This window comes from Amborella trichopoda, chromosome 2 (assembly GCF_054954075.1).
Source record: "Amborella trichopoda isolate Santa Cruz 75 chromosome 2, AtrichopodaSantaCruz75HAP2 v2.0, whole genome shotgun sequence".
NCBI lineage: Eukaryota > Viridiplantae > Streptophyta > Magnoliopsida > Amborellales > Amborellaceae > Amborella > Amborella trichopoda.
In genome coordinates, this window is record NC_142337.1 from 63,870,013 (window position 1) to 63,942,101 (window position 72,089).

The 72,089-nt window shown below is 33.3% G+C and overlaps 3 protein-coding genes across 14 annotated transcripts; 1 reads left to right on the forward strand and 2 right to left on the reverse strand.

The window, feature by feature from the left end:
* The first annotated feature begins 29,135 nt into the window (after positions 1–29,135).
* LOC18445359 (beta-glucosidase 22) lies at positions 29,136–40,472 on the forward strand. 3 transcript variants are annotated; one of them, XM_020674220.2, is made up of 14 exons: positions 29,136–29,484; positions 29,577–29,640; positions 29,747–29,805; positions 30,131–30,178; positions 31,775–31,850; positions 31,981–32,052; positions 33,145–33,232; positions 34,196–34,454; positions 34,862–34,977; positions 38,403–38,623; positions 38,707–38,735; positions 39,332–39,431; positions 39,515–39,623; positions 40,123–40,472. In XM_020674220.2, exons 1-14 carry the CDS (start codon positions 29,332–29,334, stop codon positions 40,349–40,351), a joined length of 1,623 nt encoding a protein of 540 aa, XP_020529879.1. In that variant the 5' UTR covers positions 29,136–29,331; the 3' UTR covers positions 40,352–40,472. The 3 variants fall into 3 exon arrangements, with proteins under 3 accessions (XP_020529879.1, XP_006855559.1, XP_020529880.1); XM_006855497.4 differs by lacking the exon at positions 30,131–30,178 and having other exon boundaries at positions 29,137–29,484; XM_020674221.2 differs by lacking the exons at positions 29,136–29,484; positions 29,577–29,640; positions 29,747–29,805 and adding an exon at positions 29,934–30,023.
* Positions 40,473–41,899: 1,427 nt separating this feature from the next.
* Positions 41,900–55,130, reverse strand: ATOEP16-4 (Mitochondrial import inner membrane translocase subunit Tim17/Tim22/Tim23 family protein). Of its 10 annotated transcripts, none has more exons than XM_020674072.2 (7): positions 54,881–55,130; positions 52,693–52,793; positions 45,621–45,668; positions 45,283–45,314; positions 44,888–44,921; positions 43,367–43,434; positions 41,900–42,341 (listed from the first exon to the last, which is right to left on the reverse strand). In XM_020674072.2, exons 2-7 carry the CDS (start codon positions 52,733–52,735, stop codon positions 42,207–42,209), a joined length of 360 nt encoding a protein of 119 aa, XP_020529731.1. In that variant the 5' UTR covers positions 52,736–52,793; positions 54,881–55,130; the 3' UTR covers positions 41,900–42,206. The 10 variants fall into 10 exon arrangements, with proteins under 10 accessions (XP_020529731.1, XP_088715558.1, XP_006855560.1 ...); XM_088859432.1 differs by having other exon boundaries at positions 41,900–42,434; XM_006855498.4 differs by having other exon boundaries at positions 45,621–45,672.
* Positions 55,131–65,089: 9,959 nt separating this feature from the next.
* Positions 65,090–71,149, reverse strand: LOC18445361 (UDP-glucuronic acid decarboxylase 2). The gene is made up of 7 exons (XM_088859438.1): positions 70,319–71,149; positions 68,390–68,536; positions 67,624–67,703; positions 66,768–66,851; positions 66,420–66,494; positions 65,635–65,727; positions 65,090–65,533 (listed from the first exon to the last, which is right to left on the reverse strand). Exons 1-7 carry the CDS (start codon positions 70,920–70,922, stop codon positions 65,273–65,275), a joined length of 1,344 nt encoding a protein of 447 aa, XP_088715564.1. The 5' UTR covers positions 70,923–71,149; the 3' UTR covers positions 65,090–65,272.
* Positions 71,150–72,089: the final 940 nt, after the last annotated feature.

The following is a 72,089-nucleotide window of genomic DNA, read 5'->3' on the forward strand; positions in this document are numbered from 1 at the left end:
ATATATATATATATATATATATATATATATATATATATATATATATAATACTAGAACATCATCAATATAAACTATCATGAATTTATAGAAAGGATTAAATATATCATTCATTATTTTCTAGAATTCAGATGTAGCATTTTTAAGACCAAAGGGCATAACATTCCATTCATATTGTCCAAAAGGGACATTAAATGCTGTTTTATATTTATCTTCTTCTTTTATCTGTATTTGCCAAAAGCTAGATTTTAGATCAAATTTGGAGAAGATGACTGCATGTAAGAGTCTATCGAGTAATCTTTTTTATTTGGAATGGGATATCTAATCCATTATAATACTTTATTGAGGGGTTTATAATTAATAACTAGTCGTGGAACTCCTCGTTCTTGTTCGACGTTTTTATTGACATAAAAAGCAGAGCAGCTCCAGGGAGATAAACTGGGACGTATGAGTTTCTTATGAAGTAAATCTTTAATTTCATTATGACATATTTGTAATAATTCCGTATTCATCTGAATAGGTCGAGCTTTTGTTGGTATTTTTGTTTCACTCAAATTTGGTTCATATGGTAATCCAACGATATGTTGTTTTCTATGCCAAAAAGCGGTTGGTAGATCATTACATATTTCGTTTTCAATAAGACTTTTGAGTTGTTGTATTTTTTGTATCATATCATTAGTTTGGAGTTTTTCACTGATAGTCTTATGTTTGATTTTAAGTTGTAACGATCCTATAAAATCTTCTTTTTGTTTGATATTTTGTTTGACAGTATTAATTTTTTTGATTTTTGGTTTATCAAGGAATTCAAATTTAATAGGGGTACCATGGGTATTTGTTTCAATACTTGTATGGGAAATAGTAATTGGATATAACAGAGTGAGGAAAGGTACGCCAAGGATTACAGCCTAGCTGAGTCCCTTTATCATAATAAATAGAGTAGGAAAACAATGTCCTTCATTACAAATTTTAGCATTAGATAACTTGTATTTAATAAATAGTCTACTCCCATCCGCAGTGTTAAGGATTTGAGTAGTTTTATCGAAGTATTTTGTAGGAACTAATCCTTCATTGAGGCAATTAAGATCAGCACCTGAATCAACTAAGGCTAGAGTTTGGAATTCATATTCATTACTTATGACAATGGTTACTAAGATAAACCATTTTTGTGTGATTACTCTATTTAATACATTTACTGATTTGCTGGTAGATGATTCGCATTGATTTATATAATCATTGGGATGATATGATTTGAGTAAGTGGTCAAATTCTATGGCATCTGAATCAGTGTCTATTTTGAAAGTTTTATTATGGAGTTCAAGGATTTGAATTCTATTTTTTAATTGGGTTACTTCTATCTTAACTGTATTTACTTCGGCTTTGAGTTCAGCAATAGTAGGTTCTTTTTGTGTGGCTTCATGCTGACTTACACGTTTCATTATATCAGAAAAGTTATAATTATCAGGAGGTTTGACTAATGGCATATGTTTTGTTTTTGTTTTAGTTAAATTAATAAACTGAGTGATTATTTCTTTTTTTTCATCAGGATCAGAAATTTTCTCTATTAGGTCTAAAATAAGATTGTCTTCTTTTGTTAGCATATGAATATCAGAAGTTGTAATAGGACATTTACATATTTCTTCATCTGTATCAGAACTACTATTTGTGGACCAATAAAAATCATCATTATGCATAGTTCCTATAAAAGATGTATCACTACTTGATGAAGTAGTGTATGTATCTGAACTAGTAGATGAATCATATATTTGAATAATGTCATATATTTTATTTCTGATGTGCTCATCTAATGTAATAGAGTCTAATTTTTGTTTGACTTTGCATTGGCTTTTATAATGGCTAACTTTTCTACATGTATAGCAAACAGGTAATTTCTTACTGTTTTGTTGGATGTTTTTTAAATGTAAATCGTTTAGTAAATTTCTTATGTTTTTATTTTTTGTTGGAAAAGACTTATGTGTTTTTTCGGGTTTATTAATGCGATGTTTTTTCTTTTTATATATTTATGTATTTTATGTGGTTTATTTTTATCAATATGATAACCAAATTGTTGGCAGAAGTCTCCTAACTCTTTTTTACCACTTATGTTTCGTTTATCAAGTTGCTTTTTAAGTTTCATATCACTGCATAGGGCTAAGCCTTCAGCACATATTTCAGAGGATAATTCACCTAAAGTATATTGAGAGTAATTGATTATACCACTATTTTTATTTTTCAGACGTTCTTTGACCTTTTCAGCGAATAGATATGGTAATCCTGCTACGAACTTTTCTTTCCAGTGGTCAAGATGACTATCTTCTAGTATAAGTAAACGAGAGAAAAAGACGTTTTTATACCATTTGTAGTGAGATAGTGTAGGACAACGTAAATTAGATAAAAGATCAGCAGTTCGAGCTGCAAGTATTGAAGTATTTCCTATGAAATGAAGAGCACTTGTATAAATCAGTGAATTGACAGCATCACTTTCAGAGTATACCATATATTGGTTGAGTTCATTTTTTGCTGTCAATTGACAAGTATTTGTTAATATTTGTTGTTTTGTTTGTTCATTGAGATAGGAATCCCACCATCCTCTTAGCCATCCAGTAAATCCTGAAACTATGGCTTTTGCTATTTCCTGATCATGACTACCAGCCATTTTACATGCCGAAGCATACATAGTCATATGTTTCATTGTATCTAATATTCGGTGATCGAAATTCCATCAATGTTCCAATCTATAATAGTTCGACCAGTATATGTAGAGGTATGACTTGTAAGGTCTTCTTCTAATTGGATATCAACTGGGGTTGGTCTCTTATAATATGGTCGGGCATTTATTGTTTTTCCAATTTTTATTATAGTTGACTCGATTTATCGTATCCGGGGTAATATGATGTTCAAAAAATGCTTTTTGTATATTTGTTATTGTGTTGGCGATTGGTGGTTCAATATTTTCATCTTCTTGGAACATTATTTCTTCTTGAAAAGTCATATTATCATGTTCTGGGATTTTTGTTTTTCCTTTATCGTTGTCTGGTATAATGATATTTTTTTTAGGTTTGAGATCTTTTATTTCTAATTTGGATAATTTGGAAATTAATTGATCCATTAGTGTTTTATTATCATCACCTATATGAAATTTTTCTTTATTTAATTCAAGAGGAGGTTTAAAAAATAATTGTTTCTTTTCCTTATAGGTGGGAGGATGTAATAAGTTTTCTATTCTAATAGTTTGTTGTCCAATAGTGTGAAGATAGAGATTCGTATAATTGTTTTGTTTAATTATGTGTGGGAATAATTCCATACGAGCTAAATTCGCGTTATTTAGTTTATATGGTGTAGCTATTGTTTCATATACAATCATTTGGGTTGAGGATCCTATATTATGCTCTGTGTTTGATCCTGTGGTGGCGGATCCTGTTTCAGCTATTCCTTGTATTTTCAGACTTTGTTCAGGAGGATGTATGACTTTGATTGTGTTTCCTTCAGTAGTATTAAATAATGTATACTGGGTTTCTAGTGTATTTATTTCAAAATCGGGAATAGGAATTTGTTTTTGGAGTAGGATATCTTTTAACCAATCAAAAAAACATGTTCCTTTATTTCCTTGTTTTCTCCATTTGTTGAATCTTTTATGAAACAAAGATACTAATTTAGGATCAAAAGTTTCTACATACCATTCTCTGATATTTTTATTTTCGTGGGATAAATAATCATTTATGATGAATTCTTTATCCAATGTTTCTTCAAGTTGTAGTACTTGAATGAATTCTGTTTCTTCAGGTTCTTCCTGAGCCTGTTTATATTGAGGGATAATGATATTATCAGATGTTCTTAGTAGTCCATCAATTTGTGGTTTTATTGGTGTTGATGGAATAACTATGATGGAAGGAATTCTATTGCAAGTAGTAACTGATTTTCTTGTTGGTTCTAGTTCTGATTTTCGAAAAGAATAAGTACTTGAAGTACCCGAGATGGATGAATCATCCATTGGTTGCAAAATTCTATTATTTGTAAATTGGATTTCAATATTTCCATCTGTATATTTAATAAATTTATCTAGAATGTTTTCGATAGATGTTTGTGATGGTTGATTTTCATTATGGATGGACCATGTTTGTGGTAAGATAATATCTGACCATGATATTGTTTTTAGTATAATCGTATTGGATTTTTCCATATTGGTTTGGAAAAATATTGTTTGTCCTCTGGTATCTATTTGAAGTACATTTGGACATAACGTATTCATAACTTTATAATAAATACGATAAATGATGGCTATGTTTTGAGAACCTAACATCATATTAAATCCTTGAGTTTTTAGATTTAAAGATAAAACATTTAAAATATTTGGATCTGTAAGAGACACAGAATAATTTGGAAAACAATTGAAATATATTGGTCCACTACATAAACTAGATTCGACCATTCCTAGTAATGAATCAGAAAATCGGTTATGCCTAGTATCTCGTAAACATACTAAGATATAGTTATTTAATCCTAGACGAGTTAAGGGTTTCACAGCTATTTGGATTAATCCTACATGTAAATATTTATAGTTTTTTGTTTTATGGACTTGTAGTATTTTTTGAGATAATAATTGAAAATCTTCTTGATTACTTGTAACAGATAGAGTCTGTTCTACTGTTTTGATAGAATATCCGATTTTTAGATCAAATGGGCCTTTTTTATAAACATCTGATATTAGAACTTTGGGTATGTTCCAATTTTGTATTTGATTTTCAATATCGTTAATAATAATTTCTTTTTTATTTTTTATCTCTTAGAGTCCTATTAGTTGCACTGGTTGTTTTATCCGTCAGATTCTTAATAAATTTCTCCATTGTTAGGTTGCGGTTGAGTGTTATCTGAACAGTCATCTTTGACTACCTCTTACGTCTTCTGGACCTCAGCGGCTCTCTTGGCCTAAACGGTCAACTTACTGGGTGTCTGAGCGTCTTTAACTTCAATGCTCGGACCAACTTTCTTTAATGGACTAATTTTTTAAGTTTCTTAAGATAAAAGAACTAGTGATAACGCTTAGTCCTCTAATACCGGGTTGGCTCTGATACCATAAATGCGCCAAGATCACCCTATATAGCAAAAATCCAAATCTTGAACTTTATCTTAGAAATTGAAATATTAAACTATGATAAGATACTCTACTTGTTGTAATATACTGACATAGTATAAGAATGCTAAGATGATAAATATGGCAGATACAATAGATATATCTATGACTATCCACGAAGTATGAGTATAATTACGAATTTTTATGCTAAATACTAATTTAAATTGCATTGAGGCAAAACCATGTAAAGGACATACTAATCACATATATTGATACAGGAAAGGAATACACACTTACGGATTATTACAAATACATAAGCTGGAAAATGACTGCCATTCGTGAGGGCAGTAAGATGGTAGAGTTGATAAATTACAATCACACATGTAGTAACAAAAATAAAGAGTAAGAAGTTACTGACTTGAGAGACGGTAGATTTACAACGGTACTAAACTACTATCATAGAAAGAGTGAGAGAATAGAAAGAAGAGAAGAGCAAAAGAGAGTAGAAGAAGGTAGAAGAGAAAAGAGCAGAGGTCTGGGCTTGATCTTCTTTGGTCTGCAGGGATTCCTTGCAAGCCTGCTTTCTGGTAAGTGAAGGGGGTTATTTATAGAGGGCGAGCGGTAACTTAGTGTCGAAGGTATCATTTCTGATTGGCGAGAGGTAACTTGGTGTCGAAGGTATCATTTCTGATTGGTTGGTCCTTCAATGAGAGGAGTTAAATGCGAAGGATGGGATGTAAAGTTGAAGAGATGTTTGTCGTGACTTATTGTTGTCAAGTATGTGGTGGCTGTGTATTAGTCGATGGAGAGTTGACGTGACGGAGGAATCTCTGGTACTGTGCTTGAGGCTTCGTGGCGAGTATCCGAGGGAGGTGTGACTGTAGTTGGAGTCACATCGTGCATAAAGTGGAGTCATGTCGTGCATAAAGTGGAGTCATATCGTGAATAAAGGTAATATAAGAATCTGTTTTATGAGTGGAGTCATGTCGCGAATAAAGGTAAATATAAGAATCTGCTTTATGTCGTATCATGTGAGCTGCTGCTGATGTTGATTGTATTGGTTGGGTCGGTCGGGTCGCAGCCTCGGGTCGCAATTATTGGTCGGGCCTCTGGCTGAAATCTTCTAACAATGGATTGCCAGATTGAACTGTTTCTTCTGACGTAGTAGGTGCAGTGGTATCAGGAGCAAAGATATTGAGAAGATTTTGCTTTAATTCTTCAAGGGTAGCATTAGGGTGTGCTAGTCTCATCTTTTTCAAATAAGCAGAAAATGTAAGTAGGCTGACTGTATTATGTACTTGTGGGTTCAGGATATTGTTCTGAGGAGGTTTACGTTTAAGGGGTAAGGAGGTAGGATCAGTACTAAAATATCCTACCATTTAACTTTAAGGGTTTTGCCAAGTTTAGGAATATACTCATAATTATGCGTATTATTTTCAGAGATGGCATAATCCCATTTTAGGATCCAAGGTATTTGGTAGATGGCCATGAAGTAGAGATGAAAATCATCCAGTTCGGTGCAAGTATTATGTTGTGCAAATTTGATTTGAAAGGCTTGAAAAGAATCTGGTAAGATTTGTGTCTGCGATCCTCATAATAAAAACCAGTGGCGAAACCAGTTTGGGAATCTTTCGTAAATGGGGAGTTTAAATTGCAAGTACCAAGAGTGAGTATTATTTGGATTCTGGTATGAGAATACCTTATGCCAGGCTTCTATGTACTCAGCGTATTTATAATATTTATATTAGAATTCTGGATTTAACAATTTTTTCCCTTGAAGAGGATTACATCCCCAGTCGTCATAAGAAAGTAATTTTTTGATTTGAAATTTTGAATAAGCATATACTTTAGTAGTTCCTTGATAAAAATGAACAATCCAAACCAAACCGGTTTCCATGAGAATGGATTCATACCATTCACGGGTTTTGACCCCGTGTGATGGATTTAAATGGTTTACAAGGTAAAGGGGAGCCAATTTATTTAGGTCAATTTGTGCATGGTTATCAAAAATGGGTATATCTGCTAGGAATGCTGTATCTATATAGACTGACTTAGTAGAGGTAGAGGTTTGCTTATTTGGGTATGTTGCTGGAGAAAATGCCGGACTTAGGGTTTGTATTGGACTTTGAGGAGGAGTTTAGATCAAGTATTCAGGTATGTTTGTGGATCTGAAAGGTGACATAGGTGTCAGATTCAAAGAGGGATGGATGGGCATAAGAGGCCCAAACATATTGCTTGGTACTAAGTCCATGGGTTGTTTTCCTCTTTTGTTTGGAGGATTATTCATATTGATATTCTTATTGGTTAGAAATAATTGCAAACCGTATGGAAGTGTATCTTCTTCAGGAAGTATGGGTAATGTATGGTCCCCCCTGCAAAAATTCACGGGTAAGGAAGTCAGGTAAAGAATTAGCAGAGCCGTGAAGATGCTCAATAGAGAAATCAATGGCAGTTAGAATGGCCTGCCAGCGGGCAAATATTTGTTTGGAAACAAGGTTTTGAATATCTTTTTGCAGAATATCTTTTGCTGCTTTACAATCGGTGCGAATAAGAAAGTGTTGGTTTAAAATATCTGTTTGAAATTTACAAACACAGTGAATAATAGCAAGTAATTCCTTTTTTACAGCAGAATAATTTTTTTGTGTATGATTCCAAGCTTTGGAAGTAAATCGTATTAATTGTTCTTTGGAATCAACTAATTGTTTTAATATGCCACCAAGTCCTAATTCAGAAACATCACATTCAATTATTTTAAAAGCTGTAGGATTAGATAAAGTTAAACATGGTAATTCTTTGGCTTTTAATTTAAGTCGTTGTACAGCTATAGTAAACGTCAATGGCCGAGATTGAATCTAGACCGATCAGACGGTCACAACCTCTTTTTATGTTTGAATTTTAATTTTTTTCTATAAATTTAAATCATTTGAAATTTTAGGTGTATATTCTTCTCATCAAGACACACCTAATAAAAATATAAAAACAAATAATCTACAAAAACAAATTGACCAAAATACCCTTAAAAATTTACAGGGGTATTTTGGTCAATTATTTTCATGTAAAATATTTTATTATATTTTTAGAAGATTCATATATTTTTTATGTATACATGTTCCAAATTTCAAATCAATCCGATTCGTAGAAAAAAAATTAAATTCAAATATTACCAGACAGTCGGGATCATCAGATCGACCCAAATTTAATCTGGGCCGTTGGCATTTACTGTAGCAATACGCCCTTGGGCTAATAGGATCTATATATATATATATATATATATATATATATATATATATATTCCGTTGGGATTTGGGTCTCTACCCATTTCAATTAATAGGAGAAATAAAATGTGGTATAATTCATAGTTATTATTCTACAATCTTATTTATAGGGAGTACTAGAGACGGAAACATGCTCCACACGTGTTTTGAGAATATGATTTAAATATGGATAGTTTTTACACGGCCAAGCCCGCATATGTAGAAATACGGGCCGATTAATAAATCTATTTTTGAGACAGATTTTTGGACTTAATTTTTAAAGACATGTAATCTTGAGATCATGAATATGAAGAAAAAAATAAGTAAATTTTAAAAACTAGAAATAATAATAGTAAGAAAATATTTGGACCGTTAGTTTCCATTGTTTTTAGATGAAACACGTACTTGCATCCATCCTTAAGATGGATGCTTTACACTTTTTGGACCGCATATGTAGTCATGCGGTCGAGCCCCGCATGAAACAATTTTCCTTTAGATATTTCTATATTTTTCATTCATAGATACTAAATGGTAAATGAGAAAAGCTTTAGCGATTCTTGTTAATTCAAAAATTTTATAGGAAAAATATCTTCATACATCATAATTTAGTGGACTATTTCAAGTTAGACCCACAAATTTGAAATGTATCTAACGGTATCAATATTTCATTCTAACCCCCTAAACCCACGCAAACATATTTATGTACCAAACAAATACCAAAATGGTACCACATGACTCTCTCTCTTCGTACCATCTTTTCCCTTTTCCCCTCTCTCTCCATACCGCTCCTTATCTCTCTCTACCCTGCTCCCTCTCTCTCTCTCTCTTAATAATAATAGTGAAATTGTATTCAGCTTAAAAAAATTTTATTTTTTCTTTTGCACCTGGGAGACTCTGAGCTTTGATGAGTCTTCTCTCCTTGTTTCGATGCCCTCTTCGTATGTTACTCTTGACACAATTCCCATTCTATCTCTGAAGGTGAATCATACTAGAAGAACCACCTTTACCTTTGTTCGCTACACTGCTCATCATTTTCAAAGAAAAAGTTTCACACTCTTCCGTTCATCATTTTCATTGGGTTTTGTCATATCTTCATTTTCATTTTTTTTTCAATATTGTTTTAGTTTTAATGTACTTCCTCTTTCTTCCGTTCTTTTTGCAAAAACAATCAGGGTATCATGTAAAACCTAATTAAAATTCAAAACTGGAAATGGAGATTTCTCATTCTATCCTCGTGCTTAGTTACATCGTCTCGAGGCCATAATGATGGTTGCTGCTGAACTTGCTGCTTTACGTCTCAATAAATAAACTCGACCAAGTCTTTATTTTAAAAACTTCGGAACAAATGTGACTTGTCGGGTTTCCATAACTTTAATTATGGATTCAGCAGTCCGCCGAGTCCAAATAACTTCAGTGAGTCCAAGTCTATCGTGCCAAGTTTTCGACCATTGAATGTATGTGTGCTCAATGAGTGAGTTACAATGCATTAGAGTTGTCACAAGTATTTGCATATACTTTTAGTATAAAACAAATAAATAAATAAATAAAAAGAAAAAAAATAAAAAATAAAAAAAAAAGAAGAGAAGAAGAAGGAGGAGGAAAAAGAAAGTTTTAAGTGCCTTGTGGCATTTAGCAGGCACCTAAGGTAGCCATCCAAGTAGGTTAACGAAAACAATGTAGATCCTACTAAATGCCTAAAATGGGCAAGTTAGCATGTGATATTAGTTTTTGAACTTCTCTTGCATATGGATTGATTTAGCTTCAAGGCTGAAACCAATGAGGATTTTTTTGTGCTACGAGATCGTTTATTTTGTTACAAGGAGGTCACAATTGCTACTACTTATTAGATATCAAATTGAATGGTTTGGGTTGCGTCACAAAGTTTGAGAAATTTTTTTTGAAACTTTGAACGTAGTTAATGACTCATAACCACCAGTCCTGAAATCTGAAGGATATGAGTTATTGTGATGTCTTTGTGTTAAAAATAAATATTATCTTTTAATACTTTTCCTTTCACTAATCTATGTAATACTTTCTTCTTATGTTAATGGCTTTAAGTCGTGCAACTGGGTTCATGATGTTATGTGTTTTACTATCATCTTTGTCATCAAATGTTCTTTGAGTTATCACAGGTTTTGCGGTATTTTTGTTTTTATATGTTCTTTTCCATATACCCGTGTAATAATACTAATCTTTTTTGTTTGCCTTTATAGGATCGAGCATAATGGGATGACATTTATTCGGTACTATGCTATCGCAAAAATTTAAAAGCTTTTTTAATTGATCATCTCAATATCGAAATGTATGAATATAAAAATTTATTAGGGCATTTTGGTATTTTGCCAATCTTAGGCAATTAGAAAAACTGTATAAGGCATAACTTGCCAACTGTTACTATTTGATTGAACAATTATAACATGGGAATAATTTCTATATGGTATGGTGCACACAATATATCATAAAAGTAGGGGACACATCTAAATTTTGTAAAATGCAGTTTTGGTATTGGAGACTTTACGATGGCTTAAAAATTCATATCCAACCCTAATTCTTAAATTTAACATTTAAAGAACAATGCAGATCAAGTAGATATATAAATATTTAAAAATCTTGAAAATAAATTGTCCAGGCTCTTGGATTAGTGGCAAGGGAAAAGAAACATCATGTGATGTCAAGGCTTCCAATTTCTGGGGAGGTATCACTTTAAGATCATTTGAAAATTTTCAAATAAAAAGCCGTTTACATTTTTCTAGTATACCCACAAAGTGGTGATGAGTGCAAAATAACTGGTGACTTGGATGGGATGTACGTTTATTAGAAGTTAAAGAACAAAATAACTCAGTAGGTTATACATGCGGCATCAAAAAACTTTCAAATCGATCATCTCAATTTTTGACTATTATGGTAGTGAAAAAAGATTTCAACCCCAAAAATTAATACACTATGACGCATTATCTGGACCGTCCATTCTTAAGTATTCATAGATCCACAAAATTTGTACCATTTTTTGATATACAAATTTATAATCAAGGGTGGAAATCAATTTTAGAGCCATCATAGAGATTTCCTATGGCGCAAGTATTTTCTTGACAAGGTTTCGAGGTGAGGCCTTTTTCATTTGTTTTTTCCCACAAAGCCAGGCCTTATAGAAACAACAGTCTTTGTTAAAAGGAAAATGTTTATATAAAGTGTTAACTTTATATTGTTGAGGTAAGGCACACCTTAAAAACTCATAAAAAAGGGTTGTTTTGATGATAGAAAACCCTAAATTTGATCATCTCGACTTCAAGATGTACATATATGAGAAAAATAGATTTCAACCCATGAAAATATTGCATTTTGTAGTTCATTATTTGGACCGTCTATTTTCAAAAAAAAATTGGAAAAAATTTCATACGGAATCTTAATTCCCCATCTTATTTCATGATAGACGCCGCTTCCGTTTTTCTATCAAACGGTATAAAGAAACCCTTAAAGATTTCATCGTACCTCTTCATATCTTATCTCCCTTATTTATTCACTTTTGACCATAAAAGTTAGTCTCAACAAATCATTGTATACCATCTCAACCCAAAAACCTTTTTAACCATGTTTTTCCCTTTCAACCCTATTATATCTCTCACTCTCAATTCACCACGTTTCAAAAATCTTTTTTTATTATACTTTTCCCTTTTCAGCCCCTTAATGTTCCCACTCTCTCAATTTACCATGTTGAGGGCTCTCGCTCTCTCTCTCTTATATTGGTCTCTCCCCTCTCCTCTTACAAGTTAATCTCTCTCTAAATTCTGCAGCCGAATCCTTTCTCTCTTTAAATCTCTCTTTCTCTAATGGCCATGTACCATATAATTTCTCTTTAATGGCCATGTACGATGCAATTTCTCTCCAATGGCCATGTGATTTCTCTTTCCAACCATTTATCTCTCATCTATCTCAATCTTTCTCTAACTTGATTTTGTTATTTGGTCTTATAAAAATATTGTGCATATATTAGATACCATACTAAATATGTTCTTGTATGAGTTCTATTCCCCCCCCCCTCCCTCTCCCTCTCTCTCTCTCTCTCTAAAACAGTCTTTTTGCTTTTACTAAGTTTGAAGTGATTTATGCAAGTAACCCGTTAAGTATATGATAAAATTGGGAATTACAGTTAAAAAGAGAAATGTTGGTTAAAAAGGAATAAAACACAAAATTAGAGAGAGAAGTGCAGGTCATATATTGTGTTTAGAGCAAAACAGATTTAAGAGTTTTGAGGTTAGTCATTAGAGAGAGAGAGGGAGGGAGAGAGATTTAAAGAGAGATAAACCTACTGTAAAATTTAGGAAGAGAAAAGCTAACCGTGAGAAGGGGAGAGGCGAACATACTCTAAGGGTTCCCACTATTGTGAATGGAGAGAGAGAGCCCTTGCCGTAGTAGAGAGAGAGAGAAAAGGGGGAAAGAGACAGAAAAAAGGTTTTTTGAGTTGAAAAGGTATAAAATGATATGTTGGGGTTAACTTTTATGGTTAGACGGGACAGGGGTCTATCATGAAATGAGATGGGAAATTAGGGTTTTGTACGAAAATTTCCCAAAAATTTAATTGCTTATGGGAGATTTAGATTTGGAAATTAGAGGTATAAATAGATTTTCATGCATCGCGAGGTTTTCTGGAACCGAAAACATAATTTCCTTGCATAGTATTGAGGTGTCTTATTTTGATCTTCTAAGGTTAATGCCTTATATACCATTTATGAACCTCACCTTATGGTAACATAGATGATCATGCATAATACATAGAATAGTGTTATCTTTTGAGAAAATCGATTTTAACTTATATTTTACCATCCAAAAAATATTTGGATTTTAACTTCTAACACACATCTAACCATCCAAAAATTGGACAGTCTCCATTCAACTCAAGATATTATTGTTTTTAGATTTCATTTTATTTTATTTTATTTTATTTTATTTTTAATATTGGGTTCAATGAAACAAATACAAGAGCATGAAACCTTTTGAACTTTAAAAATCGCAAAAATGGCATATCACCTAACCAACAAATTCCTCAAAAGAAGAGACAAAAAGAAAAACTAAAAGATAAAAAAATGTTTTTCTCCTTCGCCATTTTGAAAATTGCCGATTCAATTCAGTGAAAGGCCTTATGCATCTGAAAATCCATTTGGCACTTTAGACTGTAAAATAAAAAGATGGGCTTTTTCTTATTCTTTATGGAAAAGGTTTATATAAGTGCCTGACTCTAAACAATCATGGCACTTCAAAAATTTCATTAGAAGAGGTTGTTTTGATGCCCAACATCCTCAAATTAATCATATTGACCTCAAGATGTATTGACATGAGTAAAAAATAGATTTCAAGTTTTGAAAATAGTGCATATTGTAATATATTTTTGGACCGTCAATTTTCAAGATTTTCAAGTTTTTATAGATCTACTCGATCTACACTATTTTTGAAGCTTTAAATTTCATAATTAGAAATGGGAATATATTTTAAGGCAATCACAAAGGTTTCTAATATTGAAACCATATTCCTCGACACTATTTAAAAGTTCGTTTTATTTTGATTATTTAGAGCCTCGGATTTATACAAACTGCACCCTTTCTTTATTTGTAGTTTTAGTGTTAGGTGATCGAAGTTTGAAATCCACAAGTCTAGAGGTTACAGTAGCTAGGGATCTTCCCATTGATCTGTGTGTTACTTCAAATTTACAAAGACAGAGCTAGGGCCTTCAATCTCCAAAATGCAAACTCTAAGATGCCTCACCCACCTAAATCCTTGCCTGAAAAAATTGCAAGGACAAGGAGAAGAAGAGAAATATGAGATGTAATTAGCAAGGAAAGGAGCAAGCACCTTAACCCTAGGTTGGGTCAAATTGTATTAGCTTTTTTGTATGGGGCTTGCTCAAAAATCTTGAATTGGTTAGGGTTTATTTATACATGGCTAAAACTAACTTCTTTTATTCAATAGCTTGGGCGCCAAGGTTGTTTTGTGGGCATTTTTGGAAGACCATGTCTTTTGAACAGTTGAAACAAAAATTCTTGGGAGGTCATTGGGGAACATGGGAACACACCAAATCTTTTATTAGGCTTTACATAAGAATGTGGAGTTGTACCTCAAAATCCGACTTAAATCGGCAATTCTAGCACCCCAAATCTTTATGATGGCTTAAAAATCTATTTTCGTTTTTTATTGTAAAATTGAAGCCCCAAAAACGATGTTGATCAAACATATGTAATCATTTGAAAATACAAAATCCAATTACTATGTTACAAGATATATAACTTATATGTAATCATTTGAAAATACAAAATCCAATTACTATGTTACAAGATATATAACTTTTAGGCCTGAAAATCCATCCTTTTTCTTCTTTTTTTCAATTTAAGATGACCAATTTGAGGTTCTCTTACTTAAAAAACTTCATTTTTCGACCGGGTTTGAGATACTACATTACCACGATAGTAAAGCATAAGCCTCATATAAAATTTTCTTAAGACAATATGTTAGTTCCGATGGTAAGTTGAATACATTTGAAGGAAATTTATTAAAATACATATAAGAGATCGGTGCAGTTTAGATAGAGCCTAGGCCCCAACCAATCAAATTATAGCTTACCTTCAAATCGCATAGAGAAATGTAGTTTTAATACTTAAAATATTTGTGATAGCTTTAAAATATATTCTCATCTTTATTTATAAATTTTAAAGTCTTAAAAATAGTGTAGATCGACATACCTATGACAACTTGAAAATTTTGAAAATTGACAGTTCAAAAATCTGTTACAAAATACTCTATTTTCAATATTTAAAATTCATTTTTGCTTTATGTGCATGCATTTTGATGTCGAGATGATCAGTTTGAGGATATTTGAGCATGAAAACAACTTCTTCTAGTGAAAATTTTGAGATAGATTTTAATTTGATTGTTTAGAGTCTAAGCTCAATATAAACTCTTTCCTTTATTTAATATTTTATTTACATACTTTATTTTAATTTGAAATTACCCATCAGAATACGCATCAACATGTTGGAATAAATAAAAATTGATAAAATGTCACATCGGATGTATGCAAAGGGTCAGCATCCCTATATATTAGTGATTTATAAAAGTCTAATAATGGTAAGATTTATAAAAGTTTAATCGATAGTGGCAGAGTAATTGTCCCTATATGCAACGTTTTCCAACATTAAATATTCGGCCATCAGTTTCACTTGGATTTTTTTATAATTGAATACATGGAGAACTTTGCCTCAATCTTTTTGTTGTACATTTGTATTTGGAAAATTGTTTTAAGCGGGGCTGGACCGCATTTCTAAAATATGCCATCTAGAGGGATAAAGCATCCATTTTCAAAGATGGATGCAAATAGGTGGTCCATCTAAAAACAAGTGTGACTAATGATTGAAATGTTTTTTTTTAATATAATTTTTTTATTTTTTATTTTTTATTTTTATATATTCATGATTTTCATGTTAAAGATTTTATATTCTCTAAAAATTAAGATCAAATCATATATATATATATATATATAATAAAAACTCTTCCTAATGCTTATAGGCGATAATGAACAATGATTTCGCCTTTTCATCATTATCCAAACTTCATCGTACGGTCACAGTTGTTCAGTACTATTTCAATTTTTTTCTACAAATTTAAATTATTTGAAATTTAGAGCGTGTGTATATCTTAGAGAGGTGCACCTAATAAAATTATGAAAAAAATAATTTGTAAAATATAAATTGACCAAAATACCTTTGAAAATTTACGGGGTTATTTTGGTTAATTTATATTATGAATTATTTTATTCATATTTTTATTTAGTGCACCTCACTAGGATGTACTCATGCTCCAAATTTCATATCATTCTGATTTATAGAAAACAAATGAAAATTAAAACACTACCGGACAATTGTGACCGTGCGATAAACTTTGGACGGTGACGAACATAGACGACATCACAGTTCATTTTCGCCTATAGGCATTGCGTAGTGTTTTTCATACCTATAAGCGAAAATGAACTATGATTTCGACTATGTTCATCACCGTCAAAAGTTCATCATACGGTCACAATTGTCCGGTAGTGTTTCAATTTTCATTTGTTTTCTATAAATTAGAATGATTTGAAATTTGGAATCATTCTAATTTATAGAAAAAAATGAAAATTGAAACACTATCGGACATTTATGATCGTGCGATGAACTTTGGACGGTGATAAACATAAGAAAAATCAATGTTTATTTTTGCCTATAGACATTGGAAATACTTTTCCTATAAACCATAAAATATATATATTGATAATAATTAAAAAATGTACTCATTGCCAAACCTGCATTTCTACCATATGCGGGTCCAGCTCATAGAAACCATGTCCTTCGTATTTGTTGGGGAATCTTTTGTAGCTTGCCTTGGTGACCGTGATCAAGTACTGAGCAAGACGTGGCTAACATATTTTAAACCATGGAAATCGATTTTCAATAGAAAAAAGTTGTATAAAGTTTTGACCTTAAAATGTAGTATGGACGAGAGAACATATTGGCATAAACGTCTTCCACTTTAGCTCTTGGGGACGTCTTGGAGCTTTTGAATACATGGTCAAGGAATCACGAGTCATTTCTTTCTTGACTTTGCAGGTTTTGCTAGTCGTTTTACATCTCGGATCTTTTTTGATTCGAAAACTCCGTCAGCCTTTTGATAAAGATGTACCTAAAAAATCCATAAAAAAATGTTGTTTTAATGTTGAAAAACTCTATTTGATCATCTCGACATCGAGATGTATGAATATATATATAAAAAAAAGATTTTGAGTCCCAAAAATAATGCATCTAGCAAAACATTATCTAGACTGTTCATTTTCAAGATTTTCATATGTTCATAGATCTATCTGATTTTAACCCTTTTTGGAGTTTTAAAATTTATGATTAGATATAACAATAGATTTTGAGATAATCTTAAAAAAAATTACACCAAAATTACATGTTATGACAAAATTTGGAGGTACATATTAATTGGATTGTTTAAAGTTGCAACCTTTTCGAAACCGCACCCTTTTCAATATTGCTCTTTGCTACAAGAACAAGGAAGCTTATTGGTGAAACCCACCTATTCAATGCTGTGATTTTCAGAAGTCCACCAAAGAGATGGATTTTGTAAGTAAAATAAATGAAAGGCATGATTAATGAGAGAAGACAACAAAAGTTCCACTTTAGGAAATGGTTTATATAAGGTTGAGGCTCTAAACGATCAAATTAAGGAGCATCTCAAAAATTCACTAGAAGAAATTCTTTGGATGCCTCAAAAACTTTCAAATCCGATCATCTCAACTTCTTATCGTATTCTTCAGTAATCAAGATGGCAATGTCTCTCTCTCTCTCTCTCTCTCTCTCTCTCTCTAGAATTGAGTCTTTCTCTCTACAAGGAAAAGGGCAGCCTTGATATTAGCTTTGGTTTGAAGCTTTTAAAGTATTAATAGAAGTACTGTAGGCTACCCTTTTCAAAAAATCTATGTTCCCATGGAAGCACGATGTGGATCTACTCCCTTACTCAAAAATACCTATTTAAACGTGTTTTTGTTCTAAAATTTTGAGAACCATATAAAAATTAAATAGTGATTATATCCTAAAAATTTGAGATTTGAAAAATTACAGGTAGTGTGGATTTTTGTCGATGGAGTAAATAAAAAGTAAGCTCAAGAGAGTAAAAAATCTTTTGTGTTGAGTTGGGCAATATTACGGTACTTAAATTACCGTAATACTACTTTAAAGTATTACGGTATTTTAATTACCGTAATACTCTATGTTATTACGGTAATTAAAGTACCGTAATAGATGTCTATGCTATTACGGTACTAGAAGTACCGCAATTATATCTCTATTTACAACGGTATTTTAATTGCCATAATGGTCGAAATGCATTACAGTAGAAAGACTCCCGTAAAAGGTATTTTCGTCCAGAAAATGCCAAAATTTGAGAAAAATATTGTGGGCGAGGTTTTAAGAAATTTGAGGTTTTTTTGCTATTTTCTTAAAATTAAGGTATATTAGCAATAATTTTCCAAAACAAAATGCTGAGCCTTGCCTAGTCTGGGCTTCATAAAGCATTTTTGGGCTGGTCCAAAGCTTTTATTGAATCTGCCACCAATGTTAGAATAACAAATACAATATAGGAGAAAGTGGGTTTGAGAGACTGGGAAAATATTTTTCACTTTTGAGTGTTAATTTTTTTTTTTTAATAATAATCACCCCTTATAATTTTGGCAACAAGATCACTCACAGATGGTCTTATTACAAACAATATAAATTCCAAAAATAAATAACACATCAATAAACTAAATCTCAACTACTTGATGCCATTCATACAACCTAATATTGTGCTTGAGAATAAAAATAAAATAACTAACAAATAAAAGAATAGATGTCGAAGATTACCTCAACTTGGCTTTTGACACCCCATACCGAGTCACCACGTCTAATGGCACGGGATCAGCGATCTAGCTTCAATCTCGAACCGAGAAAGCTAATTTCGGCCAAACTAAGTAACCACCCTTAAATCTCTACAAAATCCTAACTCCAAAATAATTAAGCTCAAACCCTAATTTTCCCTACCCTTAGATTAGATCATGAGAGAGAGAGAGTGTCTCTATGTTGGGACGTGCCCCGGGGTCTTTTTAGGAGAGAGAGAGTAGAGAGAGGGGGCCTGACCCCTAGGGAAGAGAGAGAGAGAGTTTATGGGAGAGAGAGAGGTGTGTAGAGATGGGGGAGAGCACCCCTATTTATAGTGAAGTTTAGGTCTAGGGTTTCTTTAGGGTTTCCCATAGTTTGCCTATTTCTTGAGATTGAATATAGACCGTTGATTAAAGTGATTTGTGGGGTGAGAGATCTTAGCCATCCATTTCATAGATGGGCCATCAACATTATGGAAGGTGCATGAATCATTATCCCCCTTTCCTTAAACCATTTTCCCATCAATATATTAAAATAAATTAAATCCATTAAAGATATAGTGTATACCATAGATTGCATATTCTATCTCATATTTTTCATAAGAATATTTCAAAAATATCAAGTCAAGATATTCCTTCAATAATCAAGATAAGATATGGTCAATATTCCCTAATCAATATTTGACCATATGCTACAAGATAAAGTTACCATATTTAATAAACTTAAAGACAAACCAACAAGAGAAGGTATCCAAGGGTAGGGCATGCCACCCATGTATGGTATGTGGGGCCCCACCTAATACCCACATGATGGGCCTATGTGCAATATGGGCCCCCCATGTATTTTTTTTAATAAATATTTTAAAATTAAACAAAATGAATTTTAAAACATTATATCTTTGTAAATTAATAACTTCATTTTTATAAGTCCAAAAATAAGAAATAAAATATCAAATGACTTATAAAAATTCAAATAATAAATCTTAAATAATTTAATAATAAAATGAACACAATTAAATTAATATAATGGGAAGTGGATCCATATGGTTCAATAATTTTATCAACGATCACGGGGTACTCCACCTTCAACTGTGAACTATAGACTACACTTGCTTTATCAAACCGACTCAGTGTTTCCCTGGATTACAAGTCCTCCCCTAGAGACGAGTCAAGGTCACAACGTTCTTATGCGACCACAGCTCTATGGCGCATAGGGGTATCTCACGCGCATGCATACGCTTCACCCAAAGGTGGATATTTGGCTTTCTCGAATGATCTATCAATGTGCATGCCGTGTGATGGAATATGGATGAAGTTTTAGCCCCCGTCTCAGTAGACCTACCATCACACACAAGGGTCACACAGTCCCTCGACTCTCTCATTTAGACATAAGCTCCAACCTCATTAAGGGCTAACCCAAAACCCTCCTTAGTTAATTCTTTATGCCCAAGTACCTTGGGTTTTCCAACCATCTGGCCTAGATCGATAAGCACAGTCCAGTATAAGCAAACATCATTTGCTTAGTATAGTCCTCGAGGGACCACACTCCCACTGAGTTTATGTTTCACTATAATAAAAGTATTTCAATACACACTCATAAGGCTTTTAAAGGCCATATAAACCCAACATCTCCCACTCAACCTTTGAAGGCCTTACATTCTCTCTTTCTCACTATCTCTCGTCCTCATCTCTCTCACATGTCTTACAAAAACAATATGGACAACTCCCTTAATTAGAGGGTCTTCAATCATCAAATCTGTAGATATGTAGCTGATCTCGATCTCTTTCAATCTTACCTCATTTATCAAGGAATAAAAATAAGGCTTAATATGCTTGGAGTTCTTATGAAACCGAGGTTCCTTAGAGACACAAATAGCAGCAGTGTTGTCGCAGAAAATTCGTACTGCCTCATAACGTACATAATGAAAATTAAGTTGATTAAGAAACTTCTTAATTCACATGGCTTCCTTGGCTGCTAGACATCATGCCACATACTCGGATTCTATAGTGGACAAGGCCACAATATCTTGTTTCTGTGACTTTCAAGAAACCGTGCCCCCTCCAAGCATAAACACATACCCAGATGTAGATTTCGCATCATCTGGATCCGCGAGATAGCTTGCATATGAATATTCCTCTATTGTTATTTCAGTTCGCCCCTTATACGTGAGCGTATAATTTATGGTCCCCTTTAAATATCTGAGATTTCTTTTTACAGCTTTCCAATACTTCTCTCCTAGATTATTTTGGAAACGGCTTACCAAACTCATGACGAAGGACAAGTCAGGCCTTGTTCCCGTCATGGCATACATAAGGGACTCAATTGCGCTCTTATATGGCACTTTCTTCATGACTCTTATATCCATGTATTCGGTAGGACACATCTTATTACAAAGCTTCATCTTTTTGTCGATTGGGGTAGACATGGGCTTACACATACTCATATCAAACTTTTCCAAAATCCTCTTACAGTAGGTTGCCTAGAAAAGTTGGATAATCTTTTCACTCCTGTTTCTTATTATCCTAACGCCCAACACATATGAAGCTTCTCCAAGATCCTTCATATCGAAGTGTTGTGCAAGGAAACTTTTCGTCTCTACTACTAGGGCAATTGAGCTACTAACAATTAGCATATCATCTACATATAATGATATAAAGACTACATCACTCCCACTAACTTTTTGATATATGCAATAATCCTCATTATTTGTAGAGAACCCTGCAAGAGCAAGGGTCTCCTGGAAGTTTATATACCACTGTCGCAATGCTTGTTTCAAGCCATAAATAGATTTATTAAGTTTACATACTAGGTTCTCTTTCCCTTTCTTCTCAAATCCCTCGGGTTGGATCATGTAAATTTTTTCTTCTAAATCTCCATTTAGAAAGGTTGCTTTGACATCCATTTGATGAGCCTCAAAGTCAAAATGGGCTGCTATAGCTATAAGGATTCGGATGGATGAAAATTTGGCAACAGGGGAAAAAGGTTTCCTCATAATCTATCTTTTCTTTCTAGGTAAAACCCTTTGCAACCAACCTAGATTTGTATTTTTCTATTTTCCCTTCAGAGTTCAACTTGTTCTTGAAAATCCACTTACAATCAATGGCCTTACGTTTTTCATGTAGGGGTACTAATTCACATACATGGTTTTAGTTAATGAAAGCATACTCATCTTTCATGGATTCCACCCAGTATTCTTTTTCAGGACAGGTCAAGGCTTCACGGTGAGTTCCAGGTTCTGAATCTGGATCTTCTCAAACCTTATTAAAATGTTCTCCAAGGTAGAGAAAATGTTCTAGGTAAATAGGTGGTATACTGACTCGGTTACTTCGTCTTAGTTTAGGTAAAGGTTCACTTTATTTAGGGAGTTCATAAACAGGTTGGGTTGGTTTAGAAGTTTCAGGTTTAAGGTCTCGAACTACATCATTGTTTTTTGCCTCCTCATAAAGGTTGGTTTGTTTTCTACTCACCCTTGCTTCAAAGAACTCTTCTTGTAGAATCGATACCTTTTACCATGATCTGGGTAACCAATGAAAATGGATTTGACAGTTTTGGGTTGCAATTTGGTTCTATTTTGATGTGGGATAACGACATGGGCTGAGCAACCCCAAACTTTCAGGTGTTTAAGGGAGGGAGTATGACTTGTGAAGATTTCGTGAGGAGTAAGTGGGACAGCTTTTGTGGGAGTCCAGTAAAGGATGTGACATGCCGTTAATACAGCTTCTCCCCAAAACTTCAATGAAAGATTTGCATGCCCCATCATACTCCTTACCATTTTCACTAAGGTTATAATCCTTCTCTCAGCTACACAATTTTGTTCAGGAGTATAAGGCATGGTGTACTGATGGAAGATCCTATTTTCAATGCACAATATTTTGAAAATGTCATATGAATATTCCCCTCCTTTGTCAGTTTTAATGACTTTAATTTTCAGGTTGGTTTGATTCTCTACTTGGGCCTTATATTCTTTGAATTTTTCTAGGGTTTTTGATTTTGCATGAATAAGGTAGATATGGCCATATCGCGAGTGGTCATCTATAAAAGAGATAAAATATATTTTTCCACTTTTGGTGGTCACATTCATAGGTCCACGTATGTCATTATGAATGATTTTCAATAAGCTAGTAGCTCTTTTTGCCCTAGTGGTATTTTTTCTTATTAGTTTTCCTTGCACACAAGACTCGTACACTTTCGATAAATCTACCTTATAATTTTGAAGAATCTCGTCCTTTTTTAATCTTTCCATTCGTTTGATATTAATGTGTCCTAACTTCATATGTCATAGGGTAGCATCTCATTCATTAGGGGACGAGATATAAGCAACGTTCTCTTTTATTTCAACAGTAAATAGCCCGTCTACAAGTCGTCCAATCATGATCACATCTTTTCCCTTTTTAGCTACCACTTTCTCCTCCAATGAAAGTGGTTATGAATCCAGCCATAGACATCTTAGGAAGCGAAACCAAGCATTTCCTCATATAAGGAGCATAAATTGCTTGTTTTAGAATCGAAGTGCTCCCACTCTTCAGTTTCAGCTCAAAATCTCCAACTTCAAGTACTTCAATCTTCTGATTTCTTTCCATATAAATATGTTGTTGTCCTGGTCCCATGGGAGTGAAAGAATGATAACCTTCCTTGGTGTTTGTGACATGGGTCGTAGCCCTCGAGTCAAGACACCAAGAAGCTCCCTTGAAGTTAGCTAGCATGAACTCAAAAACTACACACGTCAATTCCTTGTTAGTTACACCAGATTTGTTAAACCGACAATTACTGGCTATGTGGCCCACCTTCTTGCAAATAAAACAAGTTCGAGTCTCTCTCTTTGCTCCCTTATTTCTAAAATCTCTTCTTTTGAAATATTTTTTCTTCTCAAAAGTATTTCTTCCATTTCCTTTCTTTAATTTAAAAGATGGTTGAAATTTTACCATATGCACAGCATCCGTTGGGGTTTGCCTTGAACTCTTCCTTTCTTCTTTAGATTTGATGGTCGTGATGAGTTCCTCCAATTTTGGTGCCTTTCTTCTAGCAGAGATGAAAGATATGAAAGTCTCCCAAGAATTAGGAAGAGAATTCATTAAATGAATGACTTGCATAGATTCATTGGGCTTCATGCATGTATATTCCAAATCTCTTACTAGCGCACGAAACACGTGCACATAATTTGTAAACTTGATACCTTCTACTATTTTTAAATCATTGTACATTCTCATAGCCATAGTTTGCTTCATGAGAGAGGGTTCAACATACTCTCTTTCAAGTTTATCAAAAATCTCACTTGCAGTATAGATTGACTCATACTCAGAAGCATACGAGTCAGTCATGGCACATAAAAGAATGTGCTTACATCTCAAGTTCCTCATCTTCCAATTGGCGTACTCAACTTTGATTATTTGAGATGAGTCGTCAGTTGGACGATGAGGTCGGTTCTCAAAGAATACCTCATGCAAGTTTTCTTTATAAAGCACACATTTTATTTTTCTTTTCCATGAAGCAAAGTTGGTCCCATCAAACCTTTGGTTTTCAAGATCTCAAAGATGAAGGTACGAGCAGCCATTATATTTCTATTCTCAAGCAAAAATAAGAAAAGACTCATAGAGGCAATCAAGTAAAACGAGCTATGATACCAATGAAAGAAAGACCTATGTGATCTTTTGTCGAGAAATATAATTTTTCTTGTTTTAATAATAATTACCCCTTATAATTTTGGCAACAAGATCACTCACAGATGGTCTTATTACAAATAATAGAAATTTCAAAAATAAATAACACATCAATAAAATAAATCTAAACTACTTGATGCCATTCATACAACCTAATACTGTGCTTGAGAATATAAAATAAAAGAACTAACAAATAAAAGAAAAGATGTCAGAGATTACCTCAATTGGGTTTTTTACACCCCACACCGAATCACCACATCCAATGGCGCGGGATCAGCGATCTAGCTTCAATCTCGAACCGATAAAGTTAATTTCGGCCAAACTAGGTAACCATCATTAAATCTCTACAAAACCCTAACTCCAAAATAATTAAGCTCAAACCCTATTTCCCAACCCTTAGATTAGATCATAAAAGAGAGAGATTCTATGTTGGGGCGTGTCCCTTTGGGTATTTTTAGGAGAGAGAGAGTAAAGAGAGGGGGGTGTGGCCCCTAGGGAAGAGAGAGAGAGAGTTTATGGGAGAAATAGAGGTGTGTAGAGATGGGGGAGAGCACCCCTATTTATAATGAAATTTAGGTCTAAGGTTTTTTTAGGGTTTCCTATAGTTTGCCTCTTTATTGAGATTAAATATGGACCGTTGATCAAGGTGACTTGTGGGGTGAGAGATCTGAGCCATCCATTTCATAGATGGGCCATCAACATTATGGAAAATGCATGAACCATTATCCCTTTTTTCTTAAACCATTTTCCCATCAATATATTTAAATAAATTAAATCCATTAAAGATATAGTGCATACCATAAATTGCATATTCCATCTCATATTTTCCATAAGAATATTTCAAAAATATCAAGTCAAGATATTCCTTCAATAATCAAAATAAAATATGGTCAATATTTCTTAATCAATATTTGACCATATGCTACAAGATATAGTTACCATATTTAATATACTTGAAGACAAAGCAATAAGAGAAGAAATCCAAAGGTGGGGCGTGCCACCCATGTATGGTATGTGGGGCCCCACCTAATACCCACATGGTGGGCCCATGTGCATTATGGGCCCTCCATATATTTTTTTTAATAAATATTTTAATATTAAACAAAATGAATTTTAAAACATTATAACTTTGTAAATTAATAACTTCATTTTTATAAGTCTAAAAATAAGAAATAAAATATCAAATGACTTATAAAAATTCAAATAACAAATCTAAAATAATTTAATAATAAAATGAACACAATTAAATTAATATAATGGGAAGTGGATCCATATGGTTCAGGAATTCTATCAACGATCACGGGGTACTTCACCTTCAATTGTGGACTACATACCACACTTGCTTTATCAAACCATCCAGTGTTTTCCACGACCCACAATCCAAGCAAGGGCTCATTCGCGGGTCACCAAAGTCTGGTCGATAATCCAAGGGGTCGCAATCCCAGTTTGTGGATTATAGGTCCTCGCCTAGAGACGAGTTAAGGTCACCACGACCTAATGTGACCACATCTCTATGGCGCATAGAGGTATCTCTTTCACATGCATACGCTTCACCCAAAGCTAGATATCTGGCTTTCCTGAATGATCTATCAATATGCATGCCGTGTGATAGAATATAGATGAGGTTTTGGCCCTTGTCTCAGTAGGCCTACCATCACACACAAGGGTCATACAATCCCTTGGCTCTCTCATCATGGCATAAGCTCCGACCTCATCAAGGACTAACCCAAAACCCTCATCGGTTAATTCTTTATGCCCAGGTACCTTGGGTTTTCCAACTGTCTGGCCTGGATCGATAAGCACAGTCCGGTATAAGCAAACATCATTTGCTTAGTATGGTCCTCGAAGGACCATACTCCTACTGAGTTTATGTTTCACCATAATGAAAGTATTTCAATACACACTCATAAGGCCTTTAAAGGCCACCTAAACGCAACAATATGAAACTTTTATGGGCCTTTTTTTGGGTTCGCCCTGGTTGGGCTGAATCCGTCCTGTTGGCAGCCCTAATCATGGTTGAAATAAATCAATTTGTTATGAAGCTCTAGAAGATTGATCTTGGCAATAAATCTAGTTCATTGGATATAAAACATGTAATTGTTCAAATATTTGGGACTTTTGAGAGTTGTTGTTCATTTTTCCAGAAAAATTAAGGGGTGCAGTTAGGCTTAGGCTTTACATCATAATGTAGAGTTGCACCTCAAAATCTGACCTAAAACGACAATTCTAGCGGCACAAATCCCTATGACGGCCTAAAAATAAATTTTCCTCTTTGACTGTAAAATTTGATGCTCCAAAAATGATGTTGATTTAACATATATAATCATTTGAAAATAGACAATCCAAACAATATGTTACAAGATATACAACTTTGGGAAAAGTTTATATAGAGCCGATGCTCTAAACAATCAAATTTAAGCCTAGCTCAAAAATTTCACTAGAAGAGAGTTTTTTGATGCTCAAATATCCTCAAATTGATCATCCCGATATCAAGATGCATGAAGATGAAAGAAAAAATGGATTTCAAGTTTTGGAAATGGTGTATTTTGTAACGTATTTTTGGATCGTCAATTTTCAAGATTTTCAAGTTTTCATAGATCTATCGATCTACACTATTTTTTAAGCTTTAAACTTTATAAATAAAGATGAAAATATATGTTAAGGCTATCACAAATATTTTTAGTATTGAAACTATATTTCTTGACACTATTTGAAGGTAGGCTTTAATTTGATTGCTTATAGCCTATGCTCTATACAAACCGCACCCTACAACTATTAGGGTTCAAAATCTATCTCTTTTTCTTTTTTTTTTTTTTAAATATATATATATATATAATTATTGAGGTCAAGATGATAAATTTGAAGTTTTCTAACTTCAAAACTTCGACTGGGTCTGAGATAATAGTAAAGCATAAGCCTCATATAAAATTTTGGTAAGATAAAATGTTACTTTAGATGACAAGTTGAATGCATTAAAGAAATTTTATTAAAATACACATAAGAGATCATATTTAATATTTTATCCACATACTTTAATTTAGTTTCAAATTACCCATCAAAATGCACATCACCATCAGTTGGAATAAATAAATAAAAATGATAAAATGTCACATTGTTGAAAAGTTGTGCATTTTGATAAATCGCAATACACTTAATAAGGATTTTAAATATAATTGGCCCTACTAAGACATATCCTACTTTTCGGATGTAAGCAAAGGGTCAGCATCCCTATACATTAGTGATTCATAAAAGTAAATCTTTGTGTTGGGGATTTGGCATTATATGAAATAATTAATCGATAGTGTCAGGGTATCTTTCCCCATACACACCATTTTTAACTTTAAATCCTTGGCTATCCACTTTGACGTAGATTTTCATAATTAAATGGGTAACTTTGCATCAATCGTTTTCGTATACATTTGTTTTTATTGGGGAATCTTTAGTTGCTTGACGTGGTGATCAAGCAATGGGCAAGATCTGGCTATATATTTTAAAATTTAAACCATGAAAATTGATTTTCAATGCTGCGCACATCTAACTTATATTAAGTTTTATCGATACGAGATTAACACATAAAATTTTGAATGCACATCTTCACTTCAACTTTTTGCATTAATTTTATACGTGACATCTACTTCAATCTTCGTAAATATAAAAATGTATTTTTTATGTTAGAGGATATAATTCCACAATAGCATCCCTTGACTCGTCAAATATCCATCTTGTAAATGGATGTCAAATTATATGGCCCTACCAAAACTAAAAATTGCCGATGTTAAAATTAAAAAACACCTTGTTTTTTCATTTTTTTTTGTTTTATATATATATATATATACACGCACACACTCACTGTTGCTGAGATTTTCAACCCATAAAATTTTGGAGGGAGGGTTCATCTAAAATTTAAGTTGATGAGTTAGTGAACTTGTCAAAATTTTGGAGGGAAGGTTCATTTAAAATTTAAATTGATGCGTGGACAGCCCTTTTGCCCATACCTTCTCGTCACCTTCCTACTGTACCTTTTCTTAGAGGCCAAAACAAATAAATAGTATTTTCTCAATGCAAACTAAAAAATTAATTTTCCCATCAGATTTACTCAAGAAGCTGAATAAAAAAATTCAAACAAGTTCGTTGGGGCAGGGACAAAAACAACAATATCTTCCTCTCTCTCTCTCTCCCTCCTACTTAACTTAACACCCCCAACCTCCCTCTCTCTCTCTCTAGAATTATCTCTCTATAATCTTGTTCTATCCGTTCTTTCTCTTTCTATCTCTAATACGTCTTCCTCTCTAAATGTTCATTGCATTGGACCTGTTTTCAAGTTAAAAAATATCTTTAAATTTCCATCCAATGTTGTTCGAATAATGAAAACTTCCTTTACAATAAAGACTTTTATGACAAATATACCTAGTTTTTCTCAACAATCTTTTAAGATTGTCGAGGGTAGGAATTAGAACTTGAGATATAGCATCGGTTAACAACTCAATCACAAAAAATATAAATTATATGTTTCTCCCTATCTAGCCGTCTAATTGGAATGGATTGTTAATATGGATTTAATCACAATATCACACCTCTATGTTACTTTATTTTTTATTTTTTTTTCTGTCAAACATTTCCACATTAAATTTTTGGTGCCCGTTCTCTCTGAAAAACAATTTGTTTTTAGAAATATTTTTTAAACGTGTCCCATTGAGAAGATACTAGTAAGTGCTTACGGGTAGATAAGGGTGGGGATTCAACTTATATACGGTAGGGATAGGAAAATGTATTTCTCCGTCACTCGTCACGTCACTGGCTCGTTTCCACATGAAAGATCGTTCTTGCAAGGCAGGGTCCCACTAGAGTTAAAGAGTATAAACATAGACGATCACCCACTAATGCTCTCTCAGTGCACATCTGATTAGAGATTGAGCGAGATTATGGTGATGCTGATGGGTTTGAACTCTTTATTCCTTCTGCTAAATTTAGCAGCAGTGACCCATAATAGTTTAGGAGAAGAAGTTCCTCATAAATTTAGCAGGGATGACTTCCCACCAGGATTCATCTTTGGAGCAGGAACTTCGGCTTATCAGGTCAGTGATAAATTTAGCAGTGTAATAATAATATAACTAACAAATTCACAAAAACGAAATGAGCATGAAAAGTTTCTGATTTTCCTTTTTAGGTTGAAGGGGCAGCAGCAGAGGATGGTAGAAAACCAAGCATTTGGGACGTGTTCACTCATGCTGGTCCTTTCTCTTAAGCTAACACTCTTACTTACTTGTCGTTTTATTTTTATTATTATTATTCTTATTGAGGAAGTTAAATGAAAAATTAATTTTATGTAAAAATTAGGGAAGATGCCAAATAAGAGCACAGGAGATGTAGCAGCAGACCAATATCACAAATACAAGGTACCTACCCCTGTTTTTATTTTTTTAATTGGGTTGTTTTCCTTCTTAATTGTCGATGATTTGATTATGTTACATTTTTCTTTTAAAGTGTAAATTGTAAGGGTTGATTCGATCTCATTCCAGACTCTAGCTCGACCTGGACCTGAACCGAGTTGCTGGATTAGGTCGGGTCCGATCACATAGGATTTCACTTTTATACATAGGCACGGAGGCGAATGGTATACACTGAGCGCCCTATGTCTAATATGGATGATCCGATGGCTGATCTTGTATTATATATTATATTGTAATTTGGCCTCTTTTTTTTATTTTTTTTTTGTTATAGGGAAATTTCAGTAGGGACTGGGTGAAATTTAAGGGATCATTCCTTATGGTGGGTTATTTTTTTTCTTTTTGTCTTTTTTTTTTTTTTTTTGTCTAGTCCTGCCTTTGATTCGGTGTTTCGACAATCTTTCTTATTTTTGGTTCTCCACTTGTTTTTTTGGCATCTGCAGGATGGTCCCATGTACAAGATATGAGACCGCCCTATTTTTTGGGGCAGTTCAACAGCCCCATATAACCTAATGTATTTTTTTGTATGGTGTAACTTGATGTTTCAATCATCATACCGGTATACTTAGAAAAAAAAATAAAAATAAAAATAAAAATAAATAAATAATAAAGTAAAAGTATGGGAATGTCGGATATATGGAGCATCTGATCAATATACTTATCCATTGGAGCGTCCCACAAATGGCTAAAAAAAAAAACAAGAAATTAAGTTGTTCAATGTCTGCAATATCGCATGGATGTTCAATGTCTGCAATATCGCATGGAGGGAAAAATTGGTAACAATAAAAATACACAACAAAGAAGGACATTACCTCAAATTTCATGAAAATATGGACCACATGGTAGTCCTGTAAATTTTACCCAGCCATAATCAAAATTCCCCTTCAAAGCTAAAAATTTGATCATAAACGTTAGGTTGACTAAAAACAAATATATAAATTAATTCACATTTATATTAATTAACTGAATTACCCCTAAAAGTTACTTTGGTTGATTTATTTTTGAGAATTATTCTACTTTTTTTTATCAAGTTCACTCACTCTTAAACTTTCAAATAACTCAAATTGTAAATAATAATAATAATACTAATACTAATTTAATAATAAAAATAAGAGTTAAAGCTGAAATTGTGATTCACAACAATAGCTGTTTGATCTGTCCATATTGAATTTAGGTTGTCGGGTATACACTGCTTTGTACATGACATGGCTAACAGAACTATTTCATATATATTGCATAACCATGGAATAGACGTAGAACTGATTCACATAATACACCTCTAGAGCCCTTTCGAGCTCTCGACGTAGGTCAACAAGATATGTGATCCAGGTTTTTAGTTAATTTTCACAATCCAAATTTGTAATGAATATTTCTTATGAAGGGTGTGATCTTATATAAGGTGTCAATCTTAAAAAAAAAAAAAAAAAGACAGCCTCCAAATTACGCTGAAAGATGAAATTTTGGTGTTGGAAAGCCCTAACCCAAAAATTTATTTTCACCTATAATTATGAAATTGAAAACTCCAAAATTGGTGTAGATCAATGATATATATAAATACATGAAAATCTTAGAAATAGATGGACTAGATAATCCAATACAGGATACATTGTTTTCATGACTTGAAGTTATGTTTTCTTCATATCTCTATTACAAGATGCATTGTTTTTATGATTTGAAGTCATTTTTTCTTCGTATCTATACATCTTGAGGTTGAAATGATCAATAGGTAGATTTTCCATCAACGAAACAGCAGTTTTCAATCTTTTTTAGGTGCTCCTTACTTCTATAGTATAAGGGTGACACCTAATATAATCTTCTCCTTCTCTTATGAATTACCAAAATCTGGATTATCTTTCCTTTCCAATGCATTACCGGATACCAGAATTTGGACGTTCTAAACATGTAATTGGTTTTGTAGGAAGATGTGAAGCTTGCACATGATATTGGCCTAGATGCCTACAGATTCTCCATCTCATGGTCAAGGCTTCTCCCAGGTACGGTCACTGCTTCCCATACCCTACACCATCACTCTCAAGCACTCCCTATTCTTAATATGCTCTTTTTCCTATTTGTTATACAATATTAATTATCATGTAGGAAAACCCCTTATGCTTTTTGGTACAGATGGAAGGGGAGCAGTCAATCCAAAGGGCCTAATGTATTACAACAATCTTATCAATGAACTCATTAGCCATGGTATGCTGATCGTCCTCTCTCTCATATATGGACAAATCTAATCATTGATTATTTCTTTTTACATATTTCCAGGGCAAATAAGATGTCAATTTTTAAAACCCAGTAATATTTGAAGGAATATCTGTAGAAATATATTTCCATGTATATGTGTAAGTGTGTAAAAAAGATAAAAGAATTTTGAATATAATGATTTAAAACCTGTCGATTTCTAGTCCAGATCACCTATCTAGATGGGAATAGGCTAGGTACCAAACCGGTTCTAGGATGGTAAGGGTTCTGACCCGGTTTTCCCCTAAAACTTCATTTATATTTTTTTTTTTTCTGTTTTTTTCTTATAAGTTTATCTAATGTTTTTTTTAGGTCCTCTCTAAATCCCCACCTCATAAAACTCTATTTTAATTTTTTATTTATTTTTAAAATGTCTTTTAGATCACTGATTCATGCCGATCTAGATCTAATCCAATTTGTTGATCCAACAATCTGACACAGATGTGTGGATGAACCATCTGCCCCATTGATCCGGGTTTTGAAACACAGCTCCTATCTCTCTCTTTTCCTACAATATCTCTCTTTTCCCACAATGTTTTATGAAAATGACGCAGTTTTCTTATATTTCATCTAATTTTGATGAAATAAGGTGGGCAAAGGATGGATTTTACCGTGTCTTGTACCCATACATTCTCATGAAATTGTGTACTTTAATGATGGGTGTTGTATAGTACGTCTTGTACATAGAATTATATAAAAAATTGAGAATGTATATAATGAGACTATTTATCTCTGATACAAAGAGGTCACAATTACTTATAACCATTCGATATGAAATCTAGTAGCTTCGGTATGTCACAAAGTTCGAGAAAAATTATTTAAACTTTGAACTTGGTCGATAGAATAAATACAACCATTCAATGATCAACATTAATTATGACCGGCTTATACCAAAGATAAATGGTCGCATTGTATACTTTTTAAAAAAAATTATTGTCAAACTTGTTAACTAACTATTGTTTGCTCTCAAAATTTCAATATTGTTTACTCGCAAAATTTAAAAGCATGATTCTAGCCCCTTATTGAAAGCTGATTGACCCTCAGGAATCCAACCACATGTGACCCTTCAGCATTTGGATCCTCCTCAAGCACTAGAGGATGAATACAAAGGATGGCTAAGTCCCAGGATAATGTAATCCCTCAACTTTGAGTCCCTTCTTTCCCTCCTTTGGAAAATTGCCCCTGTACTCTCTCAATTATTTGCTTGGTTTCTGTTATTATATACAAAATTAGTTTTAGATATCTTTTATAAATATTGAATGCGGAAATTTACTCAAAAAGACAAGAGGCATGTTTGATTGTACTCATTAAATCATTGATAATTCACTGTTTCGATAAAGTTGATCCTGATAAGGAGTTATCTTTTGTTTGTATCCACCATAAATTTATCTAAGAGAAAGTTATAGCCAGTTTTACGCAAAAGTTTATCCTTTTTGAAAAGTTGTTTATACAGTATTTAAAATTAACATCACGTCTTCTTGGCTGAAATAGTTAAAAATAGATAGAAAACACCGTAAAGTTAAATATCTAAATAATCTTGTACATAATACAAGATGTGTATCAAATAACTAATAAAATAATATTAATTATAGTATATTAATTTTATTTAAGATTAACATATTTCAGATAAAATTAAGTGTCATCCAACAGGCCCTAAGGTGCTTGAAATATATTCGAGGTAGGCAAAATTTTAGTCATTTCATGAAACGGTGGAATATTGTGGATGCCATATATGTATTTTGGTGGGCTATTTGCAATAAAATTAACAAATAATCAGCTAAGTGATTATTTATAATTTTCCCTTACTTTTGTCTTCTACTCTGCTTTTTATTTTCTGGGTTATTTATTTATGTTACTATTTGGTCTTGCCATTCTCGTTGAAGCTTACGCATGAAGTGCTTAAAAAGCCAATTTATGATTAACAACCAAATTACTTTCTTTGTTACCCTTTTTTTTTTCTTTTTTTTTTTTGGGTAATTCAGTGGAGAAGACATGCGGTTTTTGCTTCTTCTTTTTTTTTTTACAATATCATTGTAAAAGAATTCATTTCCATGATTTGATGATAGTTTTAACTTTTGACATTGATTTTGTGCAGAGATGATTTCAAGGGATATGCAGAAGTGTGTTTTAGAGAATTTGGGGATAGAGTGAGGCATTGGTCCACTATCAATGAGCCTAATATGTTTCCTTTAGGTTCTTATGATTTGGGATTTTGGCCACCTCAACGATGTTCTAACCCCTTTGGATTGATAAACTGTACGGTGGGCAACTCCTCTACTGAACCCTACATCGTTACCCACAATGAATTGTTGGCCCATGCAGCAGCTGCAAGACTTTACAAGGACAAGTACCAGGTGAACCCTACTCCTTACTGCTTTTTCCCCTGCACAAGGAAGGGGATTGTTATAGATGCTTTCCTCTCTTCTTGATGGATACATTGTGCATCTTGTCGAAAAACCGATCTGCCTAAACGAGCAAACCAATTTATGTTTCGATGGATCCAATGTCATATATTTGATGAAACGGTTGACAACTGATCCATGACAACCAGCTTCTACATCTGACATTTCAATATCTCTACACAAAAAACATAAAAGACATGCACCCGACAAAATACTTAAACTTTTTGTAACTTTTATGAACAAAAGATAAATGGTCTCCTTTAAAAAAATCCTTCTCTGACATGTAATTTATCATCTTACTCACTCGGAGAATTAACTCCTCATATGAAATTCTCACATATATGATTTTATTAATGTAGGCTACACAAGGTGGATCAATCGGAATATCGATATATTGCTTTTGGTATGTCCCATACACAAACTCGTCATCGGACGTTGCCGCCACACAAAGAGCACTTGATTTCAATAGTGGCTGGTAAGTTCAAATAGCCAAAGAAAAACATTCTTACATTTTGAACTAGGCTGGCAGCTAGTCTGGCTCAGCTTCCCTTGCCTTCTATTAATAAATGAAAAATAAAGAAAAAAAGGGTAGGGCAAGTCCTGCTCTCAGGCTGTGGTGGGCCAGCCTTGAAGCGGCACTAGGGTCATATTTTATGGCCCCAGCCCTGGTTGTTTTACTAATGGGCCGGCTGGGCCAATCAGGCTGCTATGCCCATTGCTAGCCCTACTTAGAACCTGAAAAAGAACTAAAAAGCTAGTTGATATTCCACAAATTTCAGCATATAGATCAATCCAAAAAAAATATATGTCTCAAATAAAAAATAGTTTATTGAGAGTTTTTCTTTTTTCCTTTCAGCTCATTAAGTTTGTCAGGACACTCATAGCGACAAAAACAATGAGTAGTCCAGGGATGGTGATTACTAACCGTACTTAGAGCACGATCCTCATCCTTTTAAATTCAAGTGTGCTTTCTCTAATAGATCTTGGGCGTGAGTGGTTAGCTGCTGATGTTTGGTAGCGCGATATCTCAAGCTCGATTCCCATCAAAAAAAAAAAAATTGAAATTGTCTTCTCAGCTCTAGGAGCAAGATGAAAGCCACTCTTGAAATTCCTACAATTCCTACAGCTGAAGCACGAAAAAAAAAATTGAAATCGTCTTCTCAACTCTAGGAGCAACATGAAAGCAGTCTTAGGCCAGTCTTTTGATCTGATCACAAGATACGAAAGATTCAAAAATATTTTTACACATAGTAAATCCTTATAGGTGTGGCAACTGGTCGGTTCGGACCTGTACCCAAAAACATGATATGAGATCCAGATCTGAACCTGAACTCGAAAAAATGATATGGGATCCTAATCCTGTTCTAGACCCCGACCCAAACACATACCCAACCTAAAAATTTAAAAATCAATGAATTTAACTATATTTAAATATATTTATTATATTGGGACTCGAAAAATATTACCTAATCCAGACTCGATTAGTGTTCAGGTCTAAGATTTGGAACCTGACCCGACCTGGTCCAATTTTTTAACTTATACCAGACCTGGATCGGGTCTACCACTTGGATCCCAGGTCGGGTCCGGATCCATTGCCGCCCCTAAATCCTAAGTATCTAGAGAGAGAGTGTGGAGTTAGGGAGCAAGAGAGAATTACGCTTTTGGGCAGTGGGGCATGCCTATCTTAGGGCATATTGTACTTTTTTTTTTTTTGGTAATTCAGTGAGGATGACGATGTTTTGTAAATCGTTAATAATTTTTTAATACATTAAGTGAGAATGAAAACTTAAACTTTAACTAAGGCACAAATGCTACCACCACCACCCAAACCCATTCTCATCTATGTGTGTACTTTTTTAGTGTAGTCTGTTAATCCATGTGTTCCATCGGGGGTCCATCCAATTAGGAATTCCACCAATGAATTACTAGGAAATTGTGATAAATATCTGAACTTAGAATTAACGCATATACCATGTTTACACGGGAGCATACCATGTATCAACTCCCCCAAGTAGAAGAACTATTGGGCACGATCTTTTGAATTTAAAATTCTGAGATCTACCTAATAATCACTAGATGATTATTTTGAAAAAAAAAAATCCAATTTTAAATTTTCTAGCATATGGATCTCACCCCCAAAAAAGTAGGCAGTCTTTGTCCAATCTTGAAACATTATATTTTTCAAGCATGTAGAGAGCACGATTTCGAATTCTTTTTTTTCTTTATTAAAGTTGGTCTATGGGTTAAATAGAGTACATCTCTAAAATTTGAGATCCTTAAATTACTCCAAGATTAGGTTTTACCTATATATCGTTCGGAATCTTATCCCAGTGCTATGTAATTTTATATCAAACTAAATTTCAAAATTCTCCAAAATGTCTTTGATACATAATGTTTTTTTTTCCTCGGTAAGCCATGGTAGTCAGCTTTCTTGATTTGTTCGAGATACGTGTCACGTATGAGGGCAGACCTCTTTATGTCAAAAGAGTTGTGCCCCATGTGTGTCGAGGCATCCAACCTTGTGATTAGATAGTTGAAACATACCTATAACAATATTACACATTAATTATGGCTTTACAAATATAGTTCGCAATAAAATATGATATTATTTTTAGTTCTCTCATTATCATTCGATCTAGATTGAACAAATATGTAGGGACGTAAAGAAAGGTTTTACGACATCAAATCAAGATTGAGTGGTCATTGATCTCCATAAACATACAAAATAGAGAAAATATCTCTATATCCCCTATTTTAGGTTTTATTTCTTGATAAACTCAATGTTTCACAACATATTTTCTACCTTTTGACCACTTGAAACTTATTTTTTAACATAAACAAATGCGAGAAAGACATGTTATTTCTAAACCCAATCATTTCTCTCTCTTCACTTATATACCTTAAATTTTTTACTCTTTCTTCTTGTATCTCTCACTCTATCTCTCTTCAAACACCTCTCTCTCTCTCTTCCTAGTAACCCCTCACCTTCATGAAGCCATGTTCTCTCTCTCTAGAAGTTTGAAAAAATTGCTTTTAAAAAAGGCATGTCTTTTTAGATTTGTTTGACTTAAAAAACATGTTTAAATTAGCTCAAGGGTTAGAAGAAATAAAATCTATAATTTTTGTGCTTCAAGATATCTTTTAAAACATTGAGTCTATTGTAAAATGAAGTCTAAAAATAAGGGGTATGAAAATATTATTGTGTAATGGTTAAATTTTCCATTCTTCTTTAGAGGTAACCCAATGCAAATTACTATTGCAGGACTATTACTAAGCAAAGGTATTAAGGTTGAAATCATAGTGTCATCTAAATACTATTTCTGGCGGGAAAAAATTACTTCTACTTCTATAAAAATTTGTGAAGATATTGATGTTCTAGGACGCTTAACCACTCATGCGACACAATTTCTATTAGGGCCATGTATTCGATGTTTCTATAGGAGCATATTGTCCAACCACTCATGCCACACACAATTTCTATTAGGGCCATGTATTCTATGTTTCTATAGGAGCATATTGTCCAACTACTCCATCAGGCAAAAGACCTACTTGAGAATATTTTTTTAATTTAAAATTTTGGGAACTACTTAGGAATCACAAGATCATTCAAAAGGAAATTTGAATTTTAAATTTTTTAACCCTTAGATCTCATCCTCAAAAAATTGGACAATCTATGTTCAATGTTGAACCTTTTTTTTTTTTTTTCCAAGAAGATAAAGAGTGCATTTGGAAAAAAAAAAAGTTAAGATTAATCTATGGGTTGAAGATGTTTCATCCCCAAAACTTGACATCCTAAAATTACTCTGAGATGGAGTTTTGCCGGTGGGAGCAAATATTACAGTATGCTTGAGAGAGAGATATATATATGCTTTGAATTAGCTTAGAAATTTTCACTTGCAGGATTTTGAGACCCTTAGTCTCTGGGGACTACCCAGAGACCATGAAAGAGATGGTTGGATCAAGGTTGCCATCTTTCACAAAAGAAGAAAGCGAGGTAGTCAAGGCCTCATTTGACTATATCGGACTCGTTCACTATACGACTATGTATGTATCCGATGACCAAAGCCGTCGGAAAACAGGACTGAGGGACTACCAAGCCGATGTGTCTGTCAAATTTTCAGGTGCATTTTCCTCTTTCAATTTTGAAGTTCGAAGGCAAGTAAGAGTATGTTGGTTAATATACTGGTCTCATGTTGATATGCAGTGGAGAAGGATGGCGTGCCAATAAATGAGGTAAGAACCCCTCATTTGGTTTAAGGGGTCCGGAACCTAGCTTTAAGATGGATTTTAGACAGGAAATATATATGATAAGAATATTTACTTGTATACAGAGATGACGGCTATTATTGACTATTAGATGTAAAATTGAGTGGTTCGAGATGTGTCATGGACTAGGCAGAATGTCCAAAATAAAATTTCTCGAGTATTGTGACACATTTCAATATATCAGATTTTAGATCTAATGGTTAAGAATGACGATGACCTCCCTGTCCCAAAAATAAATGATCTTATAATATACAATCCCTTTAAGAAAATAGCTGCGTGCCAAAAATTAAATGCATGATGTAAAGTACCGAGGTTTTTAAATGCGGCAATGCATGATGTTAAAAAGAATAAAAGAAATAAATAAAAAATACTAATGTTTTCCAATACTCAAATGCTGAAAAATAGGCAAGTGGACAGACTCACATAAACCTTGTTCTAAAACAAATGAACGGACGAGCCTAAGAGACTCTTTATTGTGTAAATAATGTTTTTGAAAGATATGGTGTCTCTTTCTAACTGCCTCTCTTCATTTCTCTCTCTTCAACAATGGAATGATGTGGTAGTTACCTGGTGCAACTCCCGTTGTTCCGTGGGGCCTACAAGGAATATTGGAGTATATTAAGCAAACTTACAACAACCCTCCAATTTTTATACATGAAAATGGTGAGCAACTTCTACTCTCTCTTCCCTCTCCTCTCCTCTCTAGGACATTAATATTTAAGGTATTAATGTTTTTCTATTGCTAGGTTACGGGAGTCGAAATCAAGAATCTATGCCCCTTTCAAAGGCCTTGAATGATGCTTCTAGAGTAAGCTACTTGGATGGCTATCTTAGGAGCCTTCTAAATGCAATAAGGTACTCAGCTCACTCATGATATGTGCAGTCATGGTATTTACCTGCTTGCCAATCCGATCACAGTCATCGGGTTCGGCAGGTGGGCGATCCAAGATTTATGACCTATCTTTACTTTCTTTCCTTTTTTTTTTAATTATTTTGCTTGGTTCATGGTAATCTGGTTCGCCCATCCAGCGGATCTGGATTGGTATAGCCAGTGGTTGATTCAGTCGGCCAGTCTGGATTTTAAAAGACTGATGCATACTATCGATTGGAAAATCCCCATATTCGGATTGAAGTCATCAGCTAGGTGATTTATGTTTCAACAAATCCAGAAATCACCATCGACCTCTGAGCTTGAGCTTTCGCTTTGGTTAAAGATAAGCCCGGTCCTGTGCAAGAACGGACCGTTCTTATCAAAAACCAAGCCTGCTTATTTGAGGCCGGATTCTGATTTTTGAAACAATGATCTTCACATGCATTATTATGTACAAGTAAATGGATGCCGCAAATTTTGCAGGGACGGTTCTAACACCAAAGGGTATTTCGTATGGTCCCTTTTGGATTGTTTTGAAGTTCTTAATGGTTACGAGTCCCGCTTTGGTCTCTATCATGTGGACTTCAAGGACCAGGACTTAAGGAGATATCCCAAGCTCTCTGCGCATTGGTATTCCAATTTCCTCAAAAGTAACCCCAACAACAAACACCTTGAATCTACTTCATTTGCAAAGTATCACTCGACAGTGTAGCTCCTATATTTTCATGTTAAATGTTAATGGAGTGCGTTGCTTCATTTTATTATTGAATTGAGAGAGATCCGTCTCCTTTTGGAACATCATTATGCAATTAAGTGCTCATTTTTTATCAAAACAAGGAGTATTTATTCTAAGATGCAAGAAAAATCTAGGCTTCTTGACATACAGTAGGATCCCAAATGTAGCCAATAATGCTCAAGGAATAATGAATGAGGTTTATCTGGTCATAATATATGGATTAATCAAAATATATGATTAAAATTAGGTAACTTATTGTTGTTTTACGATTATCAAAAAAATTTATTTTCATGAGTTTGAAGGAGAAAACAATCAGACTGGTTAAAGGTTTGAGAAATGGTTTATTTTTAAGTTAAAAGAGCACCAGAAAATTGTTAAGAGTTTCTCTCTCTCCATTCACGCTTCAGTCAAGGTGTATCCAAACATTTGTGTTAATTGCATTCAAATCAATTGTATATTATACAAAAATTTATCATTGATACAAGATAGTCACAACCATTCATTGCCGTTAGATTTCAAATTGGATGGCTTGAAGTGTATCATGAAGTTCAAGAACATTTTTTTTTACATGAGTATAATCAATAACATACTTACATTCACACAATTAAAAATTTGACATAAGAGAAGTATTGTTACTTTCTTGCTCTTCATATACTTCTAAACATATTATAAGGAAAAAGATTTATTAGGCTAGGGAATATCCGTGAGCTAGATGGCCAAGTTGAACTTTTTGTATTTGGTGATATCCAAAATCACCCAAGTAAGGAAAATTTGAAATTGAGATATTCCTATAGTGAGTCTATTTTCTCTATATGATGAGATAATTTTAGAAGACGTGCTCAATTTAGGTTACCATATGGGAATGGTGGCTCCTCAAGAGAGAGAGGGAGGCAAAAAGCTCCTACATAATGAGAGATTGGTAGCTCCTCTAAAGAGAGATGCAAAAAAACTCCTGAGAGATTGATTTCTTGCAGAAAAATAGTTCCCATGAAAAATTTAAATTGTTTCCCTTTTAATTAAATATAAAACCTTTTAGATAGAGATAGAAAGAAAGTCGGTTTCTTGTCACTCTCACATCTCATCTGATGTTGCTGATAAGATGTTGATAATGATTGCCAAAAATACAGAGAGAAGAGAGAGTGGATTAAAAAAATTTGCTCAATTATGTTTTTATCTAGATTTGTTCCAAAATCTTTTATATAGCTTTCAATGATATAGTGAATTTTATTTGCCGTACCCGTAGATGTAATCCTTTTGAGATGAACCACGTAAATATGTGCTCTTGTATTTGTTTCATACTTTGTCTCATACTTTATTTACCAAATATTCACCCATCTAGTTTAAAACTTCCACGCACAACAAAAATCATACTTTATTTGCCAAATATTCACCCATCGAGTTTAAAGCTTCCGCACACAACAAAACTATCCTACAGCCCACACTCGTTCGGCATTTTGGTCAAATTTTGCAAGCATATAAATTTTTTATATTTTACACCAAGGTCGCACACATCACTATCCAAAATTTTTTCAACCTGCATCATTTTTTTACTGCTAAATTTCACAACTAAAGGTACAAATAGATTTTTAGACCATCACATCAGTTTTTGAAATCAAAACTACAACTTCCACATAGTTTTGACGGTTACCACATAGTTTAACGGTTTGAGGTTGTTGGCTAACACAAGCTCCATCCTTTTATTCTAACCTTGGCCACCCATTCTCTAGCCTGATTGAGGGCCTAGATGCTCCAACTAGGGGGTAACCTTCAAATTATGGCTATCCATTTAAAAAAAATATTCGAAAACAAAATCGGTTATAATGAAATTGTATCAAAATGGTTTCGAGCTGTCAATCACTGTAACAATGCCCGACACAATGACGGAGGTTATCGCGATCTGCGTTAAGCTCCTTGTCTTCATACCCAAGGCTGCGCCAGCTATGGCACCAGCAATGCCGGAGTTCACCTGAATATCAAGAAGCCAATTCTTAGGACTATCAACACTCTCGCTCTCTCTGCAGACTGGGATGATTGACTCTGGTTTTAGAGAGCATGGTTCCTAAGGGAGACAAAAATGCAATTTGAGTTCTGTCGAGAAAGATATCTTGAAATTTATAAGTTCCCAGATTCATCTATCAGGAGATAAGTAAAAAGGGCCATGCCTGCAAAGCGAGTTTATTAGGCAGCTAAACATCAGGATGTCGTAGTTTATAATCATACTACATTAACAAAATCATATATCACAGTTTGGCATCATTTTCTGGTATGTTTTGTTTTTGAGAACGTATCATAGATTGGCATAATAAAAATTCCAAAGAATATAATATACTTGAATTTGCATAATTACCCATGTTTGATTGGATCAGAATCCGAGCTTACACAAGCCGACTCAACTGAAAGCTAAAATGTACTTTTTTCCATACCTTCAATATCAAGGTACCACTTTTAGAAACTAGCCGAGATCCATATAGAAACTTTATGCTCATAAATATCATCACTGTCTAAGAGATGGAAAATAGGACCTATCAGAGCAACATGACTCAGGTATTAGCCCCCATTCTCAATCCATCACTGTACATCCACTGATTAGATGGTAACGCGCACTTTGGACAGCAGATTTTCCGTGCTCCTACTTTCCCTCGAAAAAAAAGGGACTGGGATCATTATCTTCGGTCCCATTTATTGCACATGCTTTCATGTCTGCATGCTTATCATATTTCAATTTTTTCTTTTCTAATCTATGGCTTGCAAGAGATGGAAAATGTTTGAAATTGATAGTGATGTTCTGAATCTACTTGTGACTACTATGGCAAAAAACATAAGGATCGCTTTGAGGTGTAACTTTCCTCCTCAAGTAAGGATGCCCATAAAAAATGGGATTATATACTATGAGACTATTTATTATTGGTACAAGAAGGTCACAATCACTTTTAACCATTAAATGTTAAATCTAATAGATGAAAATGTGTTACAACATACAGAGAGACTCACCCAATCCTCCTGCATCCGATATCTTCTAACACCACAACGTATTGCATGAAAAGCTCCACCCAAAGATCCTTTGAGAAAGCATGGAAGATGACAGATTTTGAAAGTATGAGTAAGGTTAACTTGAACAAGAAGCAAGAACTTTTAAATGGACATCATTTGAGAAAAAAATCAGGATACATCAAAAAAAAAAAAAAAAATTTAGGGCTAAAAAAGAAGCCTTAAAAAAAACAGCTTTAATGCATGAATAACTACTTCCATGCCATGAATGTCAAAGTAAAACAGCTGAAAACCAAGTCCGACACAAATTCAACCTCCTTCCATCAAAGAAATTGCTGTAATGTGCGAAAGAAGTCTGTGCATTTAGTTAAATATATGTGCATATGCTATATCCATATGGACATGCTAAAAAACTTATCAATGTGTAAAGGTAACAAAGCCATTTAAAAGTTACCAGAAAAAGTGACAAGTCGGGGACTAAATTGATAAGAACCATGTAAAGCTGGCTTAATGCAAGGAGAGCTACTTCGCTTTACCCCTTTTTGATGGAAACCAGCTCATTGACAATATGTAGTCACAATAAGTGGTCCCCAACCATTATAGCCGCATACTCCCATAAATGCTTTCAGCAGGAACTATTGAAAAACAGTAAAAGAGTTTCCATTACATTACCATTTTGCTGCACTGGCCTATTCATTCATATGGGTTGTGACTATTGTCTCTCAGACTTTTACGCAAGAAGGCCTGATAAATATTTTTGTCTAGTCCTACGAAAACAAACAGAAGGCAAAGCGTACAAAACCAGTACCAGAAAGATAACCATTTTCACAATATTATGGTCTACAGAGAATCAGCCCTACTCATGGGAGATTTGCTTATAGATAAATTTGTGCATCCTGGATAAGACAGAGATAACGTTACCATGATCTCCTGTTCTCACTTTCCAACCATCATCATTGATTAGTCGATGTCAGCTTGTAAGACCTCCAAGTTGTTCATCTTAAGTTGACATATATACAGGTGGCCAGAAACCTCCTTGATTCGATGGGTTTAAGACCTTCTAGCACTCAACCAATTTGAGCTTTCGCCTTTGGTTGAGCTTTTGCCTTTAGATAAACATTGAGGTCCCTTGCATGCCGGTGAATAAGATTGTGGAACCCAATAACACAATCAATATTGTGAAAAAGGCAATTCCCTTGGGTAATTTTTGGTTAAGGGAAGAAAACATTACAATATTTCAAATATATGAAGAACACAACTATAAACCTCGCCCTGCATTGGCAATCATTTGATAAGATAAACATTTTAATTTAATCCATAGGCCTGTCACGAACTGAGGTTTGAGGGAATTCAACAAGAGTCATCTTTGAACAATTAGCATTATCAGCACTAGTTTGAACAGATTGTAAAAAAACATGGTTCTTATATTGATAACATATGCCTAGACAAGTTCATGATAAATCACTAATGGCAATAATTTTCTTTGGTTCAAAGATCATAAATTCAAAATGGATTTTCATTTACCCCATAGAAGGCTGTATGTACCAACTCTCTTCATCTGCAAATCACCAATGCAGCTATCAAATAAATGCAATTTATCGTGCAAGCAGGAATACTCATGATGGGGACAGCATACCATAATCCAACGTACCATGGCAAAACCATGCCATCGCCATCCATTGAAATGAATGGATTGTGATGTAGAGACACTAAAACATGGTATGAATCTAACCTAACGTTTCACTCTCTCCATCATCATCCTCGCTTCATTGGACAATGATGACCCAAGATTATGGTTCTTCCATTGCATATTAGGTCATAGTATACCTGTCCTTCATGATAACTTTATATTCTAGCAAAGAAACTCTATAAGCACTGTAAAACTCTAACCAATGGTAATGACAATCCAAATTTCTTACCAGGAAAGTAGTTCGGGCAACACCAGCAAGGCCTAAGTTCCACAAATGGAGAAATAAGATCAGGCAAAGCAAGACACAGATGTTAGTAACAAAGAAAGACAAAACCCACTTAGGGGAAAGTCTAGGATAATCCACCAAACTATGGAAAAACCATATTCAAATGGTCATCACCATCCATTCAATTGTGAAACAGAGAGAGTAGGATCCGCCTGAAGAGGCCATGAACCTGATGATGGAGCCCACTCGCCCTCACAACACATTATTTCAGTGGACAATAAGTTTTGACTATATGTAAAACTCATCTCCCCATAATGTTTTTCTCATAAATCAGGACAGACCTCTTTTATCAGCTCTGTAGGGTCCACTGACCACACCCCAAGCTAACCCTGCCTGACAGAAATGGATGTTGTATTTTAGAAATAAAGCAAACCTATTGACCAACCCAAGCAAGCACAGGAACAATGTAAAGGTGCATCATAGATAATAAAATAAAATAAAAAAGTACCAACATAAGTATTTCTATTTCATTTAAAAATCTAAATTTTTCCTAGCCAAAATGGTCGGGGAAGTTCACGTGGAGACCAGACCAATTGCCCTTACTGGTTCCAATTTAGGCTGTCAGCCAACTTCTTCCAGTTTCTAAACCATGGAGTTAAAGCAATATCAAGACTTATACTTCTCTATAGCACAGGTGATCAACTTCAATAAGTTAGCTTTCCTGCATAAAAGAATGATTTGGGGCCATTTGGATAATATGTCAATACTAGAAAGGCACACATCCCCCAATGTCTTGCTAGAAGCAGTTGCATCTAGACTTGGATATGTCGGTTGCCTCTTGCTCATTCGGCGTATAAGAGAATTCTAGAAAAAGAACGAGAACTGCCATCGTAATCTTTAAGGCAAGGTTTAAAAAACGGATCGGCGACCCGGATCATCCACCCCAAAAACCGCATCAGATCCGTGGATCGGAGAATCGGTCGAATCGACCGAATCGGCAAGTTTCGTCCCAAATAATTTTCAAAAAATTACTATAAATCTCTAAAAATAGTGTTCTTTTAGTTTCCAAAAGAAATTAGGAGTGGTGCATTATGTACTTTCATTACTTTGTAAAAATAGATGAATACTGAGATGCTCTTTTAATGTCTAGATGCCTGTATAATATTAATTAGAATATAATATTATAAGATTACATCAAAATAATTAAAAAATATTAGAAAACACTTCCATATTATTAAAATAATAATTTTACAAATAAAGTGAAATTAGAATCACATCAAAGTAATTAAACATTTATTAATTCACTTTACTCATCCAAAATTATCACAACCTAACTATAATATTATATAATGAAATTGAAATTCTTGGTTTATAATTTATAAAAATCTTACTATACAAGTAATAACTAATCTAAAATATCTTATATTATCATCCAAGGTTCAAAACAACGCCGATCCGATCCGAATTCGCCCGATTCGGATGTCCCGAATCCGCTAATAAAACATGATGCAGACAATTTGCTATAGGGAATCAGATTGATGACAACACGATTTGGACATGTCACCAATTCCCAAGTGAAAGCCACACACGTCACCGGTTTCTATACTATCTATTTTTTTGTTATTCCTTCCAAAAAGGTATTTTATCACACATGAGCTCATCAATGCGAGCCTACCCATTTATCACCCGAAAGCTTATCAATGTGGGCATGTCCATTTAAGCAGCACAATCCTCCACACGTCAAGCTCATACAACATTACCTGGTAACATTCATTTTATAGTAAATTGGTCTTTCTAATATTTTCGATGTGGGACTAATCTTTGTCCCTTTCTTTGAGCCTCAACTAGTTAACAGCTTTAACTATATTAAAATTAGCATACCATATTAAATGAGCGTCACTTAATTGATAAACCTTACCGTGCATTATGAAGCATGCCATATTAAATGAGTGTATCATTTAATTTATAAACTTTAGCATGCCATATTAAATGAGTGCGTCAACTAATTTATAAACCTTAGCGTGCCATAATCCCAAATTAACGTTCCATATTAAATGAGCATCATCAATACATTTTTTCTTTAAATGAATTAATTACATGCCAAATTAAAAAACTGCAATATAAAAGTTTTTGCTATTTATTAGTAAAATGGATTTTTCGGTAGGTTTTGTTACCATATTATTGTTATTAGTTGTAGCTATTGCGCATGTTGCCGAGATGCATTTTTTTATTTTTTATTTTGATATATTTATTTTTTATTTTTTAGGGTAAATTTTTTTTAATATCATAACATTAAAATTTATAGGGGATTTTATTTTTATTTTTAATCATATGACATGAAAGCATTTTTTAATAAATTTTTAATCATGTTTTTATATAATATTATATAATTAATAACAATATATTGATAACCAAATCTTGCATTTTATCTATTAATTTATTTGCATTATAAATTATGTAATGTATTTATTTTTTCTTATAGATGCAAATAAAAAAATTTATGATATTATAAGACATTTTAGATTTCTTCTTATTTGTATAGTAAAATAATTATAATATATAAACCAACAATTTCAATTTTATTCTATAATATTATAGTTAGTTAGATTGTGAAAATTTTGGATGAGTAAAGCAAATTAATAAATATTTAATTCATTGATGTGATTCTAATTTCACTTTATAAGGGAAATTCTTATTTTTATCTTTTAATATGGAAGGGTTTTCTAATACTTTTAAATTATTTTGATGTAATATTATAATACTATATTATAATTAATAATTACACAGACATTCAAACAGTAAAATAACTTCTTAGTATTCATTGATTTTTACAAAGTAATAAAAGTACATAATGCACCACTCCTAATTTCTTTTAGAAACTAAAAGAACACTATTTTTAGAGATTTATAGGATTTTTTGAAAAAAATTTGGGACAAAACTTGCCGATTTGGCTGATTCTCTAATCCAACACACCGATCCACCAATTCAACACTATTTTTCGGGTGGACAATCCAGGTCGCCGATCCGTTTTTTTAAGCCTTGATACCATCTAATTTAAAATTTCTTATTTACAACGATAAGAAAAAATAATACAATATATAATTTATAGTGTAAATAAATTAATAAATAAAAAATTTTGGTTAAAAATGTATAATTATTAATTATAATATTATAATAAACATGATTAAAAATGCTTCCATATCATATGATTTAAAATAAAAATTAAACCCCTTATAAATTTTAATCTATGATATTAAAAAAAATTCAAAAAAAAATTACCCTAAAAATAAAAAACAATGTTCTAGAACTCGGTCGAGGTTACTCGACCTAACCCTATAGGCGAGGTAATTTTTGGGCGAGAAGACTGTACAACATGTTAATAAACATTATGTATATTAATATGTCAGATTTAAATCATTCATGCTTAAAGGTCTTCGTGGTTAGTAGGGGCGCGTAAGCCTTAGGGTGTGGGTGTTGCGGGTTCGTATCTCCACTTGCGGCTTGTGAACATCTACTTTTTTAACATTGTCATTTTTTCATGTGATAGCCCCCAAGAATCGAACCCTCAATGTCTTGTAGGGTAGCAGATGAATGTCTCACGGCATAACCAATGCGCCATCAGCAGTTAGCTTTTCAAAGGATACCCATCAAATATAGATATTACGTTTTTTCTTCATTTTCTTCCAAAAAAAAAAAAAGAGCTAGACTTGAGCGAGTTACTCAGACTCATCCGAGTAAATCAACTCAGCCAGGTGCCGAGTACCTTGGCCAAGTCGATTTTTTGAACACTGATGAAAAATAGAGATATCAAAATTCAAAAAAAAAAAAAAATCTCTCGTCAACACACACAGTAGCTACAAAATAATAATAATAATATGTTAACAAAACCTACCTATAAAGTCATTTTACTAATAAATAGCATAAACTTTTATATAGCAGTTTTTTAATTTGACACGATAATTAAATCATTAATTAAAAAAACATGTTGATAAGGCTCCTTTAATACGGCACACTAATTTGGGAATATGGCATGCTAAGGTATATAAATTAATTGACACGCTCATTTAATATGGCACACTAAGGTTAATAAATTACATATCACGCTCATTTAATATGACACGCTAAGGTTTATCAATTAAATGAAACTCATTTACTATGATACGCTAATTTTAATATGGCTAACGCGGTTGACTAGTTGAGGCTCAAAGAAAGGGACAAAGATTAGTCCCATATTGAAAATATTAGGAAGGTCAAGATACTATAAAATGAAGGTTACCAGATGATGTTGCACGAGCTTAACGAATGGAGTGTGCTGCATAAATGAGCAGGCCGGCATTGATGAGCTCGCATGTGATAAATGGGCAGGCTCGCATTGATGAGCTCACACGTGAGAAGTACCTTTTTTTGAAGAAATAAAAAATTGGAAGTGTAGGAACCAATGACATGTCCGGTTTTCACTTGGGAACCGATGGTGTGTCCGAATCATGATGTCATCAATTCAATTCCCTGTAGCAAATCGTCTAGATCCCGCTTTATTAGCGGATCCAGGATGATGCCACCAATACCCGATCTGGATCGAGTGAATCCGGATCAGATCGACAATTTTTTAAACCTTGCTCTAAGGAACTCCATCCTACTGGCACATGCACAAATATTACGACAATCGTTTGTATCCCAATTGGCCATTTTTATAGCAAATTGTGGAACTAAGTTGAGAAGAGCGCTCTCATCTCTCCATTCCCATTGTATCCCTATAATAGTTTGCCTCTCAAAGTCAAACAACTCTAGATGAAAAACATAATGATTCGACTAGTGCAAATTGACAGTCATTGAGAAACAATGATATAGGTAATGGAGAGGCTCCTACATTGATTATAATATGAAATGATGTGTATTTTTCTACAGCCAAAAAGAACTTGATATGCAATAAAACACAAATCCACCACTTCTGAAATTGCTGCAGAGCAATAGCGATCAGAATAGTCTCAAATTCAAAACATAAGGGGCTTGTAATGGGGTAACAACCCACAAAAGTGGTCGAAAGTACATGTCACCTGTGTCAGAATCAAAGAAAGCATAAAAAGGATGAACCTGAAGATCAAGGGACAATAAATGGTTTGTACTTGTAATACAACCAAACAATCCATAAATAGTTCAAGAGTGAAGCTTCAAGTATATATGGAAAAGGAGGAACAATACATGAGGGTTCACACATGAACAAGGTAACAAGGCAGAAAGGTGAACCCTTGTATTTTTGGGCAGTTTAGCGGTAGGGATCGAACTTGGGATGTAGGACCGCAATCATCAACAACTAACGAATCAAGCCCAAGCTCGATCACTAGTGATATGGTCCCTTAGCTAAAATACTTTTGTCTCATTTGGCTTTGATGGAAAGTCAATTAACAAATAAAAATCAGGGAGAAAAAGAAGATCATATTTTTCAAGATTTGATTGACAATTCAATCCACAGTTCCACACTCTAGATGTGATTGGTCATAGAAATCGAAGGAACACATGCTTCACAGAATAATAGATACCATGTAAAATGTTGAATTTGCAGATAAATAAAAACTCCTAACCAAGAATACAACGGGAAAAAGGCACAATTAACCTAACCTAGGGTGCCATGCTGCAGCAAGTACCCTAACCGCCAAGCCAAGGGGTATGCTAACATACCCAACACAATTTGAAGCCATCCAGTAACTAACGAATTCATTCTTTAATAAGGAAATGACAAAGAACTTAGAAAATGACAATTTTCTATAAATCTATATCAAATATGGCACACCGCTATTAGAAACACATGTTTTTTCCTACTACCAATCACTTTCAAATCGTCCTTTTTCTTACTATTGAAGACCCTTCTATTTTTTACTGTCACTAATCACTTTCAAATCCTCCTTTTTCTTACTATTAAAGACCCTTCTATCCCACTCTTTCAAGGGGCACTAGATCATAGCCAGAAAGCACAGATCTCTTCGTAAGCTTATCACCTATTCAACACCCAGAAACTCCCAGGTGATCACAAAGCTTCCAGTATTGACCTCCAATAATCTTATAGGCGCTCAAAACGAAGTAAGAGCACATAAAAAATGCTCAAACGTTGGCATTGGGCATCGGTATCGGTTAGTATATTGACAACAGCAGTATCACATCTCTGTTTTAAATCCCTGATGCCTACCAAAAATAACTTTTCCTCATCAACTACTACAACATATATGGAGAAGTACTTATCTTCCAATGGTTTAAACTCTAAAGCAAGCATCCCATCTCTGAACATCAACCAAAAAAACATCAAAACCTAGGGAGAGTTGATTTAATCAACACTTTGAAAACCTAGAAACTCCAATCCTCTATATCCTGTGCAACCAAACCCAACACGAAACCCACTTCTTTTTTCTATTGTCGGTAGCAAGACAAAATCCACCATAAGTTTAAGTTTTAGCACAAAAGAGGAGAAAAACATTTCAAAAAATGAACCAAACAATCAGAATAACCTACTACCAGCCACTTAGAAAATCACAACTCCAAAAGATTTTCATGGCCACACAAAACAACCAACTTCAAATCCGATTCCCCACACATCGACCGCAGCCAAACTCTAATAGAAGACTCTGGTAAGTGATAACCAACCCTTCCATGCCCTGAACTGTCAACACTTCTCAAAAATTGACTATCCAAACCTTACAACTCTTTGATGATGAGGTCCAGATTTTATCTTGAATTAGAAACACAATAAAATTAGAATATTTAGTAAGAAAAATCATCTAGAACGCACAGAAAAAATAACTCTGTAACACTTGTTACAACCAACGAGGAACTGAGAATAATGAAAAAAGAAAAAGGTAAACATTCAATAAATCAAAGAGTAAGAGTCAGAATAGTAACAAAGCGCAACACAAATGAATGCTTAGTAATCTAACATAATCTCAATACAGATAGACCATGATAAAAAATTATAACATTCAGAAAAATGCACATACAAAAATCAGAATAATAATAACAGAATCAAACATGCAATACTAATCAAAGGGAGAAATCTAAAAGTCGGCAATTCAGTCTACATATCCTCAATATCAAAATTCGGATTCTTAATTGAAAGAAAAGAAAAGACCCCAAAGTGTTGTGGAGCACATTTAAATGACCATGAACTAAGCACATAACTAAGATTTGATCATGAAAGAGAGAGATAATAGGTCCAAAGAAAAAATACCCAAATCTAATCAAAGAATGAAAGAATAAAAGAAAACTACCCAAATATGGACTTGACCAATAGTTCCAGACGTGATTTCTCATAGGATCCATCACTAATGAATTTCCATCATGCATAAATGTACGTATATATAATTATCACGAGAGAGAGAGATACGAGTCAATGTAAACAAGACAAATAAATTGAGAGAGAGAGAGTACCATTCCAAGATGAACAAAAGCATTGACGGCGACAGCAGAGCATGGGGCTTCTTTCGCGAATCTCTTTGCCTCCATTTTTGCAATGTAAGGGAACTAAGGGCCTGTTGGACAATTGAAGCTGGTGTTATCTGGAACTTGGAAGTTCCTTCTCCCTGTGAATCTGGATGATCTGGTTCCTAATACTGGAAAGTACTTTGTATTGGTAACTTGTCTAGAATTTAGAGGGAAACTGGAAACTTGTGTTTGGTACCTCTAGAAGTTATCAAATTGGGAGAACTAGTAATTATGAATGAAGAATTCGTATTTGGGGGTAATATTAGTTTTTGTTTTAACGACAATCTAATAGTGTCATCCATAATAGATCAAACAAGAAGAATGATTCAGACAATCCAAAAATGTAACGAAATACAAAGAGTAGCGCAACTGTTTTATAGCTATTTCATTATACTATTATTTGTGTTTTCCAATTAATTATATTATAAAAAACCTCTTCTATCCAAGCTCCTTATATACGAAATACATTTGTTAGTCGAAGAAGTTGGAGGCGTAGCTGAAGGTCGGGTATCCATGCCTATTAATTCAGATACTAAGAACCATTCCAAAGATTCCATTGAACAATCAAGATACCATTACAAAGAATAATCACATTTATGTGCCCCATTTACAAATGCACTTCAAGTTCTTTCCTGTGAATGGAAACCCCAACCAACATATTGGCCATTAATTCCGATCTAAGTTTTCGAACCCAGCAACTCAACCCAACCAATTATAGTTATAGTAAGTGCAGCACAACAACTTTAGCATGCACACCATCAAATTTCCATTATAAATTCATCACATATCTCATATATCATCCCATCCACGAATTTGCATATTAAAGATCAGTATATTATCTAACAGTCATCTTTCATAACACAACAAAGCTTAATACTTTGCACACAGGTTGCTTAAAAATAAAAGAATAAGTTAAACAAAACCATATGCCCAAATAAAAAAGAAAAAGCTATAACTCATTTTTTTATGGCTCATTTTGTAGACATCCAAAGAAAAATATTAGTAAGGATCATGAATGCACTAGTAGACAATGTTTTGATGGGTGAAACATGCCCATTTTCTGCTGAATGTCTATATAAATTTACCATGGATTTCACTTTATGAAAATACCAGCAGCTTAACATCTAAGTTTAAGTAATCTAAAGGCCATTACTTTTGATATGCAAGATAAAAATTCGACAATTAGACCAAGGTTTTCGAGGTCACAAAATTTATCCTTCTCTCACCATTGTGTTCAGCCAAATTTGTAACATGAATTAATCTAAAGAATATCAGAAAACTTAAACATAAAAACTATCAAAAACGAATAAATTTTGCCTGATAAAATTAAGCCCCAACGTCATAAATATCCAGTATAGATAACAAGAAAGAGACGGAAAATTTGTACGAGAAATTTACAGAAAACAAAGATATCTAACAATCAAAGAGAAACCATTAAGCCAGGCTTACAAAAACCCAACACATCATTAAAGGAGCTTATTTGTTGGTTTATGCAATTTTTAATGGATTTTACTGGTTAAATAATTAAAATTGGGTATCTTGCATCCCAGCTTTATGCACTTTACAAGTAATAAACACAACCATTCACACAAGGATATAACCAAGTAAATCAGAAGAATAGAGTAAATATTTATAACAAAAGGAAACATTAAGCAGATTGCAGTTAATCAAAAGAAACAGTGTGAATATTGATAGTAAAAGCCAGCCAACAATTAACAGATTGCAATATGTAACTTCCACCACAAAAAAAAAAAAAAATGATTTTACAGTTAACCTAGATTTGCATATAAAATTGGTGAATAGACAAGAACAATAACGCTTAGCACAATGTTTCCTCTACAAAATCATAGAATCCAAAACATGAGAAACTTAATTGCATATCATAAATAGGAACAAAAACTAGACCTCAAAAATGTTAAATTAAAAATAAAAATACAATAAATAAAATAAAATCAATAAAATAAAATAAAACGAATATTTTGCACATTGCAACACAATTATGGAACTGAGATCCATAGAGGCTTCACTCAAGAGAGATAGAGATTGGCCTAAAGTTTGCCGAGAGAAATAAGTAAACAAGACAAAATAGCAAGAAAAATAAAACCAAAATACATCATAAGCTCGACATTCATACCTGACGTACTCCAAAACTCCCAAACTACAAGATGAAGAAAGGGCGGAGAAGCGAAGAGACGTCGATTGGGTTTATGGTTTTAGGGGTTGGCTGCTACAGTAGCGGGATCCTCATTTGGTTCCAATTCTCAAACAATGCCCTAACTGACTGGGTTAAGTGTATAACACGACATTCCACCTATTAAATATTAATGGCTCTCTCGCTTTTTTAAAACACCACGGCCGCCCTTCTCCTTCCAAGATTTTTTTCCGGATTTGTGAGGGAGATTGTTCATTTATATGTTCGTGTGGGAACGTTGGATCAGTTACTCGTATCGGTTTTTGGATAGATTAGTATCGGGAGTCTAAATAATTATTAAAATTAAATTAAAATTAAAATTAAAATTTTTATGGTGGGAATTACAGAGGGCTTAAGAAATTATTAAAAAAAAAAATGCAATTTCTATAAAACCTAGGCCTTATGAAAAAAATAAAGCTTTATTTTCAAACATCGTCCAAAAATAGTTTGGGCATCGGAAATCTTTACTAGGGCTTTAAACTCAATTTTCACTAATAATTATGAAATTGTAGATCAAAAATAGTACTGAGTAGATCAATGAACACTTGAAAATGAACGGTCTAGATAATGTGTTATACACACTATCTTTAGAGCTTGAAATTCTAAGTTTTTTCATAACCGTAATGGTCAAGATCAAGATGATCGATTTAAAAGTTTTTCGAAGCTACAATTGCAATTTTCCGTAATTTTCGGGGTGAGACGTTACTTTATTTGATAGGGCTGTAGCCCTATCAAAACACTTTTCTTTTTATTATAAGAACGGAAATAAGATTCTAGGTCCATGCATAAAGTTTCCGCTTTCGCATTTGAGCTAGGGAATTTTACATCGTATCTCTTTCAAATACCTTTGGGACTTAATTTCTACTTTTTTGTTTTAAGATATATTTACATGCATATCCCTAACAACTCTTGTGATGTAAACTGGTTTTTATGCTAAGATACCATTTACCAATGTTAAAAGGAGGTTACAATTACTTTTAGCCTCTAAATATCAAATTGGATGGTTTGGAGTGTGCCGTGAAGTCTAAGAAACTTTATTTTGAGCTTTAAATATAGTCAATGATACATTTACAACCATCCGATTAAAAATCTAACAGGTAAGAATAATTGTGACCTAAATATTCTTTTTGTATACTTTTTCATTTAAAATTTACCTTATTTTTTTGGTATTACGCTTGTACCTTTTTACAAAGTTTTTAAAATGACCAAAATATCCAAATTTATTTATGTTAAATTAAAATTTACCCAATTATTTTTGTTATTGCACTTATACCCTTTTTATAAACCTTTAAAAACGACTAAATTGTTCGAACTTTGAATTTTCAAGGTTTTAAATCAAACATGACCAAGTTATAGATTTTGGAAATTCAAATCCGAAAAATCCAAAATTATGGTTTTTCCTATTTAACATATATTGAAATTCCAAAAATTAAGTTATTTTTTTAATTTTCAATATTCAAAATCCAAATATTATAAATTAAGGGATTTTCTAGCTTTCAAATATTGAAATTTTAAAATTAAGAATTGTCTTATTTTAAAAAATACCATAATTTTTAAATTTGGATTTCCAAAATGTGAAAATCCAAATTTAAGGGTTTTTTGAATTATTATATTATTTTAAAAAAAAATAACTTAACTCTTAATTTTATATTTTTATATAAAAAAGGACATAATTTTGAGTTTTGGATTTTCAACATCTAAAAATTAGAAAAAACTTAATTCCAGAATTTCAAATTTTAAATATCCAAAAGTTTTAAAAAATAGCATAATTCCAAAAGAATTTTAGACATGGCCAAAGGGAGGTCATGTGCCGAGAGACTTGGCCAAGGGGAGGTCGTGTGCCAAGAGCCTTCTTTCGACCTTGGGCATGTTAAAGTTATTAGAATCTAATTTTTAGAAATATATTAGTTTTGTTTTTTTTATTTTATTTTGAGTGATTAGGGACACTATTTTTATCATTGTGCAATGGGAAGTTATGGAACTAATAGGTGGTTAGTAATTCTTGTAAGGTGTAGTTATTGTAGTGCATTTGGTTGTAAGAACCTCTATTTAAAGATAGGTGTGTGGTGAGAGAAGTGGGTCATATGTATGTCTGTAATGCTTTTATGTACCCCAATTTTTATCATTGAATGAAAAATATTTTTTCTTCCCTCTTATATTCACCTATTTGATTGTTCTTCTTCTATTTTTTTTATAGTGAGTCTTGGGCTGGCATGACATTGTTACACTGATTGAGAAGTTGATTATTTTGGTATTGTGTCATCTATCTTTCTCCACATGGTATTTGAGCTGAAAAAGTCGTGGTGATATCGTTTGAACTATGTTGGTGAAGAAGATCAATTGTTTTCTTTTGAATATTGATTCAGGTGGAACGTCGAATGGTTTTAATGTTGAGTTGGTTAACTCATATCTTTATATTTCTCAATTCTTCTTAAAGATCATAAATCTTTTTGTTTGGAAATCTCCCTTCTTGATCTATAAGAACCTATTTCGAAGGCCTGAGTCAAGCACTACATCATCCATAGGTTAAAAAGAAAATATATTCCCTATGTTATATGTATTCAAGGGTGAGCTATGTAGTCATCCTTGGATTTGAGAATCTTATTACTTCACAAGAATCTTTGGCCTAGAAGATGGCTATATTTTCGATTTCGGTAGTTGATGAAGATGATTGCATTGCTCTCAAGAGCTAAGCTTACTCTCATTTCTAGAAAATCAGTTAGGGGCATATTAAAATTATTAACGCATATTTTTTAGAAATCATTTTAAACTTATTCTTTATTTTATTTTGAGTAATGTAGAGATGTTGTATTTATAATTGTGCAATGGAAAGTAATTAAACTAAGAAATGGTTAGTAGTTATGCTTTAAATAATTGTAGTGTAAGAACTTCTATTTAAAGAGAGAAGGGTTTGTAGTGGGAAAAGCGGGTTACATGTGTAAAGTTTGTAATGCTTTTGTGTATCTTATCTTTCATCATGAAATTTTTTTTTTCTTTCTCATCATCTTTATCTATTTAATTGTTCATCTTTTTGGTAGTGAGTCTTAGGCTAGTGTGAGAATGTTATATTAATTAAGAAACGAATTGTTCTAGTATTGTGGCATCCGTCTGAGCGCATGACTAAAACACCTCTCTCCTCTTTTAAATTTTTATTTTTATTTTTATTTTTATTTTTGTTCGGGTGAGTCCACTATGACTTACCCGAGTAACTCGGCCAGTACCGAGTACTTGGCCTTAGCCGAGTTTTGAAACGTTGATCTTGATGTTGCATGCGTTTAACTCAAGACACATTATGAACTCAAAATTTGGAGAACATTAAACAATTTTGGTGAGGTTAGATGGGGTTTCCAACCTTGATGTAGGGTTGCAATGCGTAAAGTTGCATGTAGGTCATATGCATTCAAGCCTTGTGCGAGTAAACTGGGAACATTTGCATGTTTGACACCCAGGACTTGTGAAGCATTTGAATACAAAGACCCTATCGTACAAAGCGTTTTAGAATTCACTGTATACTCTCTTTGATGCTTTGGTGCACATTCTATGATTTATTTCATGCGATTGGAGTTGGTGCTTTTATTTCATTTAAATATATGTGGTTTCTGTTTTATATTTTCTTATCAAGTATGGTGAGTGCTCGTTTTTTAGATAAATATATTATAACTATTTTTGTTTGAACGGTAATGTACTCCTATACAAAAATTGTGATGTATTTCGAAAGTAAATAAGATATTGGAAGAGACCAATGATATATAATATAGAATGGTAAATAAATATATTATAAGTATTTTTATTTAAGTTATAATGTATATATATGTAAAAGGTTAATGTAATAAGATATTGGAGGAGAGCAATACTATATAATATAGAAAGGTAAATAGAATTTAATTGGGAGAAATAAATATATTTATTTGATGAAAAATAGAAAAACAATAGATTAATTTGTAAAAATATGAATAGGATAATGATGAAGAGAAATAAAAATAAGTTAAAAATAAGGAACAATAAAAATGGAGATATAAATCATTCGATTTCTTTTTATCTATATTCTTTGATAAATTTTATCATTCCAGTTGACCTGTAATTGTTTTGTTTCGAAGCAAAGAGAAGAATGGAATATTAACAGACGTCTATTATCTAATTCACTTGATCTCATTGAGAAGTGATTCAATAATTAAAATTTTATCTAATTCACTTGATCCCATTGGGAAGTGATTCAGTAATTATACTTTATAAAAATTATTATTTCTCTCAACTAATATGTAATTATTTAACTTTGTATTTTGTTAACGCAATTATGATCTTCTTTAAACATAAAATAAAATAAAAAATTAACCTTCTTTCTTTCTAATTATATTTTTTAAATATTTGTTTACTTTATAAAAATTATTATTTCTCTCAACCCTGCAATATGTAATTACTTAACTTTATATTTTCTTAAAGCAATTAGGACCTTCTTTAAAAATAAAATAAAATAAAAAATCATCAAACCATTTCCAAGATTGTTTGGTATTTAACAGACATGTCTAAATGGTCTTCGACTCTAAACCATAAACAGAGCTATTATCTCACGCCCTTTTGCGGTTCGACAACTCCTTGTTAGTGAAAAAGGAAAAACTAAAAGAAGAAAAAAGAAAAGAAAAAATAATAGGGAAGGACGTAAAAAATATATATTTTACACAAATAATATATGTTTTTTAATATACAAATTGTATTTATTTTATATAAATTTTAAGTCCTTTCAAATTTTTGTACAGATTAATGAACGGTTTTTCTATCTCTTAACAAATATTAGAAAATGAAATTATTACTCTTTTTCATATAAGAACATATATTCCAAAACGGAGTTCTATATATTTTATATGAAAGTCATATTATAACCTATATTACAAAATGGAATTCTACGTATTTTATATGAAAGAGAGAGAATAGAAAGTATAAACCTGTAATTATCACTTGACTGTAAAAATCAGTTATTTTCCATTAATTGATCTTTATCTTTTACAAAATCAATCCCCTCACTATAGAAGAATCAGTTGTTTTTCATTAATTGATCTTTATCTTTTATAAAATCAATCCCCTTACTATAGAAGAATAAATAGAGCGGAAGCATGTTTGGAAGTATTGCAAAAGAATATGCGGAGTTGAGCATGTTTGGAAGTACAGGAGAACGTTATGATATTATTATATTATTCGATATTGGGTCATCTCTCTTGCACGAAATCCATTACAAAAATATGTGGAACTGATCATCGTTCTTTTGCTGATATTATTACCAGTATTCAATACTGTTGATATTATTACCAATATTCGTACCAGTATTCAATACTGCTGATATTATTACCAATATTCGTACTTTTGCTGATATTATTACCAGTAATCGATACTGGGTCATTTATAGCATTACTATACCTTTCTTATTCACTGCATGTTGGTTCTTCGTTAGCACAACTTGTGTTTGAGGAAAAAATATACATTCTCGTCATTTATGTGCAAAGGGAAATATAAATAAATAAGAATAAAAATTTCTTTGGATTAGATATTTGTGTAGCATAATTATTTTAAATTTTAGCTCGATTCGTCCTTCCAATTGGATGAGTACTTTTAGTTTTAACTCGATTTGTCCTTCCAATTGGATGAGTAGGAGTAAGAGATCCATAAATGAACTACTAAAATCATGAAACAATAATTAAAAAAAGAAAAAATAGTGCGGAATGTTTCTCCGCTATGAATTCTGATAACTTTTCTTTGGTTTTGTATAGTTGCATCGGTAATAAGAGTTTGTATGGTGGATCGGTTGTTCATTCATTTTCCTAATGTAGCTAGTAATTTTATTCATCAATTCTTGTAAGTGTAAATGTAAAATAATAATAGTGAAGTCACAATATCTACCTCGACTCAAAAATCCATCAGAATAGGTTATTTTAATGTTGAAAAACCTTTCAATTGATAATCTAGACATCAAGATGTACGACTATGAAAAAAAAATATTGAGTCCCGTAAATAATGCACTTTACAACACCTTATCTAGACCATGTATTTTCAAGATTTTCGTATATTTATAGATCTACTTGATTTTACCTTTTAGATTTTAAAATTTTATAATCAGAGACCAAAATTACATGTTATGATAAAATTTGGAAATGCGACCTTAATTGGATTGTTTAAGGTTGCAACCTTATGCAATCCACGTCCTTAATTAAAATACCTCTATAAACCACGCTCTAAGATTCCAACTGAATTGTGAGAACTTTCAATCCAATAGTATTTTGCCTATTAAAACAACCTCAAGTTTTAAACCTAACCGAAATGATGAACAGTAAATTAAAGGGAAAGTATAGAATGAGACTATTTACTTTTACTACAAGATGACCGCTTCAATCTTGATCATTGGATGTAGAATTGGATGGCTGTAATTATTCCATTGACCAAGTTCAAATTTCAAAATAAATTTTATCGAACTTTGTGACACATCCAAACTATCAAATTTCACATCGGATGGTTATAAGTAAGTGTGACCACCTTGTATAAAAGGTAAAATAATCTTATTATATACAATCCCATAATTAAATATAAAAACTCTCAAGAATCGATTAAAAACAACACCATCTCCAACCGAGGTCTCCTCTCACATAAAATGAAACCGCACACCCGTTACTCGTACCCTGTCTTGCACATCAATTAACCCCGTTACTCGTACCCTGTCTTGCACATCAATTAATGTCTTGCACATCAATTAACTTCGTATCTCCGCATATTAAACCAGTGTTTGAAAACTCGTCGAGTCTGTCCGATTTGACTCGAAAATCTTCTGCTATCGAGCCGGTTTCACTAAAAAATCGAGAATTAAACCAGTGTTTGAAAACTGGCCGAGTCTGTCCTGTTCGACTCGAGAATCGTCTGCTACCTAGCCGGTTCTATAAAAAAATCGGAAATCGCCCGTATCCAGAGAGAACCGGGCGGTTCCCAATAGTGAATCGTGAGTCTCACCCAAAAAATATTTTTTTTATACATGCCCGCCTCACGAGAACAACATGTAGCCATATTTTTTTTACACGTGCCCGCCTCACAACATGTAGCCATATTTTTTTTACACGTGCCCGCCTCACGAGAACATGTGGCCATATTTTTTTTACACATGCCCGCCTCACAAGAACAACATGTGGCCACAAGTGGCTACCTCACGGGAGCAACATGTGGTAACTCACCTCACATATCTTCCCCCTCGCTTTCTACACACGCAATGGAGCATCTATTACAAAGGACTTTATAGAGAACCAAGCAACACTCATCCGTCTATGTGGGATAATTCCCATAAAAAATCATAAAACAAGATGTTTGAATATATATTATTATATAATCAAATATAATCACATGAGGCGACGCGGCCGTGTTGGTTGACAACCTGGATTTTGCGGTGGATGTCTAGGGTTTGAACCCCTTAGCGCATAACCAAAATTTTTTTGAGTTCGAACCCCTTACCACACAATAAAATTTTTTTTGAGTTCGAACCCCTTAACGCAAAACAAAGAAATTTTTGTTGTAAAAAAAATAAACAAAGGCAGAAAATACTGTTGTAAAAAAATAGAAAAAATATAAAATAAAAGGCTTTTCAAGATAAAGATAAAAAACATCATGCAATTTTTTTTTATTTTTCTTGAAAAAAAATACAATTTGTTGTGAAAAAAATAAACAAAGGCAGAAAATATTGTTGAAAAAAAATAAAAGATTTTTCAAGATACAGATAAAAAAGATAATACAACATTTTTTTATTTTTCTTGTAAAAAAAATACAAGGTAATACAACAAGTATTTATTGTAAAAAAATAAAACAAAAGGCATAAAAAAATAAAATGTACTTTGGCAGCATCATTTTTTTATTTTTCTTGTAAAAAAAATAAAAAGTAATACAATAACCAAAAAAAATGTAGTACAATATCTTCTTCTTTTGTCAAAAAAAAAAAAAAAGATAATCAACAAATATTATATTTTTCTTGTAAAAATAAATAAAAGACAACACAATAAGTATTTCTTGTCAAAAAAATAAAAGGTATTTCTTAATACAATCTAGGAATAAATGGTCTAATTATTTTTTTTATTTTTATAACATGATGGTCTTTAACATAAATTTAGTAATATTAATTTAAAGATAGGATTCATACAATGAGGCCATTTGAAATCTCTCTATTTCTATTAACAATCTCTTCCACTAATTTATTTTAGAAACCTAAAAAATTAAATAAAATTGGTACGCATTCTAATAATTTTTACATTGATAACCAAATTTTTTATTTTATTTATTAATTTTTATATTATAAATCATGTAACGTACTATTTTTCTTACAATTGTCAATAATACATTTTAAATTAGATGATATTATAAAATATTTTGGATTTGTTATTATTTATATAATAAAATAATTATAAAATATTGTTGGTATATAATATTATAGTTGGTTAGGTTGTAATAATTTGGGTTTTTTTAACGGATTAGGATTTTCCGCCAATTCGATGTTTTAGTGGCCAATTTTTCATCGATTAGCAACTCTTTATTGTAGTCTATATATGATTATATAATTAATCCATGATAATTCTATGATTTCTTTTGTGTGCTATAAATTTAATGGTCAACATAAGTTCATACAGGGAAAGAACATCTCAATATTCATAAACTAATGAAAACAATGAAAGTTAATAATGTAGTACCCTCATTTCTTATTGGATTTCCTAAAAAACAACATTTATAATGAATTTTAATAATTTTTTTGAATTTTTTTAAGGCTTAATCAGAATGATTCAGCCCGAATAACCGATCCAGATCGATTTTTAAGATGCCCCATCCAGGTCACCGATCCGTTTTTTAAACCACTGTACTAAACAATACCTTCACTGTCAATAATAATAATAAAATCGAATCTTCTAGCTAAAAAAAGAGAGGGACTATCATCAAGGCGGAATTAACATTAGAGATCTACCCAAAAAAAAAAAACATTAAAGAGCTTTTATTTAAATTTTCTTTTCATTCAAAAAATATCTTAAAGAAACAAATTGTAAAACTCAAATATGGTATTGTACACCATGGGACCATCCACTTTGGATAAAAAGGGTTACAATCATTCTGAGCCATTCGATGTGAAATTTAATAAATAAAAAAAAATCATAACATTCGAGAAATTCTATTTTTAATTTTAAGCACAATCAATGACATATCTCCAACAACCCAATTTGATCAACAATAATTGTGATCTCCTTATACTAAAAAAAGAATTTTTTTCGAACTTCATGACTCATCCAAACTATAAAATTTCACATCAAATGGTTGTAAATAATTGTAACCACCTTGTATAAAAAATAAATGATCTCATTATATACAATCCCCTGCATAATTCTAACACCTGTAATTTTCAAAATATATAGGGTTGTAATTTTGTTACATCTATCTTCTAGATGAAGGTTACATGCGTCAAGAATGCTATTTTACAGTGTCCCCTAATGCACATACCACTTTTCCAAGCAAATAATCTCATTCTGTACTTTTCCTCCAAATAAATAAGGGACATTTACAATAATCATTATCATCATCATAACTTTATCCAACTATTTGAGATATGCTACATAAATCACATTCAACAATTCTGCTCCATCATACCTTTAATTAGAATTAGAGCACTTTTAATAATCACGATAATACCCTTGCTTAGAGAGTTCCTCAACCTAAAAAAACAATTATGCTCTGGCAAAGGCCATACCTTCGGTTAGAATTATAATATTTTCAATAATCACGATAATACCCTTGCTTAGAGAGTTCCTAAACCTAAAAAGGCAACTTGAGAGTTCCTCAAGACATTTTTGGAAGAAGCGCCACAGTTAAATGACAAAACAAGTAAATCCTCGAATGTTATACAAGTTTTGAGCCATTAATTACCGAAATGCCATGGCTTATTTAGGGCCCTAATTCTAAACCAGCTCAATTTTGAGCCCTTAATTACTGAAATGCCATTCTAATCCTAAACAGCGAAATTTAAGTACCTGAATGAAATGAAATTAAAAAGTAAACCTCCAATATTGATTGTAATGTTTTGATGCCCCTAATAATTTTGCAAGGGGTTTTGACCCCTCGAATGATATTTTTCCAAAAAATCAGCCACACCAAATCTTTTGGACAAAAAAATTTGAACTGAAGGATATATGGAGGTCATTGAACATAAACTAAGACAAACCAAAAAGGAAACAAGAACCCCAAGAGGATTCAAAGCAGACATGGGAAGCAACCTCCCCAAGGCATGCCTCATATATAGTGAGAGAGGGAGTGAAACAAATGTAGAGGGAGAAAGAAACATCAAGCCTTGGCCGACTTGGAAGACGCAACGCGGGAAGGATTGCCAGAGTTAGCAGCCCCAAAGCCATCGGCGTGGTCGCCAAAAATGCGAGTCCTGAAGTCAGAGACCATGAGAGGGAGACCTTGGCGTAGGGCCACCTTTGGCTCCCAACCCAAAAGCTCCTTTGCCTTGCCAATGTCAGGCTTCCTCTTGTGTGGATCATCCTCTGTGTTTGGCCGGAAATCGATCCTTGCATTTGGGTCGATTGTCTCTTGTACCACCTGCAATTAATCCAAAAAACTCAGTTTCTCAAAACAATAATTCTCAAGGCTTTAGAGAGATATATGCAAGTTCTAACACAATGAACTAGAAGGCGAGAGACCTGTGCGAGTTCCAGCATCGTGAACTCCCCAGGGTTGCCGAGATTGAATGGCCCAACATGCTCCCCTTCCATGAGTCTCATCAGACCCTCAACCTACAATCACCATACAAACAACTAAATAACAATAAAATGGCCATAACTGTAACATGGTTCTAATGCTCAAATGCTTAAAAGTCAATTATGTTGGCTTGACTGTTAATAGCAATGCCTTAAGAAACACCAGTTGAACTGGAATCACCAGGTTTATTCTGGCATCGGTGGGCGGGCAATCCTGGTCTATGGCTCCTAGAATCGCCTGATTTATATGCTGTCATTTTTTTTAATCACATCTTTCTTTGATTCTGCTGATCCAGATCACCGGATTCGGCCGATCTGGATCAGTACACCAAAGGCTGAACCATAACCTGATTCCTGGTTCTAAAACACTGGTTACTAGTAAGCAATAACAACAGGAAAAGCAATGGTGAAAATGTACTGAGCCAGAACTTGCATAGCAAAGCTGGTAAGGAGATTGGAACTTCTTTGCCCATTGAGCTGAGTCCAAGTTTCAAGTTTTCTAACCATGATTTTATAAATAACAATCATATAAACGCTAAGATGTGCATACACATTACAACTGCACATGGGTTTTGACATCAGTAAGGCATCCAATTAGAGCAGCAAAAGGAGCTCGCAAGATATTGCTTAGTTCGTGAATCAAAAAAACGAAATATGATTAGTTAACATGAAATATCGATCCTAAGTATTTTGCTTGTAACAATGATACTAATGTGATAGAATAATACCAGATCGGAAACATATTGGAAACTCCTGGTTTGCTTCCCATCTCCATACACAGTCATCGGTTCCTTTCGCAGAGCCTATGAAAACAAAAGAAATTGTCCGGTTTCAAATATTAGTTTTCGATTGAATGGAGACAATCCATTTGCTTGAAAATTGAACATTCACGTGCTTCCTAGTCAAAGGAAAAGAAGGTTGAACCAGATGCAACTATGCCATCATAAGTAGGCCTTCATACAAATCTGGCCCATCAAATTTGATAGTCCAGTACACATATATGAAGGCATCTGGGGATTATTTTGCTCAATAATGGAGCCAAAAAGAAAGTCCAGAAAAACCATTTAATTGATCACCTGAGCAACGAAATTGCTCACAACTCGGCCATCATCAATACCCATACGTGGCCCATATGTGTTGAATATCCGAGCAATCCTCACCTGCAATTCCAAAGTTTACTAAAATTGATTAGTAAGTATATCTGAAACCCATTAAATTTCCACCCAAAAATAAAGGAAGAAACAACCACGGAACCACTATAACCATAACTTCTATGGAAACACAAAAAAGAAAATGTTTTCAAATTTTGGATCAATCAAGCTGAATTCCAATAAATTGAAGTTTCAGAGAAAAAAAAATAAGACACCCAGGTTCGCAGAATCAGGAAATAAACCCACCCTTGAGTCCAATTCATGCCCATATAACGTAGAAAGATAAAGCATGCAGAGAATTATGAAGAGCTGGGGGTTTGTTGAGGATAACTAAAATATGGAGCAACAAATTCAACTTCACCTTTGCTTTCACAATAAGTCATCCATAGCAAGTTAGCAACCTTAAAAAGATTAGCAAAATGCTCCTGTAATTTCAAAAACTGTTTTCAAACATGACCATTTGGCTGCCAAAGAAGCACCAAAGTACTGATTTGTAGAATACCTTTCTAATCTATGACACTGGAGGATGATATCCACGTAGAAAAACATTAAAAGGCCCTCTCTTTATTGGTATAAAGAGGTCATGTCGGAAAAATAGGGAGAATGGAAGGCAAAATTACATCACTTCAACAAATCATTTGAGAAGTTATCTAATATCCATGTGAGGTTGGGATTTTTCAGTGTTATCTATCCATGAGTGTGTCTAGTGTCAAAGAGAGGAGTTTCTCTCACCCGGACACCATAATCTCTCTCTCTCTCTCTATGAAGCAATTTCTCCTACCTCAACACCAGCACCTCTGTGGTAATCCATGGTTAGTGTCTCTGCAGTCCGTTTTCCCTCATCATAGCAACTCCTAACACCTGCAAAGTAAAGTTTATCCATGAGAACAAGCAATGTGACAAACAATAAATAATACAACCAATTGAGATTAGTAGAAACAAAAATTCCATTTCATGTGCTGAAAAGCAAACAACCATTTCAAACAACAACAAAACAAAGATTAGAAAACAAAATTCATAAAATCTCGCACCCAAATCCCTACCCAATTCACCTTAACCGAGGAGAATTTTTACTAACCTAATTCCAAAATAGCTAGGCATGCTAATTCTTCACCTTTCTCAATTGTACAAAAATGGCCATGAAGAAATGGCAGTTCCTCACTATGTTTGAGCAGAATTGCATGGGAGTTCATTTTTATTCTAATTCTAAACACAAGCTTTGCCCAAGAGGATAGCAAGAATGAGCAAATGTGAAAAATTAAGGAAAAGTTTACATGAAGGGAGATTAACCACCAGAAATAATAAAACGAGTCTAAAAGCAAAGAAACATGATAGTATTGATATCAAAGATGCCGTATTTTAAGGATGAAAATGGTTATCATGGTTGTCTCTAGTTCTGGTAATGGTTAAAGCCAATCAACCAACTGCACCCCATTTTTCCTGTCTGTATATTATAAGGGGTGTAACTGTAAACTAGGAGAAATATTTGCTTACCAAGTAGCAACAATGGTATAAACAAGAGAGAGAGAGAGAGAGAGAGAGAGTACCTATAGGATTAACATTGCCCCAATATGTCTCGACTTGGGGGTGTTGCAGGGGATCACCATAGACTTCACTGGTGCTGGTGAGTAGGAAGCGAGCTCCAACCCTCTTGGCAAGGCCCAACATGTTCAATGTCCCAACCACATTTGTCTTGTGCACAGATGCAAGTCACCAGAGCCTCCAAGAATTAAGGAAACACAACAAGCATCCAGCGAAAGCGAAACAAGGAAGACCCATTTAAAATGACTCCACACATGAAAAGATAGAGAAGGAGGAAGGGAGAGAGATTTAACAAAAATCAGTTCAAAACTCATAAAAAATAAACAAATCTCTGATCATACATCCCAGAATTTCAAAAAGTATCAGAGCGCACACACATGCACATGTATATTATAGAACTAACAGATACCAATAGGGGTAAACCTAGTGAACAAATATAAAGGAAATTATCCCAGATGATTCTTACTCAATCAATCTTTACAAATGAGGTTTTTCAACCACTAAACAAGTTAATTAGAAGTTTTCGTACCAAATGGAGAGCAATCTCAAGAAATATCAATAAGTAATCATGGCTACAGATGAAAATTCAAGTTGCATTATAAACTTCTACAACTTCGAAAAATCAAAACCAACAAAGAAATAAAATTATTTTTTTTTTTAAAAAAAAACGCAAATGGTTAAGGAAACCAATGGTTAAGATGAAATCATGAAACAAATAGAGGAAAACTCAATCTACCAAACGACTTCCCCAAATAAAATGGAATCCAATTACCTACCTAAATAGATGAAATGAAGCAGAATAGAGAAAACAGGGAGGGATTCATTCAACCCAATTAAGGAAACCATAATTCACAGAAAAATATTCAACAAAACCAAGGAAAATTAACAAATTGGGAATCATACAGAACAAAATTCAAGCCCAAGATCAGAGAAAAAGACGTTATGGAACATGAACATGTGGAAAAGGAAGAAGAAATGCAGAGAAACTTTTACAAATAAATTAAAGAAAATCCCCATCAACCCACCAAAAGATATTTAAGAAACAGAGGGATTCAAGCTGACTCTTAAAAAAGCGCATTTAAAGAAATTAAAGGGGAAAAAGAATCTCAGATCAACCTAATTTAATAATGGTTTATACCCCCAAAAAAAAAACGAACAATAATCAGAACAGGCTTCCGCATTTACCAAAATATGATCAAATAAGAAGAATTAAATTCAGAATAACAAAAAACCATCATAAAAAAACTGGTGGGGAAGCAATAAAATTCAATTGAATTGACGAAATGAAACCAATGCAGCGAAGGGTACCCATAGTACATTCAATACAATTACGTTCAGTCCTGTAAAAGTTAAAACTTCAACACATTTCTCTTAAATAAGAGCAAATGAAAACACAGTGTACTATTTATGTTCAGTGCTTTAAAAGCTAAAACTTCTGTACATTTCAAGCTTCAATTTCGAAAAATTGAAGAGTTGCGAAATATAAAACCAACCAAATAAATAGCAGGAACGGAATAAAAAAAATAAAAAATACCAAAAAACACATTGAAAAGCAATTTACCCCAAAAAAATACCAAAAGGGAAAATCAGCTCAGCTCTAGAATTACAAGAAACATGCACAATTGCACACCTATAGATCGGCTCAAATATACAAACAAAACAAGAAACTGCAACTCTGACTAAAAACTAATAGTAGACAAAAAAATAAAAGCCTGAAAACGCAATTAAAATCATTAGCAGCAAGTAAACAAAAACCCAGTTCCTGTAAACATGCAAGTTCACCCCCAATTCAGAAAAATAACAAAAAAACCGAAAGGAAAAGCAGAAAACAAAAAAAACCCAATTCAAAATTCGCATGCAGAATCAAATTCCATCTAATCAAAACAGCGTAAAGTAAATGAACAGAGGCAAAAATGAACAGTTAAGAAAGGATATGATAGTCTTGACTGGATTGAACTTGTAATGAACCGGAGAAGCAGGGCATGCAAGATGATAGATCTGATCAACCTCTAACAAGATCGGCTCCACCACATCGTGCCTTATGAGCTCGAATCGAGGGTTGCCAAAATGGTGCATCAAATTCTCTTTCCTCCCAGTGAAAAAGTTATCAACAACAATAACAGAGTCACCTCTTGCCATTAGTCGATCGACCAAATGGCTTCCTACAAAGCCGCCACCACCTGTAACCACGACTCTCAAACCCTTTCTCTTCAAACCCAGAGGCACTTTCCCTGAACCCAACCTAAACTCACCATTAAAACCCTTATCCTGAAACATGAAACCAGTTGGTAAGAGCTCTCTATGGGGTTCGGGCATAACAAAAACACTAGAATCAGAGGGGACTGAAGGTGTTCCTGAAATGGGTTTCAGAGTAAAGAAGAGAGAGGCTATGGCGAAACCTACAAAGCCAAAGATCAAACGTTGTTCTTTGAGAAGGTAGCGAAATAGAGACCATGGCTTTGTGGGTTTCGGAGAATACACAGAGGAGTTGGGGTGTAGGGGTTCGTCATGGCCTCTGTAGATCAGTTCAGAAGCCATAGCAGAGCGTCAATTGATGGGTTCCTCAATTGTTTCAAGCCAGAGAAAGAAAAGGGCTTGCTCTGTTCTGTGAAGAAGAGGGGAATTAATGGAGTTTTTTCTCTGATTTCTAGAGAGAAAGGGGGATCTCCTAGCTCAGGAGAGAGAGTGGCAATCAGGTAGAAGCATTTGCAGAGACCCCAACAGAGAGAAGATCCTATTTTTGCTCTGCAACTTCTGCCAACTTCTTCCCTCTATTTATATACTCTGACTCTCTCTCTTTCTCACTGCTCGTATGTAATGTGACTTTTCTCTCTCTACAATTTTCCATTTGTTTTCTTTTTTAAATTTTCTCTCTCCACTTTTTGCTGGTTTTGCTGCGCAGTTTGAGTGGGAAAGGACGACACCCAGCTGAACTGAAACTCTTACACCGGGAAAACGAGGAATTGAACTGCTCATAAATTACTGAATTACCCTTAACTTCCATCCAAATCACACCATTATTTTCGAATTCATTTATTTTTTATATAAAGTGGTCACAATTAAACTCCATAATTAAACGTGAAATTATATGGCTACATTTATTTTGTCGTTGCAGTTGGCACACCGATGCATCCGTGCCTGTAGAGGTAAGGTGCACCTTCAAAATTTATCATGGTATATAATTTTGATGTAAAATGTTATTGAGATTATCTCAAAATCTATTTTTATATCTAAGTATAGAATTTTAAATTTCAAACATGGTTAAAATCAAGTATATTTATAAATATATGAAAATCTTTAAAATGGACGGTGTAGATAATATGTCGTAAAATGCATTATTTTTTAGACTTAAAATCTTTGTATATGGCCAAATATTCTAGCTATTTGCCCAGGCCCACAATACCTCTAATTGGTATTGTTTGACTCTACTAGTTTTAGATTTTTCTTTCTAAGATTTATTGAAAATAAATTATTAGGAGCTTGATTTAAGCTTAAAATCAAATTTCGGCCCTTTGGAAAAGTTATTTTTTTCTTTAAAATGTCAAAACAGGTTCTCTAACTTGGTGTCTGGGACTTGAACCTCACAAATTTAGTATTCTATGTGGTATTTGGCATGCCTTTTACAGCAGTGCTGGATGTATACTATCCAATTTAAATAAATCAGGTATTTTTCAAGTAAGGGTTCCAACTTATAAAAAAAAAATT

Excerpts from the sequence above, each read along its gene's own strand:
- LOC18445359 (XM_020674220.2), top strand. The coding sequence starts at position 29,332 with ATGGTGATGCTGATGGGTTTGAACTCTTTATTCCTTCTGCTAAATTTA. Across the intron at positions 32,053-33,144 it reads CAATGAACTCATTAGCCATG|GAATCCAACCACATGTGACC; the intron begins GTATGCTGATCG and ends ATTGACCCTCAG. Across the intron at positions 38,624-38,706 it reads TGTGTCTGTCAAATTTTCAG|TGGAGAAGGATGGCGTGCCA; the intron begins GTGCATTTTCCT and ends GTTGATATGCAG.
- ATOEP16-4 (XM_088859431.1), bottom strand. The coding sequence starts at position 52,767 with ATGGAGGCAAAGAGATTCGCGAAAGAAGCCCCATGCTCTGCTGTCGCC. Across the intron at positions 45,315-45,620 it reads CTACAGAGCTGATAAAAGAG|GCCTTGCTGGTGTTGCCCGA; the intron begins GTCTGTCCTGAT and ends TGTGGAACTTAG. Across the intron at positions 43,435-44,887 it reads TACATACAGCCTTCTATGGG|GATCTTTGGGTGGAGCTTTT; the intron begins GTAAATGAAAAT and ends GCTTTCTCAAAG.
- LOC18445361 (XM_088859438.1), bottom strand. The coding sequence starts at position 70,922 with ATGGCTTCTGAACTGATCTACAGAGGCCATGACGAACCCCTACACCCC. Across the intron at positions 67,704-68,389 it reads GGGCAATGTTAATCCTATAG|GTGTTAGGAGTTGCTATGAT; the intron begins GTACTCTCTCTC and ends TTTACTTTGCAG. Across the intron at positions 65,728-66,419 it reads TCCAATATGTTTCCGATCTG|GTTGAGGGTCTGATGAGACT; the intron begins GTATTATTCTAT and ends TGGTGATTGTAG.